The sequence below is a fragment of the Rhincodon typus genome, chromosome 11 (assembly GCF_021869965.1).
Source record: "Rhincodon typus isolate 14 chromosome 11, sRhiTyp1.1, whole genome shotgun sequence".
In the NCBI taxonomy this organism is placed as follows: Eukaryota; Metazoa; Chordata; class Chondrichthyes; order Orectolobiformes; family Rhincodontidae; genus Rhincodon; species Rhincodon typus.
Genome location: NC_063342.1, coordinates 35,413,856 through 35,473,000, shown reverse-complemented (window position 1 = coordinate 35,473,000; position 59,145 = coordinate 35,413,856). Strand labels below are relative to the sequence as shown.

The window sequence follows — 59,145 nt, the reverse complement described above, 5'->3', positions numbered from 1 at the left end:
CATCAGAGGAGCAGAAAAGCTGACGTTTCTGAAGAAGGGTCCTGACCCGAAACGTCAGCATTCCTGCTCTTCTGATGCTGCCTGGCCTGCTGTGTTCCTCCAGCTCCACACTGTGTTATCTCATTTCAGTCACTGTTAGCTTTTAGCAAATATGACAGCCAATTTATACACAAGGTCCTACAAATAGAAATTAAATCAAGTTTATTCTTTCCTTTGTGTTATACCATTCACCACTCCAGTTATGGTGCAAACTACCCTTCGTGCTATAGACCCATCTTTGTTTACACTGTGGTGTGATTCTTAAGCACAGGAGTAGGTGAATGGTTGTGCAAATTCAACTCTTGACCTTAATTCAGGCACATCTAGCATAAAACACTTTCATAAAATAAAATAAATTCATATCAGCTTAAAATTGGATTTACATTCTTAAAATACTATAACAAAACAACCTGTATTCTAATGCTAAAGTATTTTGTCCTCTCTCTTAATGTTCTGCTATACCTGCTGGGAGAAACATTTTAGTTCACTGGGTACCTCTTCCCTCCTGACACAGGAATTCCGAATTGAAGTTATTGCTAATCCTAGCATTTCCTGCTTTGTTGGCAAAGCACAAATTTAACAGCTGGGCTAAGAACAGGAGCCCTAGGGATTATGGAACACAGAAATACGATCATTCCCAGAATGCTAATTGTGAGTTTAAAAATGTCAACAAGATGGCAAATTGTATTCAAGTAAAATGACTGCACTCCAAAACAAAATCATTACGTACAGAGCATATCAATAGGTTGACAAAGGATTGGTGATAAATACAATGCTTCCAATTCCTGGTGAACATGTCACACTTTTTACTGCAGCACTTGCCAAATTACCACATAATGTACAACTATTTGTGCTCAAAGTGCATTTTTCATGGATCAATTGGTCTTCAAAGGAAAATAGAAAGCCATAGCAATCCCTTGGCTGGGTCACTGCTGCCAGCTCTGTATATTAATCCACAGGCTTATTAAATTGCTTCTAGAGCCAGTGAGGAAGATGAAAGCTTGTTGACGTAACTTGGGGTGGGTGGAGAGGTGGAGGACGATGGTTTTATGTGAAACAGACTTGTCAGATGAAAATACATTTCATTTCATTCTCATTTACTTAGGACATTTCAAAGTACAGTATCAGTCAAATACCGTGAGACTTTTAAATCCCATTTCACAATCATTTGTTTTGATATGTAATCATCTAACATTAAACAGTTTCATAAAATAAATTCATATCAGCTTAAAATTGGATTTACATTCTTAAAATACTATAACAAAGCAACCTGTATTCTGATGCTAAAGTATTTTGTCCTCTCTCTTAATGTTCTGCGATACCTGCTGGGAGAAACATTTTAGTTCACTGGGTGCCTTTCCTCTCCTGACACAGGAATTCTGGATTGACCTTATTGCTATGATTGCTGCCTCCAGCTCATACCTATACTTAGCATTAACTTTCATCTCAGGAGTGGGGAAAGCAGTACTCCAAATGGCTAGTGCTACATGTCTCTTTAAAGTGAGGGATATTGTGGTAGCCGGAAGTGTTGGGAGTCACTTCAAAGGAAATTAATATCCACTATGACCTCAACTAGCCATAAGGATCTTAGGTTTCAAGCAACTTGCCTCTTGCTTTCTAATCAACCTTTTGCATAAGACAACTCACACACTCTAAGTATTACTCTAGTAAATCATCTCTGAACTGATTCAAAGGGATGTCATTCCTTCCTTAAATAAGATCATTACTGTACATTGTATTATGGATATGGTCTCACAACTGCCCAGCAGAACTGAAGCATAACCTCCCTATTTTTTTGAATGGATATTTCTAATCAGCCTGTTCTAAAAGGTCATCGTTTCACTCTGAATCTCTGCCCTCATGTCCTAGTCTCCCCTACTAGTGGAAAAAATTTCTCCAGGATTCTCAGTATTTCAAAAAGTTTCAATAAGATCCCCTTCATCCTTCTAAACTCCACTGAGTACAGACCCAGAGTCCTCAACCATTCCTCATATGACAAGCCATTCATTCCCAGGATCATTCTTGTAAACTTCCTCTTGAATCCCTCCAACACCAACACATCCTTCCTTAGATACAGAGCCCAAAACTGCTCACAACATTCCAAATGTGGTCTGACCCAAACCTTCATTCCTGCTCTTGTATTCTAGCCCTCTTGAAATGAATGCTAACATTGCATTCACTTTCCTCACTGCCAACTGAAGCTGAACATTAATCTTAAGAGAATCCTGAACTAGGACTCCCAAGTTCCCCTGAACTTCAAATTTCCAAAGCCTTTCCCTGTTTAGAAAATAGACTATGCCTTTACTCTTCCTACTAAAGTGTATAATTCACATTTTTGCGCATTGTATTCCATATGTCACTTCTTTGCTCGCTCTCCAAGCCTGTCATTTTGCAGTTTCCCTGCTTTCTTAGCACTACCTGTCTGTCCATCTATCTTTGTATTTTCTGCAACCTCAGCAATAATGCCCTCAGTTCCTTAACCAGATTGTTTCATGTAGTTTTGGTCCTGACACAGATCCCTGCAGATATCCACTTGTCACTGGCTGCTATCCTGAAAAAGACCACTTTATCTCCACACTGTGCCTGCTGCCTGTAAGTCAATCCTCTATCCATGCCAGCACCTTTCCCGTAACACCATGGGGGTGGAACTATCGTGATAGATCATGATGGATCACTGTCCATTCCTCGAGGTGGTCTCCATTTCTTCACTAAGGCTGTTTTTCAATAAGAACACTCAGATATTGTTTCAAATGCACTTTATGAGTTAGCTGCTTTGTATAACTCCTATAATTCCTAATACATTTCTTGTATTTCTGTTAAAGATGAGCTAACCGTGTCAGCCTCAATTTATTTCACCTTCATCGTTTTCAGTTAAATTTTTAAAAAATTGTATCTAATAGGTGAATTTCCAAATCATTCCCCTGTATCATAGTCTCCTTTCTTTCTTGTCTACTTATATGAGCTTGAGATCTAGTCACAACATAACCAGGGAAAAAGCTGATTTTTGTTCAAAACATTTCAAATTCTTTTACCTCCACTGGTTGTTCTACTACTCCTGGTGAAGCCAATAATCCTGAATGTGTCAGGTAATTTCACAAAACAAAGTCAATTCCTCCTACAGGAATTTATTTCACTACTCAAACTACAATTTTTCTATTTACCGTGTCACTTTTCAATCCTGTAATGAGACTGATTTATAACCTCATTTGTATATATAACTGATTTGTATACCTCAATTAATATTTTTTCGACATTAACCTTTCTGAAAGACAAATGGCATCATAAGTCAGCATCAGTGACTGACTTGCTCCAATATCTCTCAATATCTTTATTGACTTAGTTGCATGATTCAAAGCAAAAGGAAATAGCTTCCCTTTTGATATATATCAGAACCTACAGCTGTCAGATTTTTCTTGTCGATAATTGAAAAATTTTCATGACTGTCCTGAATCATCTCTCCCTTTTTAGTACATTTCAAGAAAATACGTTCTCTTTGTATCACTGCTACAGTTTTAGCATATACTCCATTTTCTGAAGACTCCTTATACATCCTTACTACAGAAATAGGTGTCCCATTTAATATTCAGCAATCGTCTTTGGTATGTCTAATCTTGCTACAATAGAAGCATGTTAATTTCTTTATTTGATTCTAGCCTTTCTCTTATATTAACTTCTGTTTGTTCTCTAAAATCAGCACCTCTTCCATTCTGAAATATTCTGTTCTTCTTGAAGCTGTATTTTGGCCATCTTATGTACTCTCATGACCTTATTTGTTTGCAATTCAAGCCTTTTTTTTAATTCCATCTCATTCGTTCCCTTTCCATCAACCTCTATTTTTCATTTTCCTAAATTCAAAGTTTTCTTAGCTGTATTTTCTTTTGCTTTTCTACCTCCTCTAATTCAAGTCTTTTCATTTCCCACTCATTCTCTAGTCTAGTTTTCTTTTCATTCTAACTGCATCTTATGTAATTCCAGAAGTGACACCCAATTTCAGTTTTTCTTTCTTCCAGTTTTAAATATTGGATAATCACTTTTTAAAATTCATTCATGGGTGTGGTTGATGCTGGCTCGACAAGAATTTATTGCCCATCCCTAACTGCCAAGACAGCACTTAAGAATCACCCATATACTGGAGTAACATGCAGGCCCGATCAGATAAGGATGGCAGATCTCTTTAGATGTGAAGCTAGAAAAGCACAGCAGATCCGACAGCATCCGAGGAGCAGGAGAGTCAACGTTTCAGGCTGAAAACATTCGTCAGGACTGGGGAGGGGGAGGGGAGCCCAGAAGCAAATAGAGGGATGGGGTGGGGCTGGGGAAGGGTAGGAGAGATGATGATAGGTGGGTGCAGGTAGGATGTTATTGTGATTGGTCAATGGGAAGGGTGGAGCAGATAGGTGAGTAGGACGGTTAGGACAGGTCAGGGGGTTGGCGAGGAGGAGGGGGAGGGCTGGACGTGGCATAAGGCTGGGAGTGAAGGAATTTTGAAGCTGGTGAAGTCAATATTTAGGCCATTGGGCTGTAAGCTCCTTGGGTGAAATATCAGGTGTTGTTCCTCCAGTTTATGTTTGGCCTCACTCTGACAGTGGAGGAGGCCAAGGATGGACATGTTGCCAGGGGAATGGGAGGAGCATTAAAATGGATGGCAATCAGAAGGTCAGGTTGGTTGGTGCGTGCAGAGCACAGATGCTCCGTGAAACAGTACCCAAGTCTGCGTTTCGTCTCCCCAGTATAGAGGAGACCACATCGGGAGCAATAACCTTCTACCTGCATCCACCTATCACTATTCCATCTACCCTTCCCCAGCCCCACCCCGCTCTCTCTATTTACTTCTGGGCTCCTCTCTCCCTCCCCAGTCTTGATAAAGAGTTTCAGCCTGAAATGTTGACTTTCCTGCTCCTCGGATGCTGTCTGACCTGCTGTGTTTTTCCACCTTCGCATCTATTGACTCTGGCTTCCAGCATCTGCAGTCCTTACAGTCTCCAAGTGGCAGATTTCTTTCCCTGAAGGATATTAGTGAATCAGATGGGCTTTTCCTGGCAACCAACAACAGTTTCATGGTCACCATCAGACTCTTAATTTCATTTCTTTAAAATTAAAATTGTACCATCTGCCTGAGTGGGATTCAAATCTGGGTCCCCAGAATACTACCTGGGTCTCTGAATTAATACTCAGGTGATAGTACCATTCCGCTATCGGCTCACTTAAACTTGAAACATGTCAGCCTGTTGAGATCATACCTATTACTTCAGTGTATCTGCTAACTCGTTCAGTTTAACTTTTGTCATAGATTTTAAATTATTCACTATTGTTCACTGTTGAATCCAGTGAATTCAAAAATCCTGTAAGTCCCAAACAGCCTCCGTATGTTACAATCCATTTGATGTTATAATTGGACAAATCACATCCCACTCTGAAATCTGGTTCGAAAGATCATGTTTTGTTTTGTTCTGGTTTAATGAGGTGGTCTCTCACTGGAATAAAAGCTCTCATTTTGTAGATTTGATTTTAATAAAATATATGTTAATTCAGTAAAAGAAGTGAAGATAAAATGTATTAAACTAAACTATTTATATGACAAATCTAAAATTTTAAAACATGTCATGGAATATAGTGTCATTAATCCTAAAATCATCCCTTTACAAACCCCAAATTCACCCTTCTACGATACCCAAAAGGCCTTTTGTACAGTACTCACACCAGAAAATCCCTTTCTCTAACACCTCAATTGGTTTAATTTGACTTCAACTGCCAGTCTGAAAAATCTGATAGCTGCTTCCTGAAATATTATACACCTGACCTTAAATGTACTCCGATTCAAATAAACTCTTTAGGGTTTGCTGCCAACACTTCTGCTCTGGGACTATCACTATTTCCTTACTGCAGGGTAATAAGATGTCATGAAATCTAACTAACTTCTCCCTTTTCTCTTGAGCAACTTTCCACATGAAAAAAAACTTCTACAGAACTGCCCAAAACTGAAAATAAACTTGAATATGTCTCTAACTATAACAAATAAAAATCCTGAACATTCTAACGGCAACCCAGATACACAGTTGTTTATCTTGTCCAGTCATAAACTCCAAAGGAAAATACAAACCCATTAGTTCTAAAAACTAGCCCTCAACAAACTGTTATATTAAGAAAAAAATCACCATGACTACAGAAACACTTATAAGACAATTAATAATTCCATCAGATTTAAAAAAAAACTTATGTCACAAATTCAAATCAAAAATCCAAACTTAACACAGTCTACATCACAACATACATGAGTAATTTTCCAATTTGTTGGCTAGAAGCTTTGCAAGTGTACCAATAAGGACTGTAATTGCAAGTGATGCTCATTTGCTCGTTGCACAACATTATAACTGAAAATACAAATGAAACAACCCACCGAAAAGCCAAAATGACAGAATAGAATCATTTGAATATTGCAGCACACTCACAAAAACATTCAACTCTTGCATCTTTCAGCTCTCAGAAACTGCTAATCATGTAGATGGATTGCTCTGCTCCTCCCACCCAGATTTTTCAGCTTCCCCTTTTAAAATATTTATCCAGTTCTCTTTTAAACATTGTTACCTTAGAGAAGAAGTGGATACTCAGTCATTGAAACTATTTAAGTCCCAGAGATCAGCGGATTTTCGGGTACCAAGGGAAGAGAAATGGAGATGGGCATGAGGTAGAAGATCAGTCATTATCTTATAATGGAGGATAAGGTGTAAAGCTCTGAATGTGACTACTGCTCGGGATTTAATGTTCATATGTTTGTTTGAATTCTGCTTTCTGCTGTTTTTTGCCATTTATTTGCAATCATCAACTTAAAAAATCCACCCTATCACACCAACCTCTCTTTGACCTTTCATTGAGGATCATAGGTTAATGCCATTGTGTTACTTGTTGACCAGTCCAAATAATTTTCACCAAATCATTTGATTAAAATCTTTTTATGATTTTGAACACCCCTTTTAGGACTAATTTAAGCTTCTTTTGTTTGAATTAAGTGAGTCCCACTTTTGAATCTTTGTTCATGGCTAGGATCACACTTTTGGCAGCCCTTTCAGATCATCTTTGTGAGGCTCTTCTCTGTGTCCTTAAAATGTTTCCTTAAGGAAGTCTTCCAAAATTGAACACACTATTTTGAACAAAATCTAGTTAATAATCTTTATAGAGAGACATTACTTCTTTACATTGTGTTTTAAAGGAAACATTAAAGCTTCACTATATGGAGACCATAGAACCAATTAAATATTTCCACAAGAATCTTTTGGACTAAGAATTACTATTTGACTTAGTGCAACCCTTTAGTTCTTATTTGCAGAAAAATGGTCCAATTGTGAGATTATAGACATCTTGAACATATTTACAAAGCAATGGATAGATTTGGCAAAATTATTGTTAATTACTTCATTTTATACTTATTAATGTAAACCAGAAAACTACTTACCAATGATGCCTGTAGGTACATCCGAAAATAAAAAAAAAATTTCCAGAGCAAAAACCAATAATTGTTTCTTAGTCTTTTTCATTCCAAGATTAAAGACATGCAACAAATGGTGTGACAACTAACAGTGTTTCTACCAAGTGCAGCAATTAATAGCACTGTCTATTATCTGATAAGACTATGGTTTATGACGTCTGCAAAGACTTTCTGCTGCAGTGCTTGAAAAAATATCAATTGATTCAGCAGGTACGATTTGTCTGCCTTCTCTGGGTATACCACTAGCCAGAGATGGTTATCCTATTCTCAAAATAAGCCTGACTGTTGTCTGACCCAAAGTTGACTTGGGCTATTTTTCAGATGTTTTGCTGACAGTCACTTGCAACTATTTAGCATTTAATTAACAAATGCTGGCCCAGTCAATAATGTCCATGTCCCATGAGTGACTGAAAAACAATGGTACCATGTGTCAAACTAAATACTTTAGTGTCTGAGATAACAAGGTGTAGAGCTGGATGAACACAGAAGGCCAAGCGGCATCAGAGGAGCAGGAAAGCTGACATTTCGGGTCTGGACCCTTCAGGATTCTTAAGAAACAGCAATGACTAAATCAGTGACAATCAGCAAAACTTCAACACTTGTTCCTGTCTATGCAGGAAGTACAGGACTGATTCTCTGACTCCGCAATTTCTCCTATGACAACTTCCCCTCTCTCCTGTTGCCTACTCACTCCTCACTCTTGAGCCGTGCTTTTGGGCTGTTCTGTGTCATATGAATTGATCCAGTTTAAACAGTCGAGTTGCTTGTGCTAGTGTGACAGCCAAAGATGATATGAGATCCTCACAACTGTCAGCTGACTATATTTTCAGACACCAGCTTTGCCAGCATAGTATCTGCTTTTGTCATCCATCAGATCCATCTGGGATGCCTTGGGCAGATTCTTAAATTACTGATACAAAATAGGGAAGGATACATATACGGTTGGCAGAAGATTGGCTTAGTCTTGGTAAAAAAAAATAGGATTACTATGTGGCACATAAAAGTTAGTTACTTTTCATCTGTACCTGAGATACCTGAGACTCTTTGGTAGGACTCAGGCCAGACTTAAGAGTAAGTATGCATTAGTGTTCCTGAGATATTCTAGTACACAGCGGATATCTGAACAACAATCAGAACACTTGAGCATAAACACGATATTTGTCAGATTCTCCTAGGAACAGGCCATTATATCTTAAATAGCAGAGCTTATGTCATAACATCAGGTAACCCTTTCATGTACTACATACCTTTTACAACCAATGACACTGGGCAGGTCTCAGGCCACTCAGTTGTGGTGCATGATTCATGGTGCAGCATCCATTTCAGGCCTGAAACCGAGCCAAAGTGAACTTTCTATTTCAGATTTTTTACTTTGCAGGTCTCACTAACTTAAACAAGACTCAAGAAAAATGAAAAAATTAAGCCATCAAAAATGTACAGGATGAGAGAAAGAAGAAAAGGTCAGCTTATGGTAGATATTGACAGTTCAAACAGTAGAAGCCCTATTGGCATATAGAAACTGCAAAGGTTATGTTTCAAAATAAATTGAGAGTGAAGAGCGGGTAAATAAGATGGCAAAGAAACACTGGCATGTACAATACGGGATAATCCAAAAGTATTTTATAAGTGCATTATGGCAAGAGGATAGCAAGGGTTAGAGTAGAACCCGTTAAGGATCAATGTGGTAATCTTTCTGTGGAGATAGAAGATGTAGGTGAAGTTCTAAATGATTACTTTGTATCTGTATTCACAATCAAGAAGGTAACAAACTAAGGGAGAGGTCTAATATACTTGAACAAAATAACATTGAGAAAGAAGTGGTATTAGCAGTTTTAGAAGGGGTCGAAATGCTAACAATCCCAAGGCCCAGATGGGATGTATCCCAGGCTGTAGTGAGAGGCCAGAGAGGAGATTTGTAAGCACCTTGACATTAATATTTAAATCCTCTCTGGACATAGGAGTGGTGCCAGAGGATTAGACGGCAGCTAATGTGGTGCTGTCCTTCAATAAAAGTAGTAATGATAAACCAAGGGACTATAGACCTGTGAATTTAACATTGGTGGTAGCGAAGCATTTGGAAAAAAATTCTGAGAGGCAGAATTTATCTTCACTTGGAGAGACCAGGATTAATCAAGAATACTCAACATGTCTTTATCAGTGGCAGATCATGGTTAACAAATTTAATTTCACAGCTGAAACAAAAACTGGTGGTTTGCTAAGGTAAAAAGCTTTACACTGCACAATGATATAAATGAGCTGGTGAATTAGCAGCTAAAGCTGAGTCCTGAAAAATATGAAGCAATGTACTTTGGGAGGGCTAAAAAGTAAGAGAGTACTGATGAATGGTAGGACCCTGAGAAATCCTGAGGAACAGCAGGATATTGGTGTACTTTTACATAGATCCTTGAAGGAAACAGGATAAGTGGATAGAGTGGTTAAAAAGGCATATTGGAAAGTTCCCTTTCTTAGCCAAAGCATAGAATACAAGAGCTAGGAGGTTATGATGATGCTGTATACAACATTAGTCAGGCCACAGCTAGAGTTCTATGTGCACTTCTGGTCACCACACTATAGGAGTGATGTGAGTGCACTGGAGATGGTGCAGAGGAGATTCACAGGGTGTTGCCTTTTAGATTTATTGTCATTTATATACATATAATATATATGAATTAAATACAATGAAAAGTGCTTTTCTTTTGCATGATATATGCAAAGTGTTGCCACACTCTGGTGCCATCTTGAAACACTGAATATAATGCAAGATTTTACTGCAGTAGAATTCATCTTTCTCTCTTCTTCTTGTTGCTCTTCCACTGCTCCTGCAGACACTGCTTGAAATCAGCTGGGACCTCTGTAATGGGCTCTGCGGTCTCATTTTGGGCCTCTGCTGTCTCCACTCCCATGACTGCTGCATCTGAGCTGGAGCCTTGGGCCTACAGATGCACAGTCACAGGAGTGGCAGTGTTACCTAGGCTGCAGTGTTTCAGCTACAAAGAGAGACTACATAGATTAGGGTCGTTTTCCTTAGATCACAGAAGGCTGAGGAAGGACCTGACTGAGGAGTACAAAATTATGAGTAGCATAGATTCAGTCATTACGCATAAACTTTCCAAATTACCAGGGGGCATAATACTAAGGTAAGAAATAGGAGGTTTAGAGAGGATTTAAAGAGAATTTCTTTCATCCAGAGGGCTGTGGGTATCTGGAACTGACTGTCTAAAAGGGTGATAAAGGTGGAAACCATCACAACATCTAAGGTGTATTTAGATGAACACATGAACTGCAATAACATACAACGCAGTGGGCTATGTGCTAGGAAATGGCATTACAGTAGATAGGTGCTTGATGACTGGCATGGATTTGATGGATCAAAATGCCTCTTTATGAGCTGTAATATTCCATGACCCTATGAGTCTTTTCAAACTACTGAATTCATTAACATTAACAAGAACTAGTAGGACTGTCATTTAGAGTTTAGTCAGTCTGTCTTTTCTCCTATCCTTGTTTCCAGGGGTTGGGGCACAGAGATCTATTTGTTTGGTCTATGCCTATGCTATGCATTGCAGTACTGCAAACATTTGTCATTGCCTTCTGCTGGAAAGCTGAGCTGGAAAATCTCCTGCTTTCGCTGCTGTGTCATCCGGTTGTGTCTACTATGGCTTTAAGAGAGATGTGTTCTGTGCTGTTTCTCTTGCAGAGGGGGTTACCACAGTAGTGCTGGAATGTCTGCTTCAGACAGAGAGTTGGTAAAAATCGTTGGAGTTCTCCCTGGGTATATTTTTTAAAATGAGATAAAAGAATCAGAAATGGGCAGGGTCAGGCCTCACACAGACCCAGGAAGGCTTTTAGTTTGGCTTTCGGTTAGTTGAAGATTTCTGCTGGCTGATGACCTAAAATCTTGAGTTCCTGGCTGTTAGAGTGAAATCTTGGACAGTGAGGCTTCCTCTTACAAGGCTGGACTGGAGAAAGACAGCACATGAGTATAAATTCCCTTGCCAAAGGTGTGTTTATGGGATGCTGCCTATATTGGAGCAGTTGGTCATTAGTGGTTAAATCATATATTATCTTGTTAAATATTTCAATGGAATTAAAGTTATGCCAGTTCTTCTTTCCATTTGTATTTTAGCTATATTGTAAGGATAAAGTGTGCTTTTCTTAAAGCTAATGATGGATCAATCGAATTACATTTGAAATACAGCACCTTACAATAGCCTCTACCCTAACTTTTATATTTATTTAAAGGCAATCTCCTTACTAGTTTGGGGTGTCTGGTCTGGTCCATAACAGAATACATTTGGAAGGATTTATATGTGATAGTCACCCTGTTTGGCCATGCTATAAATACACTATGGTCATCAAGTCATGGAGTGGAATTCAGACCTGGAGCTTCTGATTCAGAGATTGGGACACTACCATTGCATATCTAGATCTCCAATGGAGGCTTCTACTAAGCTATGAATGGTTCAGGGGTTGTAACTGAGAATATCAAAGTATAATACTGGAATCTGAAAATTACATAAATAAAACAGTATATCTCAGCTGAAATCTAAACAGTTGCACAAGCTTTGCACAAGATATTGTGAAAAATCTGAACGATTACTGTTTGGATATTTTGATAGACTGTTCTTTACGTTGTTAATTATAGAGCATGCAGAGGTGAATTTAGTGATATAATGTCCTGCACTTGAGATTGAGTCAATGTTTAGAATTTTTGTCTATGGTACAGGAAGTTCACTTTTCAGACGGGTTTGTGTATTCAGTTTGGTACAAAATGATTTTCATACTCAGTTGATGGAGTGTAGTACTATGTAAGTCACATGTTCATTTGCTGAAGTGGTTTTGCAACACAACATAAAGGAACCGTGAAGGAAGGAAATGACTGAGTGAATCTTGCAAAATACTTTGATTAAATGGAACTGAGTATACATTCTGTACATTGAGCACATTTAATAGAATTAGAGGAATGGGAAGTGAAATAGAGTATGACCTCTTTTCAGCAGAAGCCAAGGACAATGCTTCCAAGCAGAGCCTTAGGATTGAGAAATCATTTGTACTTGTGTGAAAATATTTGTGGAACATTGTCTATTTGTGTAAGACCTGAGGTCAGTCTCTAAGGATTATTTCTGGAGAAGGCAATCAAGCAATTTTGAAATCGAACAACCTGTTCACTATCATCTATTTTCCACCTCGTGATAAAAGCTGAAATTACCCCATATTGTCATTTACTGCAACTAATTTAAATGTAGCCTTTCACTGTTCTATTCACAAAGTGGGATGGTGCCATTTACTGGAAGAATGGCAATAAGACACTAATATTCATTTGCAAGATCTCCGTGTTGACCAAAATACAAACAACCTTAAAGGAAGCAGAAAAAAAAGTCAAAAAATTAAAAGTAAAGAACAAAAAAGATGAGAAAAGAATGACCCTGTGGAAGCCCTGACATGCGGATCTATGTGGGATTTGCCTGGAAAATTTAATCTTTTCCCTGCAATTTCCCTGCTCCCCAGGACCCTCTATGAATGCCTCAGAATCTGAGCTAGGGCCAATACTTTGGCCAGTTCTGGAGTACAGTACTGTACATGGATAGTTACCCAGAAAATAATTAAAACCTGGTCTGACATCTGTGTAACTCTCCAAATGACCCTCCCCCATGTCACTCCCCCGACTACTGCACACTCGACTCAACTAACACTTGACCACTCCCAATCTGACCTGACAACCACACAAACACTCTTTTAAACTGATCCAACTACACCCTGACTTCTTCTCTTGACTGCTGCCTAGCAAAATGTCACAAACAGGTACAGAAAATAAGCAAGAAAGCTAATGGAATCTTGGCCTTTATCTCTAAAGGACTGTAGTACAAGGATGCAGAAGGTATGCTGCAGTTATACAAAACCCTGGCTTGACCCCACTTGGAGTACTGTGAGGAGATCTGGGCACCACATCTTAGGAAGGATAGATTGACCTTGAAGGGATTACAATGCAGCCACAATCTTATTGGTTGATGAAGCAGGCATGAGTGGCCAAACAACCTATTTCTGCTCCAAACTTTTATTTATTATTCTGATGAAGCAGTGCTGTTCTTATGAAGATTAACTGGACTTGAAACGCTAACTCTGTTTTCTCGCCACAGTTGCAGCCAGACTTGCTGAGTTTCCCCAGCAAGTTTTGTTTTTGTTTCGGATCTCCAGCATTTGCAGTTCTTTGTTTTATCTTATATATTATGTTTGATGAGTCTAATATGGGATATACCAAGCTATGAGGTTACACATTGTGGTTGAAAACAGTTCTGCTGTTGCTGTTGGCCAACAGAACTGCATGTGAACCTAATCTTGCGCAGCTAGATCCTTTGTGAATCTGTCCTATTTGTCACAATGTTACTGCCACACAGTATGTTGGAGGATATCATCAGTGTGAAGAAGGGTTGCCTTCTCCACGAAGAGCCGTATGCTAATTGCTCTTACCAACAGGGACATGGACAGATCCATCTCTCTTTTTATTCACTCGTGGAACATGTGCATCGCTGGCTGGCCAGCATTTATTGCCCTTCTCTAGTTGCCCTTGGGAAGGTGGTGGTGAGCTGCATTCTTGAACCAGTGCAGTCCACTTGCTGTGGGTTCACCCACAATGCCATTAGGGAGGGAATTCCAGGATTTTGACTCAGCGACAGTGAAAGTATCCAAGTCAGGATGGTCAGTGGCTTAGAGGGGAACTTGCAGGTGGTGGTGTTCCCATGTAGCTGTTGCTCTTGTCCTTTCAGATGGAAGTGGTCGTTGGTTTAGAAGGTGCTATCTAAGGATTTTTTTGGTGAATTTCTGCAGTGCGTTTTGTAGATAGTGCACACTACTGCTACTGAACTTCGGTGGTGGAGGAAGTGGATGTTTGTGGATGTGGCGCCAATTAAGTGGGCTGCTTTGTTTCTTTTTCTATTCATTTGTGGGATGTGGGCATCGCTGGTTGACCAGCATTTCTTGCCCATCCCTAGTTGCCCTTGAGAAGGTGTGGTGAGCTGCCTCTTGAACGAGTGCAGTCTACCTGCTGTAGGTTGACCCACAGTGTTATTAGGGAGGGAAACCCAGTGACAGTGAAGGAACGGTGATATATTTCTAAGTCAGGATGGTGAGTGGCTTGGAGGGGAACTTGGATGTGTCTGCTGCCCTTGTCCTAGATGGAAGTAGTTGTGGGTTTGAAAGGTACTGTCTGAGGATCTTTGGTGAATTTCTGCAACTTGTGCATTTTGTGGATGTTACACATTGCTGCTACTGAGCGTCAGTAGTGGAGGGAGTGAATGCTTGTGGATGTAGTGTCAATCAAGCGGGCTGCTTTGTCCTGGATGGTGTCAAGCTTCTTGAATATTGGTGGGGCTGTACTCAACCAGGCAAGTGGGGAGTATTCCATCACACTCCTGACTTGTGTGCTGTAGATGGTGGACAGGCTTTGAGGAGTCAGGAGATTAGTTACTTGCTGTAGTATTCCGAGCTCCTGACCTGCTTTTGTAGCCACTGTGTTAATGTGGTGAGTCCAGTTGAGTTTCTGGTCAATGGTAACCCCCAGGATGTTGATAGTGGGGGATTCAGTGATGGTAACACCATTGAATGTCAAGGGACAGTGGTTAGATTGTCTCTTATTGGTGATGGTCATGGCGTGACATTTGTGTGGCGTGAATGTCATCTGCCACTTGTCAGCCCAAGCCTGGATATTGTCCAGATCTTGTTGTATTTGAACATGGACTGCTTCAGTATCTGAAGAGTCAAAAATAGTGCTGAACATTGTGCAATCATCGGCGAACATCCCCACTTCTGACCTTGTGATGGAGGGAAGGTCATTGATGAAGCAGAATGGTAGGGCCTAGGACACTACCCGGATGAACTCCTGCAGAGATGTCCTGGAGCTGAGATGATTGACCTCCAACGACCACAACCATCTTCCTATGTGTCAGGTATGACTCCAACGACCGGAGAGTTTGCCCCCTGATACCCATTGATTCCAGTTTTGCTAGGGTTCATTGATGCCACACTCGGTCGAATGCTGCCTTGATGTCAAGGGCTGTCACACTCACCTCACCTCTGGAATTCAGCTCTCTTGTCCATGTTTGAACCAAGGCTGTAATGAGGTCAGGAGCTGAATGACCCTGGTGGAACCCAACCTGGGCGTCACTGAGCAGGTTATTTCTGAGCAGGTGCTGCTTGATAGCACTGTTAATGATACCTTCCATCACTTGATTGATGATTGAGAGGAGGCTGAAGGGGCGGTAATTGGCCGGGTTGGATTCATCCTGCTTTTTATGTACAGGACATACTTGGGCAATTTTCCACATTGTTGGGTGGATACCAATGTTGTAACTGTAATGGAACAAGTTGGCGAGGGGAGTGGCAAGTTCTGGAGCACAAGTCTTCAGTACTATTGCTGGAATGTTGTCAGGGCCTGTAGCCTTTGCAGTGTCCAGTGCCTCCAGCTGTTTCTTGATATCACGTGGAGTGAATCGAATTGGCTGAAGACTGGTATCTGTAATGCTGGGGACCACTGGAGGGAGGCCGAGATGGATCATCTACTCGGCACTTCTGGCTGAAGATTGCTGCGAATGCTTCAGCCTTATCTTTTGTACTGATGTGCTGGGCTCTTCCATCATTGAGGATGGGGATATTTGTGGAGCCTCCTCCTCCAAAGTGAGTTGTTTAATTGTCCACCACCATTCACAACTGGATGTGGCAGGACTGCAGAGCTTAGATCTGATCCGTTGGTTGTGGGATTGCTTAGCTCTATCACTTGCTGCTTTGGCTGTTTGGCAGCTTCACCAGGTTGATACCTCATCTTCAGGTGTGCCTGGTGCTGCTCGTGGCATGCCCTCCTGCACACTTCATTGAACCAGGGTTGATCCCCTGGCTTGATGGTAATGGTTGAGTGGGGGATATGCCGGGCCACGTGGTTATAGATTGTGTTGGAGTACAATTCTGCTGTTGTTGATGACCTGCAGCACCTCATGGATGCCCAGTCTGGAGTTGCTAGATCTGTGCGCGCTCTGTCCCATTTAGCACCTGATAATGCCACACAACACGATGGAGATTATTCTCAATGTGAAAGCGGGACTACGTCTCCACAAGGACTGTGCAATGGTCACTCTTACCGATACTGTCATGGACAGATGCAACTGCAGCTGGCAGATTAGTAAGGATGAGGTCAAGTATGTTTTTCCCTCTTGTTGGTTCCCTCACCACCTGTCGCAGACCCAGTCTAGCAGCTATGTCCTGTAGGACTCGACCAGCTCGAGCAGTAGTACTGTTGCCGAGCCACTCTAAGTGGTGGACATTGAAATCCCCCACCCAGAGTACATTTTGTGGCCTTGCCATCCTCAGTACTTCCTCTAAGTGTTGTTCAACATTGAGGAATACTGATTCATCAGCTGAGGGAGGACGGTATGCGGTAATCAGCAGGAGGTTTCCTTGCCCATGTTCAACTTGAAGCCATGAGACTTCATGGGGTCTGGAGTCAATGTTGGGGACTCCTAGAGCAACACCCTCCCGACTGTATACCACTGTGCCGCCCCCACTGCTGGGTCAATCCTGCCAGTGAGACAGGACATTTCCAGGGATGGTGATGGTGGTGTCTGGGACATTGTCTGTAAGGTATGATTCTGTGAGTATGACTATGTCAGGCTGCTGCTTGACTAGTCTGTGAGACAGCTCTCCCAATTTTGGCACTAACCCCCAGATGTTAGTGAGGAGGACTTTGCATGGTCAACAGAGCTGTTTCTGCCGTTGTTTTTTCTGGTGCCTAGGTCGATGCCAGGTGATCCATCCAGTTTCATTTCTATGAGACTTTGTAGCGATTGGTACAACTGAGTGGCTTGCTAGCCATTTCAGAGGGCAACTGAAAGTCAACGACATTGCTGTGGGTCTGGAGTCACATGTAGGCCAGACCAGGTGAGAATGGCAGATTTCCTCCCCTGAAGAACATTAGTGAACCAAATGGGTTTTTCCGACAACCAGCAAGTCTCGTGATAATACCTCTAGGCCTTCGCCTGCCCCTGACCTGGATGGTATCAAACTTCTTGACTGTTTTTGGAGCTGCACCCATCCAGACAGGTGGGGAGAATTCCGTCACACTCCTGACTTGTGCCTTGTAGATGGTGGACAGACTTTGGAGTCAGAAGGTAAATTATTTCCTGCAGTATTCCTAGCCTCTGTCCTGCTCTAGTAGCTACTTTATTTATATGGCATATTAAGTTGGGTTTTTGCTCAATGGTAGCCCCCACAATGTTGAAAATGGGGAATTCAGTGATGGTAACACCATTAAATGTCAAGGGATGGTGCTTATATTGACTCTTATAGATGGTTATTGCCTGGCATTTGTGTGCCGCGAATGTTTCTTGCCACTTTTCAGTCCGAGCCTCGATATTGTCCAGATCATACTATGCTTGAACATGGACTGCTTCAGTATTTCAGGAGTTGCAAATGGTACTGAGGAGTCATCGGTGAATATCCCCACTTCTGACCTCATGATGGAGGGCAGGTCAGTGATGAAGCAGCTGTAGATGGTTGAGCCTAGGATACTACCTTGAGGAACTCCTGAAGAGATGTCCTGGAACTGAGTTCACTGACCTCCAGCAACCACAACCATCATCCCATGTGTTAGGTATAACACAAACCAGCAGAGAGTTTGTCTCCTGATTTTCCATTAATTTTAGTTTTTCTCGGGCTTCTTGGTGCCAGACTCAGTCAAGTGGGACCTTGATGTCAAGCGCTGTCACTCTCACCTCACCTCTGGAATTCAGCTCTTTGGTCAATGCTGGAACCAATGAGGTCAGGAGCTGAGTGGCCCTGGTGGAACCCAAACTGAGCATCACTGAGCAGGTTATTGCTGAACACGTGCTGCTTGATAGCACTGTTGATGACACCTTCCATCATTTTGCTGATGGTCGAGAGCAGAGTGATGGGGCGGTAAGTGGCCAAGTTGCTTTTTATGTGCAGGACATATTTAGGCAATTTTTTACGTCGGATAGAATCCATCGACTCCCTCCAGTATGGAAGCAGGCCATTCGGCCCAAACAGACTCTCTGAACAGCATCCCACCCAGATTCACCCCCTACCCCATCACTGTAACAGTACATTCCCCACGGCTAATCCCCCTAGCCTACTTATCCCTTGACACTATGGGCAATTTATCTTGGCTCAATCCACCTAACCTGCACATCTTTGGACTGTGGGAGGAAACCGGAGCACCCAAAGGAAACCCATGCAGACACAGGGAGAATGTGCAAACTCCACACAGTCGCCCGAGGCTGGAATTGAACACAGGTCCCTGGCGCTGTGAGGCAGCAGTGCTAACCATTCAGCCAGATGCCAGTGTTGCACCTGTACTGGAACAACTTGGCTAGGGAAGCAGCAGGTTCTGGAGCACAAGTCTTCAGTGCTATTGCTGGAACGTTGTCAGGACCCGTAGCCTTTGCAGTATCCAGTGTCTCCAACCGTTTCTTGATATCACGTGAAGTGAATCAAATTGGCTGAAGACTATTATCTATGATACTGGTGACAACTGGAGAAGGCCAAGATGGATCATCCATTTGGCACTTCTGGCTGAAGATTGCTGCGAATGCTTCAGCCTTATCTTTTGCACTGATATTTTGGGCTGTTCCATTATTGAGAATGGGGATATTTGTGCAGTCTCTTCCTGCAGTAAGTTGTTAAATGTCAACCACCATTCACGAGTGGATGTGACAGGACTGCAGAACTTATATCTAATATACTGGTAGTGACATTCTTAGTTCTGCCTATCGCTTGCTACTTATGCTGTTTGGCATGCAAGTAATCCTGTTTGGTAGCTTTACCGGTTGACACCTCATGTTTGGGTATGCCTGGCGCTGCTCTGGACGTGGCCTCCTGCACTTTCCATTGAACCCGGGTTGATCCTCTGGCTTGATGATAATGTTTGAGTGGGGGATATACCAGGCTACAAGATTGCAGAATGTGCTGGAGTACAATTCTGCTATTGATGGGCCACGGTCTTAAGTTGCTAGATCTGTTTGAAGTCTGTCCCATTTAGCATGGTGAAAGTGCCACACAACACGATGGAAGATATGGTGGGACTTTGGGTGCACAAGGACTGTGTGGTGGAGACTCTTACCAATGTTGCCATGGACAGATGCACCTGCAGCCAGCAATTAGTAAGGATGAGGTTAAGTATGTTTTTCCGCTACAGATCTGTTCTAGGACCTGACCAGCTTGATCAATAGTGCTGCTGCCAAGACACTTTCATCAGTGGACACGGAAATCCTCCACCCAGAGTACATTCTGCACCCTTGCCACCCTCAGAGCTTGTTCCAAGTATTGTTCAACATGGAGCAGTGCTGATTCATCTGCCGAGGGAGGACATATGTGGCAATCAACAAGAGGTTTCCTTGCCTGTGTTTAACCTGAAGCTATGAGAATTCTTGAGGTCCAGAGTCAATGTTGACTCTGACAGCGACTCCCTGCTGTCTGTATACCACTGCGCTGCCATCTCTGCAGGGTTTGTCCTGTTGATGGGATAGGTCATTTCCAGGTGATGGTGGTGTGTCTGGGACACTGCCTGTAAGGTATGATTCCATGAGTATTACTATAACAGACTGTTGTGTGACTAGTCTATGAGACAGCTCTCCCAATTTTAGCACTAGTCCCTCTGTGTTAGTAAGGAGGACTTTGCAGGGTTGACAGGGCTGTTTCTGCTGTTGTCTGTTCCTGGTGCCTAGGTCGATGCTAGGTGGTCTGTCTGGTTTCATTTCTTTGTGGATTGATAGCAATTGATACAACCGAATAGCTTGCTAGGCCATATTTTCAGGGCAGTTCAGAGTCAACCACGTTGCTGTGGATTTGGAGGGATATGTACACAGTCTGGGTAAGAATGGCAGATTTTTGTTTCCATGAGGGACATTAGTGAGCTAGGTAGGTTTTTATGACAATGGTTACATGGTTATTAGTAGGTTTGTACTTCCATTTTTGTCCATTGGTGGGATTTGAACCACCATCCTCAGAACATTGGCTCAATTTTTGGATTAATAGTCCAGCGATAGTACCACTAGGCCGTCACCTCCCCATCTGCGTCAGATGGATTGGTGAGGACAAATTCAAGTGGGATTTCCTTTGTGCTGATTCTCTGACAAGATGTTGGAGGCTCAGTCTGCCAGATTTATCCTTCATGATCAGAGAGTTCCATCAGTCATACTGCTACTGAACCACATTTAGTGATGGACATTGAAATTCCTACCAAAAGTAGATTCTGTGTCCCTGTCGTCTTCAGTGCTTCTTCCAAGTGATATCCTATATGGAGAATTATTGATTCAGCAGCTGAGACAGGGTGGTAAGTGGCAAGAGCAAGATGTTTCCTTACCCAAATTTGAAACAATATACTGAGGCTTCCGGGGGTCTGGCATTGATGTTGCAAACGCTCAGGGCCAACACCTCCAATGGACCTGTCCTGCTGGTGGAACAGAACATACTCAGGAATGGTGATGGAGGTGTCTGAAGCATTGTCTGTAAGGTATAATTATGTAAGGATGCTGCTTGGCTTGTCTTTGAGATTGCTCCTCCAATTTTGGCACAAGTGCTCATATATTAGTGAGGAGGGCTTTGCAGATTCATCTGAGCAGAGTATGCTCTTGTCATTTCTGGTGCCTATGTGAGTGCTAGATGGCCTGTCCAGTTTTATCATGGTTCAACTTTTCTATAGCTGTTCAATACAACTGAAAGGCCTGCAATCCATTTCAGAGGGCATTAAGAGGCAGCAACATAACCTCAGATTTAGAATCACATGTAGGATATTCTGAAAGACAGGTTTTATGAAGAAGAGTCATACCAAAGTATTAACTCTGTTTCTCTCTCCACAGCTGCTGCCGAGTTTCTCCACCGTTTTCTGTTTTTGTTTCTACCTCTAACACCTTGCTTTTTCATAAGCTCAAAATTTCCTTCCCTATTGACCAACAAAGAACCAAATATGTTTTTACAAAACTCCAGCAGTTTTATGCTTGACAAGGACTTATAGTAATATTTACCCCTTAGTTTTATGTATGATAATTAAATTAATTTTAATTCCCCAATGCTCTGTTGGAATTTGAACTGACAGTTGTGTAAGCATTAAACCAATTTTCTGGATTTAGTCCAGTACATAAACACTAAGCTGCTTGCAGTCAGTAGGTGACGATGTTGAAGATTTTTCCTGAACTAAAGAGAACATGTTTGTCTGAACAGTGCAAAAATTAGAATCATTGCCTCAGCAATGGTCTGAGGTTTGGATGATGTCATGTATATCCCAGAACCAATGTTCTGTTGTAAGGGGTATTGAACTGAAATCATCAGCTGTGGTTTCACAAAAGCTGTCTGTTCATTCTCTTGTGACTGTAAATTAATGCAGGCACGAGCAACTAATTTGACATTCTCCCTGTGTCTGCATGGGTTTCCTCCAGCTGCTCCGGTTTCCTTCCACAGTTCAAAGATGTGCAGGTTAGGTGGATTGGCCACGCTAAATTGCTCCAGGTTGTTAAGGGATGTGCAGGCTCAGTGTGTTAGCCATGGGAAATGAGGGGTTACAGAGATAGATGGTGGGGTGGGTCTTGGTGGGATGCTATTCGGAAGATTGGTGTGGACTTGATGGGCCAAATTGCCTGCATCCATGCTGTAGGGATTTTGTGATTCTATGTATGTTAACTTGAGGATAGATACAAATAAGGCTGATGGGCTGCAGGCACAAGCTGTCCCGTGGGGTGATGGTGTAGAGGAAGAGGGCTTACGTTCAACTCCAGAATTAGGCCGATGTCTCAGTGAATGGGTGCAGGTATTTTCGCTTGGCTGCTTTCAGTAGCAATCCTCTCTCCAGCAGGCCCCACCTCCCAGATATGGGAGCACAGGCAGGCAGTACAAGTCTGGGGGTGGAATTGCCAATGTTGAGAAATTTCAGGGGTCCGTGCCTCCCAGATGGAAATCTGCTCCAGTCTTTTCTGGTCTTTCTGTATGCAATTGGACATAGTTTTCAGAGCAATGGAAAAAGAATCTGTGGTGTGGGATTACATTCGAAAGCTCCTCTAAAATGTGCTCGGTTAGATGCTGTCTGACTGCTACGAAGCATAGCTTTAATAGGGCTCTTCAGATCCTCTCTCCTGGCTAGCAGGGCTGCCAATGGTAATTTCATGGCAGGAAGTCAATGGGAGTCTGGTCCACCACGTTAAAAGGCACTGCTCTACTTCCTGAAGCATATTTGACATTAATAACTAGAGAAGCTCTTTGAGAAGCTCACATATCTGTGAAAATAAACAAACAGGACTTGAACATTCATTTAAAACCTAAAACTTTTATCAGCTCATAAACCTATCTAATATTAGCAAGCTCGGACTCCCCTTGACAGCTTCATCAAAAAATGTAGCTCAGCAGAGTCCATTACCGGATTTGGAATTCAGGGCAGTTTTTATAGTGGGATTACACTGAACAACTGAATACTGCTAAGTTAAATAAGCCATTTGTACACCAGCGTTATTGGGTGTCTGCTACGGAGGGCACTTGAGCAGTGCAGAGGGTCACCGCCCTCCTGTAAAGTTGGGGAATAAGACGAAGAGGCAGAAATTCCAAGAACAGTTGAGAAGGCGTCTATACACAAAGCAGGCTGCAGCTGACAAGGGAAACCCAACTCTCAGATTTCAAATTCATTAGCAGTGAGGAATAATATTCTTCATAGGAATGGGAGAACACTGGGCATGAGGAATGGAATAGTAAGAGAGAGGGAACAGAAAGGCTACAGAGGTCTTAGAATGCCATAGAATTGACCATTGAAGAAGGATCTGTCCTGGGAGGATTGAGAACCAGTACCAAAGGAGACTGTAACGGAGATGTGTATCCTTATCACTGAAGACATCTCATCTAGCAGTGGTCCTTGCCAAGTCCTGCCAATAACTATGAATGTCACAGCAGCCTTAAAGTTCTCTGCCTTTGCGTCTAGAATAATCTGGGAGCCTTGGTGACACTTCACAAATAGCTCATTTGAATGTATGTTACAGCTTACTGATGTCCTTTTAATGAGAACTGAACAGTACATTCGATTCCAGACAATAGGAAACTTGCAGGCAAAAGGGTATCAGGGATTCACCTCCATCATTTGATGTCCCCAACATACTGGGCACCTACTATATCCATCTATCATGAAGGCACCCTGACCAGCCTGTACAATTCATCACCTGGGAGGCTTTCTACTCCTTCAACATTCAGTTGGCCTGTGATCATGTCAGGAGCTTCCTCCATGCACTTTCATCATAGTTACATAACTTCTTCATTCTCCACCAGTCCAGGTTACTGTGGCTCTTCATTCTCCCTCCTCTAATCCCAGACTTGGTGTTTGTATTCCAGGGAAAAAGTGATATCTTTGAAGAGATGGCAACTTATCCCTCCACAAGATCACAAGAAGAGGTCACAGAGGTAGTGCAACAAAAGCTCCCAAGGATCATCTTGTGATCTAGTAGATGATCAGGCTCCTGAGAATATGACCCCAGTACCTGAACTGGTTGGGTGATGCCCTGCAGTGCATCCCTACAAGGTCATGTTCACTAAGGCTGTCTGTTGCACTCTCCATACACATTATCCTCCATTGAGGTGAGAACCTTGAAGAGTGAGAGATTCTGGAACAATCTGAAGAGAGGAGCTGACATCTAAAGACATAAGGAAGAGGAGAGGAGGAGGAAGATACAGAGCATTGAGGTGACCTGGTTGGAGAGGGAGCTAACTAGGGTCACTGAGGGACTTGATGGTTTTGGCAGGTTGCTTTTAATATCAGAAATCACCTGATCAAGACACTTTTTGTAGCTGAGTCTTTCTAACTCTGGAGGATTGCAAAATCAGCAATCACTTTAAGCTGCTGGGAGAAGGTTTCCATTGAAGACATGATTGGGAATTGATCCACTGTAACTGCCAAACTGAATATCTTCCTAGAGGTTTCACCAACACATGAAAGGACACCTACTTCCCTTCACAACTTCATCCCTCATTTCCTGTCCTGTAATTAACAAAGTGTACACATTCACTTTTATGTGTCTAAATTCATATAGTGTTCAAGAAAAACATAAGAACAAGTTTACAAGTGAGACAGAGCTCAGTGACCTCAGTTTTGCCTAACACAGTTCCCTGTACTGTCAATCGCTTCTACACAGTTCTCTCCTTGCAGTCTTGGATAAGGTGGAGTCCATCTCCTCGCTTGTCTCCTCTTGCTTTTTGTGGAGCTGCCAAAGAGGCTGCCGGCCTGGGTTCATTGTAGAAGCTGTTCTTATTACAGGTCTAGGCTGTTTAGATATTCCATCAGTCAAAAACAAGAGGAAAAAGGAGAGAGAAGGGAAACGAGAAGACTGCAGTAGATGAGAAGGGATATTAAGGTTATTATCATCATTAATCGGGCATCTGATAAGGGTTAGCAACCTTATCCTCCTCAATGATTACCTCAGTTTTTGGCTGTTAGTTTGACTGGCTGGAGATGGGCATCAGCTGGGTCACAACTGGCACCTGCCCAGCCACACCTCCATCAGTAGCACTGACTGGTTCATGCTGGTATTTATCCTCTTTCTATCAGGGCCCAACTCTCGGAGTGCTGCCACAGATGGGTTTTCATGGAAGAGGAGATGTCTTCAACACCCTGAGTCATGGCGGTGTACATGGATTGTCTAAATTCCTCTGTGCTCAGTCCAGGAAAGCTCAAGGGATCCAGACACGTGGGAGCAAAACCGTTGCTACTAATCTACATAGAGTTGTCTTGATTTGTGACTCCTGAGATTATATCTGTGCCCAATTGAGCAGGGTAGTATCTGTCCTCGCTAGTGTGAAGGGGAATCACTCACAACTGCCTGTGCACTTCTCCCTGCACACCCATGAGGTGCTCAGCACCCAATGCCAACCAATCCATGTGCACAAGAGATTGTATCTGAGCAAGAGAACAGTTGCTCAGAAGATGTCATGGTGATTCCTCTGAGGTCTGCTCTGGCAATGATGCAACCCCTTCATCGGTGCATTGCACATCTTTTTATTCACCTTCACCAACAGGAATAACTCTCAACAATTGCAGAGTATATAACAGGCAGGCAAGCTACTGCTATCTGTTCCCAATTTGGTCAAAATTAATAATTGCCGCAGTATGTTAGCTTACTGTAGCATGAATCCATCATAATAAATCTTAGAATAATCATATAATATTTAAAACGATTGCTATATATCATGTTGCACTAGCTGACTTAGGCTTGGTTGAATATCATTTCAGCATTTGTCGATTATTTAGTTCGGATAAGCTTGTTTCCTGTCAATCAATTTTGCATGCTGAACCTAAATAAGTAATAGACCAAACAATAATGAAGCATACCATTGATTATTAGCCTTCGTTGTAAATATAAAAATTAAGACAGGAAAGAATTGTCAAAATAATCACAAAATTAAGTTAAAAAGCATGAAAGTGTACAGGAATATCATGAAATACATAAAGTATTGGTATTACTGGAGTTCACAACATGGCTGCTTGCCTGAGATCATCTTAGAGGAAGAACAAAATCTCCACTTAATAGATGCAAATTTACAATGTTAAATCTGTGCATCTTCCTGTCTTTTTCATAGTCTTGTACATCATTATGGAAATATATTTCATAAAAACAATGTTTAAGGCCACCAGAATAATTCAGTTGGGAGCAAAATTATTACTTTCCCATTTGTTATAAGAAGATTTAAAGTATAAATGAGTGCAATATATTCAAAATGCTGCTCAGTTTGTAGCGCAACAATTGAACTTATGATGCACAAATCAACAGAAAATCCAGGAGTTACGGGCTTGAAGGAGAATCGATTTCTTCTGTGGGAAATGTGAGATTTAATTCAGCTTGAATCTGCAATAGAAAGAAAACATTATTTGACAACCTGCTGTGTAGATGAGTGTCTGAAGTTCTACAATGAGATGCAAGGGCATCAACTGTTTTAACAATAGAATTTGATCATTTAGCTGTACATTTCTACTGAAAGACTTTAATGCAAAATCACTACCAGTTAGAACACAATCAACTGCAAGGTTTTATCAGCATTATTGGATTACTTTAACAAAAGCTCGTTGGTTATTTTTGTTCTCAGAACATTTCAGTTAATTACACTTAGCCTTCTCTTAGCTCAGTTAAACAATTCATTATTCTTTGACTGTAATTACTTGTGACAGATGTGAGAACAAGAGGTTTCAAGTGCAACTTATGATGTTCATGTAACTGAATCTGATCCGTTCAGCGTGCGCACAATAATGTTCCCACAGCAGCAGTGACATGAAATGATCATTTTTTTTATTGTTAGTTATGTGAAGAGTATATATTCTGTGAGAATTGTCACTTCAGCTTTAGATTGTGATTTTATGTAATAGCGAGAAAATCTTTAGTAACTGATAGGCCAATTTAGACTTTGCGGACAAACTGAATTTAAGTAAAAGATTCATGTCAACATTATATTACCACTAGAGCAAAACAGCAAATTCTAAGACTTCTCTAATGCAAAATGTCTATACTGAGGTTTGTTATCCACAGAGATTAAATAATTGTGGCCACTGTTATGAAGCATCACTCCATACTGTCTGGTTCTGCTTTGAAGCAGCAATATAAAGAAATGGAAATAGAAACTGATTCAGAAAATTAGGATAACTTAAGTCAATGTACTGCTGCACCTGATTCGTTGATCTGTACTTTTCTTAAGCAAAGTGTTGACTATCTAAAAATTTATCTGCTTTGGACTTGACTCACTGAAATCCCAATTCCGCATTATACACTTGCCATGGGTCAATACAACACCCAGTACTCGTCTTTCAAAGGATTTGTGATAGCATTGCAGTAAATAACCACAGTAAGAAAACTGCTCAAAAAAGTTAACTTCTATTACTTGACTTACCTTTCTAGTCATTTCATTGGAAGGATCTTTGTTACAGAAAATGGCAAGGAACATTCTGCAGGTAACTTCACCCTTGTTAAGGAGTATTCTCAGCAATTCCCTGTTTCTTTCTTGGTAAGTTATTTTCGATGAAATGTTATCTACTTCCTCTTTATTTAGACACTTCTCAAAAAGCTCATCTACCACAGGTTTGTGAACACCTTCTCCCATTTTCTGTACAAATTTGCTGAAGTTCTTATGTATCCATTCTGATGAGAAACAAATGAGAATATATGACAAAAGACTATCCAATTCAAACAGAAAACAAGAAGGCTTATGTGGAGATTGCTGAGCTCTATGCTCAGTTCTTTGGTCTATGATCCTTTAGAAGAAGACATTGGTTAGGTCAACATTTCAGTTTACTTTCAACATGATAAATATGCCACTCAGTGTAGGATAGGCAAGGAAAAGGTAACATCCATTTGCTTGGTATAAGCATCTAAAGAGAGTGTAGCTGATAACTTTTGCTGCATGCCTGTTTCAAGAAAAAAACACTCAAAGCAACATGGAATTCAGAGTGGAATCTTCCCAGCCCCTGAACTACGTGGGCAAAGGGGGCAAATCAGGTGAGATGAACAACAAGGAAATCCCCAGTGTCGAGAGCAGAGTCCCATTCTCACTAGTGAGAGGCCTATTTGCAAACATTAACATGCATTGATATCCTCATCGATATGCAGTTTCCCATTCTCCTACCCTCCAGACAGAAATTAGACAATGACAATTCCAGATGCGAAAGTCAGAGTGGTAGCCTGGTGACTTCAGCTCACCACTTGCTCCTCCGGACTCTCCATCAGTCACCAGCATCTCAGGTTATGCCTTCTGGGCAGCGACTGCACACACTCCACCAGCCAACAGGACTCCAGGTCACTGTCGGCAAAACAGGTTACAAATTTCCCTCTGCCTGACATGATCGAAACAATGAACAGGAACTGTGTGGGGTAACTGTGGACTGCCAGCACTTGACATGTGGCCAGACTTCAAAGATGCTGCCAGCGCCAGGAATTCTAGAAGGTCCTGGGAAAAGTACTTCCACATACTTCCACTCCTGGCAGCATCCAGGACAATACACTGAGCCGGGTGGGGGAGGCAATATAGAGACATGGTGCATGGGTAATGAGGTGAATATGGAACATGAGAAAACCTGCTCAGGCTCACAGAGAGAACCATCCCCCTTCCCCCAGCAAACTCACCAAAATAATACTTAGATTTCCAGCAAAGTAGGTTGTCATTTGATTTTTCTGTGAACACTTGGAGCTTTGTTAGCAAATGAGCTGGATTTACTGCTGTTAGTTTGGTGGAAAGAATGAATGGAATATCTTCCAATCTGTGGAGATTTATCACACAGACTTTGTCCAAAAGTGCAGGGAAAGCTTTAAATTAAGAAGTCAATGCAAGGGAAAGTATTCATGTTGCAACTAGTCCCCTTTCTTAACAAAACTGAAATACTCTACTTAGAATCCCTACCGTGTGGGAACGGGCCCTTCGGCCCAACAAGTCCACATCAACCTTTGAAGCATCCCACCCAGACCCCTTCCCTTATAATCCACCTAAGCTACACATCCCTGAACACTACGGGCAATTTAGCATGGCCAATCCACCTAGCCTGCACATCTTTGGACTGTGGGAGGAAACCAGAGCACCTGGAGGAAACCCACGCAGACACGGGGAGAATATGCAAATTCCACACAGACAGTCGCCCGAGAGTGGAATCGAACCTGGGTCCCTGGCGCTGTGAGGCAGTAGTGCTAACCACTGAACAACTGTGCCACCCCAAATTGCTTCAAAAAGATATTGCTTCATTTTTTAAAAATGTGTAACATTTCCCCATATATCATTGAACAGTTTTAGCTCTATACAATAGATCCTGTCCAAAGAAGCTTTTCTTCTTTTGTCACATTTTTGCATGTTCCTGCATCAACATTTTACAATTTACAACTTTGAGGGGAATACGAGAGCAAAAGATCCTTAGGTTCACATGCACGATTCTCTGAAATTGGCTAAGCAAGTTAAAACATTTGTTAAGATGGCTTATACGATTCTTGGGACACCTCTACAAATCATTGGTCAGAACACATTTGGAATATTGTGCTCAGTTCTGGGCAGCTTATTTAAGGAAGGATGTTAAAGCCTGGATAGACCTCAGAGGAGGTTTACTAGAATGATACCAGGAATTTAGGATACAAGAAAGGATGAGAGAGATTGGGCTTATTCTCCTTAGAGCAGAGTGGATAAGAGGTGTTCAAAATTACAAACAATTTTGATAGGGTAAAGAAGGACATTCTGTTTCTAAAAGTTGGTAAGTCAGTGACTAGGGGTCACAATTTCAACACTGTCAGCAAAAGAGCCAGGAATGAGATGAGGAGAAACTTCTTTACTCAGAGAGTTGTTAGGATTTGGAATGCACTGCCTGGAAGAGTGGTGAAGGCAGATTGACTTTACCTGACTGAAGTCCTGTTGACTTCCTATTACTACCAAGATTAAGTCTGAGGCAGGAAGGCTCATGGATAGTCAAAGTCAAATCATCAGATCAAACTTAAATCAGGAAACAGGTCTTTCTTACCTCTGCAGTCTGGGCTTTTTTGATTTGAAACTTTTGCTTTGACTAATTTTTGTTCGCTTCTTAATGTGCCAAGTTCCTTTTCATATTCCACGTATCGTTGGTAGTTCTTAAAGTACAGCGTGCTAATGGATTCCTCCAAGCTTAGCTCTTTTGCACTTTTACAATCTGTGAAACAAAAATACCAGCTGCATTTGGAACTGACTCTTAAAAGGTGTTATTGGTATGAAATGGAAATGGTTTCAAAACATTATGCAAGGTTGATGGAATATGGGAGGGAATTACAACTTGACATTATAGTAATGCTAATCCTGGGTATCAGGTATTACATTCATGGAGTGCACTGAAAAATATCAATTGAAATTTGCTGCTTTCATATCTTTTATGATCCCAGAGCAGAGTACCCAGTATGATTATGGTCTGGCTGGGACACAGTAACTTTCTTTTTTAAGTAGATGTAGTTTGGAAATTCCAACTTCTTCCTAATAGAATAAAGCCTCCAGACTCAGTCATAACTATACCAAACAAAGTCATGCAAAGTCACATATCATGACAATATTAATCTCATACTTTAATATTTCAGATCGATATGAGACAAACACAAATTAGCCAGCTAACTGTGGTAAGCACAAAACCCTACACATTAAATTATAAATATGACCAACGATAGCAATTCACCAGGGGATCTGTAGTTACCATGAGTCACTAAAGTCTTGGAACTTCCTCTAAAGTGAACTTTTCACTCTCGAAGATTCTACTTCTAAACTCCCTCCATTGTCACTCCACATCAGAATGCTTGAAAACTTGCCAGCTCCTTGTGCTTTTATTTTGTCTTCCACAGGGTTTCCCAACACCCACACCTTCCAGCTGCACCTGAACCTTACCGAGCCGTACTTACATGGAGCCTGCGTGCAGCACCAATTCACTGCCTGGAGCCACGTCCTCAGTTCCTCTGCCAGAGGCTACCTCTCGGTGGTCTCACCTGAAGATTTCTCCTTTCTTCATGTTTTCCTGGCCAAGTATTTCATGAGTTCATTGATTGTTAAACCTGGATTTTACCCAGGACAAAATTAGAATGGGTTCATGAAAAACAATGCTGGCATCAGCAATTGAAGCCCAGGAATATTTCCCCCGAGCATTATAGGTAATGGTCAGTCTCGTGCCTATTTCCTGGCCAATAAGTGGGACCACAATGTTGGCACTCAAAAAAGAAATATGGCGGGACCTAATTGGAGGACAGAGATGGGGGAATGGTGGAGCACTCTTCTTGCTGTTGCAAAAGAAAAGTAAAAAGGGACATGAGAAAGACCAATCCATTTTGGCTCCTCTTCCTGCTAGGCAGGCAACAGGCAGGTCACATTCCCTGCTCAATTAGCAGTTGGGTCCAATGTCTTTATTGGTGTCTCCTTCCCCACTGAACAGACTTTAGCAGTACCCTTCCTGTCACTGATGGATTCCCCTATGCATAGTGAAGTCAACCTCCAAGAAGAGAGAATCTAAGCATTGCTCCTTTACATTCAATGGCTCTTCAAATCCTATCCGCTGCCTACAAGGCACAAGTCAGGAATGTGATGGATTGCTCTCCACATGCCTGGGTAGGTTCCAACCATCAAACAGCTTGAAATCATCCAAGACAAAGCAGCCTGTGTGTCACCTCATCCACCAACTTAAAACATTCACTCCCTCCACCACCAAAGCACAGTATCAGCACAGTATACCATCTACAAGGTGCATTGCAGCACTGCAAACTTGCGACCTCTAACAACTAGAAGGACCAGGGCAGCAGATATATGGGAATATCACAACCTGCAAGTTCCCCTGTAAGCCACTCACCATCCTGACTTCAACCTAACATTCCTTCACTGTTGCTGGGTGAAAGTCTTCGAGCTCCCTCCTTAACACCCCAAGGACTGAAGAACTTCAGAAGACAGCACACCAGCACCTTCGTCAGGATGGGCAATAAGTGCTGGCCTAGCCAGTGGCACCCACTGCTTATGCATGAATAAATGAAAGTAATCAAGTTGATTCCCACATTATTCAGCACCTCTTCCTACTGCTGCTTATAACGTTTTTCTATCTCATTCCTTTCTGCTATTGTCTCCAGCTGATACATACTTTTAGTTAAACGTGCAATTATTAATGTAAAGTGTAACAAGTTGATATATTCTATTGTCATTAACACATTAGAAAAAAATCTCCCTGAAACTGTATCTTTCACATTTCATAATCATGGTGACTCACATACATAAAAGACCTACCCATACATTTCACAAAGATCAGTTTCACAATCCAGAACAGATGGTGCATGCTTATTGTGAGCTTCTCTGTAAAATCCTCAGGCATGGTGGTGTCATCCACTGTAGCTAAATCTTGAAGATGCTGGATATCTCTTACAGCACTTTCTGGAATTCCATGTTGAGCTTTTTCAAATGTTTCACAAACATCCAGCTTTGGGATTTCTCTATAATCCACGGGTTGATTTTCTGAGTCCAGCATGCACTGGATAACACAGCACTGAAAGATATGCCCTACATTGTCAAGGATATACCTTCTACTCTCCGTGGAACTGTGTAATTTTCTCAGCAAGTCACACAAGTTGGTTACCAACTCTCTTCCTTTGGAAAAGAAGTGAGACACTGTAATAGGACAGAATACAAATATAGTCAGCTGCCAAGGCAGGCTACTCAATTATTCAAACCTATTTTCAATGGTAGTTCATTACAATGATTAGTCTTATTTTTTTAAGATAACTATGGATCAGGAAGGGTACCTATAAAGGAACATAGGACTCAGGAGAAGGAGTTGGCCATGTAGCCATTCAAGTCTAGCCTATCAATCAATAGGATCATAGCTGATCTGATTGTGGTCCATTCTCTGTCTACCACCCCTGACTTCCATGTCTGCCAAAATTCTAACCTGCTTCAAATAAACTGAATGATCTCTGCTTTCTTTGGAAGAAAGTTTCACAGACTAACAATCCTCTTACAGAAAGAAATCCTTATCTTAAAAGGGAGATGTATTATTTTCAACTTGTGTCCCCTTGTTCTAGTCTCTTCCACAAAATCCACCAAGTACACAAGATCTTTTATGTTTCAATAAGATCACCTCTCCTTCTTCTAAAGATCAATGGGTATGGCACAAGCTGCACAACCTTTTTTTTTTTTAATTTTTCATTTTAGGAATACATTGAGGAATCTTCTTGGAATTGCATGTAATCCAATTACTTCCATTTGTAAATAAGGAGACCTTACTCACCAACTGCCTTCATAGTTAAAGCTGAAGTTTCCCACTTTTATCTTCCATTCCCTTTGCATGGACACGAACAAGCCATTTGTCTTCTTAGCCACTTGGTGTACTTGCACACTAATATTTAGTGATTCGTGTACTAGGACACCCAGATCCCACTGTACCACAAAGTTCTGCGACCTTGATGTATGCAATTAACATACTGCCCTTCTATTCTCCCTGCCAAGGTGGACAAATACACATTTTCCCAAATTATACTCCATCTGCCAAACTTGTGGCCACTCATTTAGCCTATCTATATCTCTGTGTAGACTCTTTACTGCCTCTTAACAACCTACTGTCCTAGCTATCTTGGTATCAGCAAATTCAACTACCATACATTCTGTTTCTTTAACAATTGAGCCTGTTGTAAAACCTGCATCTGAAACATACCTACACTCTTTATTGTTGCACTGTGTTGTTCATGTAATTGTTCCTTAAATAATTCCTGGGTTTATAGCTCCACCTCTCTGCCTGGAAATTCATTCCAAAAATGGACAGTTCTCGAAATGTGGAAGAATTACCAGCTATCAGCCCTAAGATCCTAACAGTTTGAACACATGTTCCCTTGTTTTAGTCCCACAGTTAATGTAGTACTCAGGATTAACTGAATTTCAGAGCGTTCGAAGTTTTGGTAGAAACTTTTAAAACTATGTGGAATCTGCACAGAGTACACACTTGTGGGAGAGGAGAGGGCACAAATTTAAAGTAAATGCCAAAAGATGCAAAAGGAGTAGAAGAGAAAAAAACATTTTTATACAGCAAATGATCAGATTTTGAAACATGCCCCCTGACAGTGTGGTGAAAGTAGGTTCAATCAAAGCATTCAAAAGGAAATTAAACTGTTATCTGAAAGGAAGAATGTGCACGGTTACAAGGGCAGGGGAACAAAGTGAATTGCTTATTTCAGGCAGACACGATGGGCTGAATGACCTTCTTCTGTGCTGTAACAGTGCTGTGAGCTTTCTGCAGTGGTAGAATACAAGTGTCAATTGAAGGAACAATGAGGAAGGAGGCTAAATTTTATGGTGGCCGTACTGTTTGCTCTCGTCACACCCCACTATATTAACAAGCTCGATTAATTATTTTTTTTTAAAATGGTGGGGCTTATTTCAGCCCCAGACTTCTTACAGTTTTATAAGGAATGGTCAGGGGGTGGGTAGGAAGCCAATAGACTAACCACCTGCCATACTTTATACAACCCCTTCCCAAAAACTGAACACATGATCAGCGGCAGTAGATGTCAAAACCCAGCCCGAGTATGGACTATTGGGATTTGAATCTCCGTCTTACTGAACGTAGAATCAGTCGATTAGACAACCAGGTTTTAATCCCTCCCCTCTACCCAGTACCAATGATGATGATTCTTTACTAAGGTGGATAATTGGAAAATGCAATATCTTCACGTCAAAATACCAACTATTTACTTGGTACACGTTCGAGCTTCTGTCTGCATATTTCCTCTGTGTCAGCAGCATGGAATCGATTGAGTTCTGCCAAAGCTTTTATCAGCATCCTTTCTTCAATACTATCCACCATATTTTCTGGTGTTGTATCAAATCTGATGTCGATTAACTGCTCTCTGAAAAAGATGTCTTTTTGGTTTTCTGGTTGATCCTCCATGAAGATCTTCACTGCATTCACCACCTCCATGTTTTCTCTTATCCTGTGCCTAACCTGAAGAAAGAGTTCAATTGCTACAGATGGAAATAAAGAAATAAAAATCAATCATAAGACAAATACACGTGCAGTATGCAATTTATTTTGTAGGCTTTTGTTTTTGTTTTCCTCATCCTGTTTCATTTCATTAAAGAGATTTTTAAAATTTGATAATAACAACATTTCTAAACTCCTCCCACCTCAAGCCGCACCTCCATCTCCTACCGACTAACCTCATCGCGCCCCCTTGACCTGTCCGTCCTCCCTAGACTGACCTATCCCCTCCCTAACTCCCCACCTACACTCACCTTTACCGGCTCCATCCCCGCCTCTTCGACCTGTTTGTTTCCTCTCCACCTATCCTCTCCTCTATCCATCTTCTATCCGCCTCCCACTCTCTCCGTATTTATTTCAGAACCCCCTTCCCCTCCCCCTTTTCTGATGAAGAGTCTCGGCCCGAAACGTCAGCCTTTCTGCTCCTATGATGCTGCTTGGCCTGCTGTGTTCATCCAGCCCTGCACCTTGTTGTCTCGGATTCTCCAGCATCTGCAGTTCCTACTATTTCTAAACTTCTGCCTTGTTCTCCTAAACACCTCCAAGCTGGACAGTAAGAATTAAAAACCAATTGTGTCTTTTCTGTCACACCCAACATTCAGACATGGTGGTGTGGAGGGGAGGTGGGTAGATCGCGACCTTATACAATAGATAGATGGTGTTAGAACAGCCTGATTTACATCTTTCCTCATTTTTTACATTTCTGTCAAAATCTGTTTTGGTCTGGGTCAATGCACAGGATCACATAGGGGAATGACAGAAATTGCTGGAGAAACTCAGTTTCTGGTGAAGAGTCACCGGACTTGAAACGATAACTCCCAACAGATGCTGCCAGACCTGCTGAGTTTCTCCAGCAATTTCTGTTCTTATCTCAGATTGTCAGCATCTGTTGTTCTTTGTTTTATTATATCAGATAAGGGAAGTGTAGTTACTTTTTTCTCTCTATCCAATCAGTGCTGTCTCATATCTTCTCGCCAGAGATGATTTCTCATTACAAATCCTAAATCAAATATTGCTGCTTCAGTATCATATCAGATTATGCTGAAACAACAAAAAGCCTCAGGAACAAAAACAAAGTTGCTGGAAAAGCTCAGCAGGTCTGGCAGCATCAGTTAAGGGAAAAACAGAGTTAACGTTTCGGGTCCGGTGACCCTTCCTCAGAACTCATCTCATTCAAAGCTTCATCTCATTCTACTATCAGGGAATGTATCAGCATGAGTTCATCAGATATGTGACAAACACAAGGCAGGGAATTGCTGAAAGTCTGCTAATTGGTAGAGAAAACCAAATGACAATTAACTATGGTTTGAAACTGAATCATCGGGAATTACCAGAGACATCACTGCGCAAGATTGCAAACGATGGGAAGACACTGCTCTGTAGTGTGACAGAGAAACTGAGAGTAAGCCAGGGCTGATGTCTCTGAAAAGTAGACGAGTGGATGCAATCATTCTGTGAACATTGTCTCTCGCTGGATGATGTGTGTGGAGGATTAAACCAAAGTAAAAAGCTGGTTCTATTCTTCACTAGTGGCTTCCTTCATCTTCCCTCATCTATTGGATGAATGCATATAGTCATTTGCCCAGGGATGGGAATTTGAAAACTAGAGGGCATAGGTTTAAGGTGAGAGGGGGATAGATTTAAGAAGGACCTGAGGTGCAACTTCTTCACGCAGAGATTGGTGCATATATGGAATGGGCTGGTAGAGAAAGTGGTTGAGGCAGGTACAATAGCAACATTTAAAAAACATTTGGATAGGTAAATGATGGACCAAATGTGGGCAATTGGAACTAGCTGAGTGGGCACCATGGTCAGCATGGACCAGTTTGGGCCAAAGGGCCTGTTTCCACGCTGTATTATTCTATGACTCCATCTTGATACATATAAATGCTAAAAATAAGCATATTTAATTTTCTTATTAGAATGACAAATGCATTTGATTTTGAGCCTACAACTTATGAACCAACCCATTGCATTCGAATATTACTTAATTCACAATTTCCCTGTCATCATTACTGATGCATTATATGCTAGAGATTGAGTTAATTTATTGACTGTTCTCACCTTTGTACGGTTTACCATCCACAAACAGACACAGTGTAGGGTACGACCTTTGCATATACTCCACGATAGCGCCGACTTTATACAGAAAATCATCATGTTCAAATTCATTCTTATTCACCAGCAATACTTTGTCACTTTTCAGTTCTAGATATATTTTGTATTCTGCATGCTTTTTCTTTTCAAGTTGAACAAAAGTAGCATCGAGGGATTCAATGTAGGGCCACTCCTTTTGAAAAATGGGTATCAATTCATTAAAAACATCTTTCCGGAAGTGTGTCATTATTTGGTTCTCATAAAAGCACAGGAATATCTCTCTCTGTTTACGTTTAAACCAAAGATGGTAACACTTGGATTCTGGATTGGCCTGTACAACCAGTTTTAGGCATTTCATAATGTCAATTAACTCATTCTTAAGCTTAAGTGTTTCTTTCGGCCAAATATATTGCAGAAGATCTTCTGAAAATTTTCCAGTGTTGACTAGTTTCATCCACTCACGGTGAATTGGAAGTGGTGCAGTTTGTATAGTCGGTGGTGACAGACAGTTGATTGGAATCATAGCTGCCATGAGATCAATAAGCCATTGAGGATCCAAGACCAAGATCGGATCCGAATAGTAAGCAAATTTCATGCAGCTTAAGACTTGTAATGCTGCCTGTACTTGATGCATTTTCGCAGCGTTGTTCACCTCTATTCCTTGGGGACAGCACATTATCTTGTACCATGGTAAATACAGATCTGAACACAGCAGGTATTTCTCAGTACAGTGGAGAATATGGTAGTACAATTTTGCATGATATAAAACAATGTTGTCTTCAAATGCTACTTGTCTCGAAAGTGTGTCTATGGTTGAACGTAGCTTAGTGTATCCAGCTCCCTGGTCATGGTCAACAGAGTTGTCAACAATAAATTTCTGATCATAAAGTACACCAGCTGGGAAATGTTTGTGAAGGTAACTATAAATGGTATTCATAGCCTCTTCAGCCTAAAGATAAAAGTGAGGAAATAAGAACATTTAAATTATGTTAAATAAAATGAAAAACAACATAAGACTGAAGAACAATGTGATAATAATTACAGTCAGATTCCATCTTTTGAGAATGGACTAGATTTTCTTACCTTGCAGCACAGAAACAGGCCATGTGCCCAATTTACTCAATGTCAGTCTTAGTTCTTCATTTGAGCCTCATCCTAACTTATTTAACTGTATCAGTATTTTCTTTCTTTCTCCCCCATGTGCTTATTTAGCTTCCCCTGAAAGCTGAGCTTCCCATAGATGGGAGTGGGTGGGGCGAGTTTGGTCGTTGTGACACCAAGTGGGGCTGCAAACTGAAATTTTGGGTTGTGAGCTATGATGCAGCAATAGCCACCTTGTTATGGCAGTTCTGTTCCTGATTTAACCAACCCTCCAATTCTCAGTTCTCCTTGAGGAGTCTCAATCATTTTTAAGTCTCAAAACTGGGTCACAAAGGTAAAAGGTTTGGGAAGCACAGCCTTAAAGCCATCCCTTCTATTTGCCTCAACTACTTCTGATGATACCCAGAACCATCCAAATCAAATGATTGTTTACAATAAATTACTGCTGGAACAAAGAAATAAAATATGGATCAATAATACTGGCATTTACATTCTCAACCCATTTTCTGCCAATAAAGTTCAAAACACAAAGGCAAGTGAAAATATTGAAGAACATTGAATTCCACCAAAGTGTAAATGTATAGATACTTCTGGAGGAATTAGATAGTAGACAATGCACGTCAAAAAGAAAGATTACCATTACATTACAATGTTACTGGTTTAGTAATCCTGAGGCCCAGGCTACAGCACATGGGCATATAGGCTCAAATTTCACCATGGCACCTGGTGGAATTTAAATTCAATCTGGAATTTGAAATTTGTCTCAGTAAATAACTAAGACAGAAACAATTGCCAGAAAACCTGTGTAGTTCTCCAATGGTCTTTAGGAAAGAAATTATGTATTCAGACCTACATGTGACCCAGACCAACAGCAATGTAACTCACTCTTAACTGCCCTTGCCAATGATAATCACATCCCATGTGACGAAGAATAAAAAATGCATTTTGGAGTATGGAAACACCAAGAATAAATCATCTCTCCACTGTATTCTTATTTCAGTGAAGCTGTTATGTTGAAATACACAGCTTGATTACCCAGGAAAAGAAGCAGCAAAATGGTTTCATTCCCTCACAGTTAACAATGAGTCTAAAAATGTATACAATGCACTCAAATACAAAGACTTGTGTAACTGAGATTGGGGAAATCCACAGTGAGGTACAACGGAAACGGAAAAGAGAACGAATGTTGCACTTGGGTGATATGGTAATTCAGAAAACAATTCAATGTACCGATAGAGGTTTACATACCAGTTTCAAATTAGTACAGTAATTGAGCCTCAGAAACAGTTCAGAATCTAACAATCACTCGCTTAAGTTGATTTTAGGTTTATTTGAGAAGGGGATTTTTTTTGGAATGACTACGAAGGTTTCTGATCAAACAAGAACCACTTACTTTAATGAATATTGGTTCAACTGCTCTATGTCTTGCATAACTGAGTGGAATATGCACAGGACATGCTCTGCCATTAGTGCTAGAATATTTAAAGACTTAAAGATCTGATTTGCCTTGTGTTACAATTGTTCTTATTCCAGCAATATTTCAGATGTTAACTGTTAGAATTTTACATCTGCGCAAAAACAATTAACATTGCTAGTACAAATTAAGTCTGTATTTTACATGGTTCTATGAATGACCAAGCCTTTATCAAAGCTATATTCAAGTAAAATGTTCGAATGAGCAGCTACCCTGAATAAACTTTTAGACTTCAGTTGTAATTACTATCATAGGAAATGGGAGCAGAAGGAGACCATTAGGCACCTCAAACCAGCTCTGCTGTTCAATAGTGTCATTGCTGATCTGATTATTTCACTCCACTTTCTTTCCTCTAATCCTCAACTCCTTTATTGACCAAAAATCTGTCTAATTCAGTCTTGAAGACATTCAGTAACCATGCCTTCACCACATTCTGGGGAGAGAACTCCAAACATTAATCATTCCCAGAGACAGAAGTCCTCCAAATTAAATGGGGGACTCCATATTTTTAAGGTAGTTCTAGATTCCCTCACAAGGGGCAAGATCCTCTCAGCATTCTGTCAAGTCCCATCAAAATGTTATATATTTCTTCTCTCATTCTTCTAAACTGCATAGGTGCTTCACCTTTACTAATAAGACAACAGCTTCATCCCAGATATCTATGAACCATGCCTGAACTGCTTGTAATTATTTTGGTACTTAAATTGTACACAGTACTCCAATTATAATTTTAGTAGGTCTGAGCAGCTATGTTGAAATTTCCCTATTTTTACATTCTGTTTCTCTTTCAATAAAGTCCAACATTTCATTTCCCTTCCCTATCACTTATTGTACCTACAGTAATAGGATATTAAGTAATAGGATTCAAGTAATAGGATATCATGATCACTTTGTACCACAGACTTCAGTAATTTTTCTCCATTTAGTAATATCTTGTGTTTCCAATCTTTCTGCCAAAGTGAACAAGTTCAGGTTCTCCCACATTTTAATCCAACTGCCAAAACTTTTGCCTTTCTGACCTCTTCACAATTTGCTTTCCTATTTATCTTTGTGTCTTGAGCAAAGTTAGTAACCGTACATTTGGCCCTTCATCAAACTCCTTGCAGTAGATTGCAAACAGTTGAGCATAGAGCACTACACCCTGTGGCACTCAATTGGTTATATATTAGCAATCCAAAAATGACTCATTAGTCCAACTCTGCTTTCTGTTAGCTAACAAATGCATTATCCTTGCTAACATGTCAATCCCAATGTCACCAGTTTTATTCTTGTGTATTAACGCTCCATGTGCCATTTTTTTGAACAACTTTTGCAAATCCAAGTATATCACATTTACAGGTGCTCCTTTATCCACCCTGTATCAAAGACACAAGTACAATTTTCCTTTCACATAATGAAATCTGATGGAAACAATATGTTTAAGACTTTCTAAATATCCTACCATTACCTCTTTAATAATGGATTGAAGTATTTTCCCTATGATAGATTTCAGGCTGAGTGACTTATAGATTCCCGTTTTTTCTCCCTTCATTCTTGAATAGAAGTGTTGCATTTTTAGTTTCTGCTTTCCAAAAATCTGGAATCTTTCTGGAATTTTGGAAGTGTACAGCCAATGCATCGACACTTTTGCAGCCACTTCAGTTAAAAACATAACATTCAACGCTAGGCTCTTGTGGTGCAGTGATCGTGTCCCTGCCTCTGCGCTGGGAGACCTGCATTCAAATCCCATCTGTTCCAGAAGTCTGTCAAAACGTTTCTGGACAAAATGCCTAAAGCTCTCCTCATTTCACAAGTGCAGATGTTCAGAGACGAAAGGATTTACGAGGATGCTGCCAGGATTGGAGCATTTGAGCTACAAGGACAGGCTAAATAGGCTGGGGCTATTTTCCCTGGATTGTTGCAGGCTGAGGGGTGACCTTATAGAGGTTTATAAAATCATATGGGGCATGGATAGGGTGAATAGCTGAGGTCTTTCCAGGGTGGAAGAGTCCAAAACTAGAGGGCACAGGTTTAAGGTGAGAGGAGAAAGATTGAAAACGGACAATGAGGGGCAACTTTTCCCACAGAGGGTGGTGGGTGTACGGAGCTGCCAGAAGAGGTGGTACCTCAACATTTTAAAGGCATCTGGATGGGTACATGACTAGAAATGGTTTAGAGAGATATAGGCCAAATGCTGGCAAAAGGGAGTAGATCAGTTTAGGACATCTGATCAGTGTGGATGCGTTGGACCAAAGGGTCCGTTTCCGCGCTGCATAACTCTATGATGCAGCGTTTTGGCCAGGGTAGCTGTAAACAGGTCCAGGCAGCAGGGTGTGGAGGGGGTTCATCTCTGCTGACTGCCTGGCCTGGCCCTTTTCCATGGTTCTGCTCAAGCCTGGGTGTCATTGAAGAGGGAGCACATGGTGTCTGCCAATGCTCTCGAAGCCTTTAGAGAGTGCTGGGCACCACAGGGGATGGAAATTTTATTTCCACCTCCAACTCCATTTAGATTTAGTCCGCTCCTTCTTTCCCTACCCTCCTCCCTCATTTTTCTGATGTCAGCATTGCCCTCAAGAGGTTTTGCTTGTTAATACACAATCGACCATACAAGTGACTTCCAGGTGGTGGAAAACAGATATATATAAAGTTTATTCACAACTATATTTAGATCAGTCTCACTATATTTAAAAATATAAAAAAAAAAACAAAAACATAAATATAAAAACCACAGGTGACTGGGGAAACATAAAAGAGAGGCTGCAAGAAAAAATAAAGCAGACTCAGGAATAAAAATGGTAATTAGGGAAGGATGCCCTCTTATGGCGGAGTGGTCATGTCCCTGGACTGAGATAGCCAGGTTCAAGTCTCACCTGCACTAGGGATTATAATAATATCTCTATTGAAGACAGAATTACCTTATTTTGGGAAGGCCTGCTATTTAAATTGCTCACTTAAAAGCCTTCATTAGTGAGAGGGATTTAATTGGGGCTGGGGTAGGGTAGGAAGGTCCTGGGTCCCAATCTATTAACCTTCCATTGAATTAAATTTCTTCGCCATCAAATCAACCAGACTTAGGGTATTAAATACCGCCCGCTGTCTCTCCTTCCACAATCAATTTCCTCTTAATCTCATGAATTGACATCAAAAGAAGAAAGCATGCAACAGGGAGGGGCATTTAAGCTCATTCCTTGCACAGACTATGAGCAGAATCCAATGCTGCACCAACCAATCCATCACCACTGTCAAGGCCAATCTAGAGCTGGGAACTGTGTGATGGCGCACAAAGTTGTGGAATGGATATCTGCCTTGCCACCTATTAAGTTTGTGGCAGGAGGGCTTGTGGGCAGCCTTCCTTTCCAAAGGGCAATTGAGATCCTGATGTAATTACTCAAGGACCTTATGCCACCGCTGCTGGTATTCAACCAGCTCACCACCCAGAGATGTAGCCCAGAAAACCCTGGTGAGTTTGCCAGTGCCCTATTAGAAGGGATTGTTGCAGGGAGTCCTTGTTCATGTGTACTCAGTGCCCGATCAAGTGATCTGACATTGGGAAGGGGCGACCCATAAGAAGCTGTCTATCCCCTCGTTTCCGACCCCCGAACTTTCAGCTGCCACCCACCTAAGCTCGGCTCTCTCCAGAGATCGACGCGTGATTCCTGGTGAAGGCCCCACTGCAATACTGTCGGTGGTCACTGCACCTGGTGGTAATGTCAGTGCTGTATTCTGATTGACTGGCAGCTTTTGTGGGTGGGATTTCTGTCCTGCCAGGGGCAGAGTTGGATGAGAGGCCCAACGCTGCTCAGGCAAAGAGCTGATTGGAATTGGGTGACGGTGGGCCACGTGGAGAAAAACATCTGATCTATCTGATGGACAAGACTCCTGTGGCCACAGTAAATCCAGGAGAATGCGAGTGTAAGGCCTGAGGGATTCAATTCAACATGGAATAGAAAAATGAACACTTACATTCTTGCAGGCATTGGCAAATGTCCCAACTAGAATGACGTGGTGGGCAGTCTTACTATCTCTGCAGAGAGAGGAAATACACCCGATCCAGTAGTCGAGGTATTCTAAAATTGGAAGTATTGTGCAGTTCAATTAATAAAAGAACAGTTTTCAGTGCAATAAGAATCTCTACCCGTGCCAGTAAATAATTTTAAAAAGCCATCCCATAATTTCTGATGATGATATAAGTTAGTACTTGAAGTCTGACAATCTTTTTTCAGTTTTAATATTACCTTCAAATACACCCGTTATGTGGTTTAATTTTATTCTTCTTATCAAAAAATTTTGGATTTGAATGATTAAGTTATAATCACACCATGTTATATTAATAATGAAAGGATTAATATTCTGATATTAAATATTTTTCTCTGCTAGTTTTAAAAAAGGAACATACATTTTTCATTAGTTAACACTCCTCATAAAATAGTGAAGGATTTTCACATCAATTCAGTAAACCATGCGTTAAACTCTGAGAATAGAGGAAAAATGCCAGTTTAGATTTAAATGTTTTATCCAGAGTGAATATTTGGAGCAAACTGCCAAAGGCAGCAGTAGGAACTGTTGTCTCAGAAAACTGAAAAGAAAGTGGGACAGGTACTTGTTACGTGTTCTGTGGACCCAGGGTTTGAATCCTGCCATGGCAGAGAGTGGAATTTGAATTCAATAAAAATCTGGAATTCAGAGTCTAATGATGACCACAATTGTTGGAAAAACCCATCTGGATCACTAATGTCCTTAATGAAATGAAACTGCCATCCTTACCTGGTCTAAAAACCAAAAGAACTGCGGATGCTGTAAATCAGGAACAAAAACAAAGTTGCTGGAAAAGCTCAGCAGGTCTGGCAGCATCTGTGAAGGAGAAAACAGAGTTAACGTTTCGGGTCTGGTGACCCTTCGTTTTTGATCCTTACCTGGTCTGTCCGACATGTGACTCCAGACCTACAGCAATGTGGTTGACTCTTAACTGCCCCCTGGGCAATTAGGGATGGGCAATAATTGCTGGCCTATCCAGCGATGCCCTTGTCTCATGAATGAATTTAAAAAAAATTCAAGTGATGGGCTTGAGACAAACTGTGGGATGCTGAGTTAATTGTAATGGTGTCGATACTTTTTTCTAGATGTGTATTTAGATATGTACGTAAATGCAAAATTGCATGGCTTTCCAAACTTATATAAATGTTTGAATGTAAAATTCAGCCAATTGTTGAGGCATGAGATTATGTCTAACACGTTGAGGATTCAGGCCCCAGAAACTTTGAGTTGTACTATTACTTTGTTTAAATTCTGTTTTTTTAATTCACTCGTGAGATGTTGGCATTGCTGGATGGCTAGGTGCCTTTGAACTAAGTGGCTTGCTAGGCCATTTCAGAGAGCAGTTGAGAGTCAGCCATATCGCTGTGGGTCTGGAGACACATGTAGGCCAGACCAGGTGAGGATGGCAGTTTCCTTCCTTGAAGAATATTAGTGAACCAGATGGGTTTTTCCGATAATTAACAATAGTTTCATGGTCAACAGTAGATTTGTAATTTCAGATTATTATTGAACTCAAATTCCATCTGCTATGGCGAGATTCGAACTCAGGTCCCCAGAACATAGCTGAGTTTCTGGATTAATAGCTTAGCGATATTAACATGGGGCCATTGTGTCCCCCTAAAATTCATAACAAGTTCATAACAAAATAAAACCAAATGTTATTAATTATATGTAAGTTAGCCTTCTGATCTTGCTAACGGTTAGACGTGGGAAGTAATATATCTTTCAGTTGTGTTTCTTGCAATGAGCTGAAGGATAATGGCAGCACCACCTCTAATGAAACTGAGAAAACATTGCCTTCACTATTGTGCAGTTATTCATTTATTTTAATGGATTAGGGACATGAAGATTTTCATTGTCGACACTTATTCACAGACTGAGAGAAGATTGTATCGCTTGTGCTTTCACCTGATTTGATTATGCAAAGTAGAGACAACTATTTATTGAACAGAGCACACAGGCCAGGGATTTCCTCACGAACCTCTCCTGATCCACTACTTTAACTCTGCTGACAGCTTGGTGTCAACCACATTTACAAGTGGAATGGAGGATTGCCTTAGTCAGAAATGCTTTACAACCACGAGAATCTATTTCTCATTCAGAATAAATCAACTCCCAGAAAAATTCAACCCTCAACTTTTACAAGTAAGTGACAGACCATTCAAAGAGGGGAGATAGTTAATTTCTGTTCTCCATCATAATAGCATTTTTGTAAAATGTGGAATTCAAAAAGTTGAAAACATTATGCATTGTCATTCACAATGATTTAGGTTAAGACCAGACATTCAAAACAATTACAGGACGTATGTCACTATAACATACCTTGCACAGTGAATCCACAGGCATCAATTATTTTCTGTCCTCTGAGCAGCCTTTCCTTTGTTGGTAGTGTGTCATTTAATCCCAGAGTTAGGTTGACAACCAACAGGTAGACAGCATTGTTAGGTAAAAAGGGCATGTGCATCTGCTGATACTCCACATGTCCTCCAAAGTCATAGTATCTAAATATTGAGAACTCTTCAGGTACTTGCGTGGTTTCTTTCACTTTCATCAGTATCTCCTTAGCAAAGCTTTCATTCACAACAGCATCTACCACAAAAAAAGAATCTGTAGTTATTTTCTACGGTCTTGGCTGCTGGAGATCTTGGACACTGAATTTATTTTGCGGGGCCAGGGGGAGGTTTGTGCTGTGGGCAAAATGCTGCAAATCAAATCTTAAATATAAACTACTGGAAAGCACTCACCAAGTCAGACAACTGTTCACATATCTGTATATTATGTTTTTATTAAAGGGTAATAGCGCAGTTTTGTTACAGTTAAAACTTAGGCTTTATTTAGGTTTTATAAGCCGAATTTCCTGTCTGCTTATGGTTGAAAACTTTGCTGAATCATCTGTCCGTATTAATGAGTTAATTTTAAGATTAAAAACTGGACCCTTGCAAATCTTCCAAATAAAGGAAAATTTTAAGGAAACAATAACTCATCCAAATGTTGAAAATCAGCTGTTACTGAAGAACAAAATAAGGCACAAAAATCAGTCAGAAACCAAAATACAGTAGATGCTGGAAACCCAAAATAAAAAAAACAGAAGATGCTGCAAATATTCAGCGTGCAGGCAGTCTCTGTGGGCGTTTAACAGTATCTTGTGGAAATAACAGGGGTCACGGCCACATGTCTTAGAGCCATCTTGTAGTCCCTTTTCTAAAAGGCCCACTGCATCTTGTGAGATAGCAAGAACTGCAGATGCTGCCATTTCTGAAGAAGGGTCCCGGCCCGAAATGTCAACTTTCCTGCTCCTCTGATGCTGCCTGGCCTGCTGTGTTCCTCTAGCTCCACACTGTGTTACCACAGCATCTTCTGGCAGTCAGACACTTGACAAGCCTTTCCCCAGGATCAAGGATGTTAGTTGCAAAGGTCCTCACCACTGACAATCAGAAATCAGGCCCCTTTCTATACTCAGCAGCGCCAGTGGGCCAGCAGTGGCTGCAGCTGGTATGGCACCCACCCATGGCCTTGGAATTAGGGAGGAACCCTGGCTCAAACGGAGGTGGCAGAACGGGGTCTGAAATAACTCCACAGAGGCCAGTATCTCATCACCAAGACACCCTTTATTTACGCATGCATAGTACTTGACACTGGTCTAGCTTCCTCAGAGCCAGCTCTCAAAGTGAACAGAACCTTTGACACTCCTGTTTATGTCTGTCAGCCAGGGCCCTCAGATTGACCAGGTTAATAGCCCCAATCAGGCAACTGGTATTCTGTGAGGTCCACCTGGCTGACCTTTTTACAATCACTACAGGGTCCAAGGGTGGAGCTTGTGGAGATCATGGGGTGGAGAGGGAGGGGATCAGCAGCAAGAACGAATGGATTACTCTCAGCTGATCCTTGGTCCTTATCTTTCATGGAGTCTGCAAGAAAACTTGACAGGGTTTACTTGCAGGGAGCAGGGCAAAGTGAGGTCCTGACCCTGTACTGGATGAATTCCAGCTATGTCAGGTTAAGTGCACGTTAATTGCTAACTTATACGCCTCAGTTGGCAGTGGATGAAGAAAGATCACCCTGGGTCTTCCCACCCACCGACGAGAAGGTGAAAAGTGGTGGGGTCTTTGCCCACCATCTTCCCACAGATTAATTACAAAAAGAGGGTCCCCCTAATCATCATAGGGGAAGTCACTAAAATTCACTCAAAGTTTCAGATAGATGATGGACTGCCCTCGTGAAAATTTAATTCTGTTTCTCATTATGGATAAATGTAATCATATTTAAATGCATAATATAAATTTATAAACAAGGTCAGCATTTGTTGCCCATCCGTAATTACCCTTTAGATTGGAGCTCTAGGCAAGTTCAGAGTCTGCCACATTGCTGTGGGTCTGGAAACACATGTAGGCCAGGCCAAGTTGGGATGGTAGATTTCCCTCCCTAAAGGACATTAGGAAACCTGCAACATGTTAAAGAACTTTTGAGATGGGATGCAATTTGCAAGGACCACAGAGGTCAAGAGCTGGGTTTGTTTTTGAGGAAATTGCTCATGACAGCAGATTTGAAATTGAAGAGAATTGCGTGAACAGAGAGAAAGGAATGTATAGCTTGTAAAAAGTAAAGTATTTTACAAGGAGGATGCACTCACCAGGTGGCACCGCTCCTTCCCATCCCCACTTAAGATTACAGAAGTAACATAGCTGCCCTCAATTTCCAGGCCAAAGAGTCATTCCAGGAGGTCAGGGAATTGTTGAAACATCACCTTTGCCAACACAGAAACCAGCAAAGAGATTGGATCAAAATGTTTGGGATTACTGGTTTCCCCAACATCCATGGAGCTCTCATTGCTTTGAGGGCTGACAGTACATTGGCTTACAGCAACATCAGCAAGACAGGATTCTATCCTCACAATGCCCAGTTAGGGCTTGACAACAATTTGAGCACTTTGCACATCAATACCTGAGATGTATAAAGCTATCATGATGCATCCATCCTCCAATATTCAGCCCTTCCTGATTTCTTCAGGGAAGCAGACCAGACTTATGCACAGCTTATGGGTAACAAAGCATACCATCCTGTACCAATGCTCCTGCCTCCAAACCCACACCCCTCCATGGTTACCATGGCTATGATTCCAAACAGTCCTAGTACATTTTAAAAACCCTCCGGAGACCATGAATACACATTTCTATACAGCTTGCTGGCACTTACCACCAAGAAAATGTCCAATCTACTTTTGATTTCTTCCAGGCTGGCTTAGTGGCCTAAAACAGGGAGTTCTGTGACTTTTCCCTCTTACTTTTCTCACTCTCACTTATTGCCATGTCAGCTGGTGTCTGAGTTTAAATGTGAATTTATCATGAAAAGTATTGCAATAATATGCAGTGACGTTATTGGAGAGTGAGATGAGAGCACCAAACATGATTGTTTCCTTACATATTTGTCCTCAGTCTATTGTTGAAGAGTGCAGGCTGAATTGTATTTGTTACAGGATGCATATGCTTACACCCACATGTGTGTATTTTACACTTATGAATAGGGAAATATGCAGATGCAGGAAAACCACAGGCAATTAATGGGTGCACAAATATTTTAAAAAGTGGTGTAACTAATTTTGAGGCTATGTCACCTTTATTTTTGATGGGTAAAGCATTTCAGAAGTGTATTTCAGGTATTCCAACTTAAGGTTTGCAATTTACTCTTGTAATTTACAGAATATTACACTGATTTTCTTTGAGAATCATGCTCATAAACATACCTTCAACGACACACTTCTGTTCTTCACCTGAACAAGTGCCACTCTGCTCTGTTTGTGTTCCTAGAGGTTAAGAAATAGCTTGTGACTGAAAGCATATTCCACCTTTTTGTTTCCATACAACATAACCCGAAATGTTTTCACCTGGAAAGACAACTAGGGCAGCAGACTCAAAGGAACACCATCCCTTGCAAATTTCCCACCAAGCTACCCATCCCCCACCAGCCGATTCTGAGTTGGATCGATATCATTGTTCCTATAATGGTGCTGCGTTCAAATTCTCAAACTCCCTTCCTAACAGCACTGCACTGTGGCAGTGTAGCAGTATGTGCAGTCTACAAAATGCTATGGAAAAATTCATCACGATTCCTTAGACAGGATCTTCCAAACCCAGGACCATTACTATCCATGAGGACAAGGCCAGCAGATACATAGTCTTACCACCACCTGCAAGTTCCTCTCCAAGATACTCACCATCCTAACCTAAAAATATATCACTGTGCCTTTATTGTCCCTGGGTCAAAATCCTGGAACTCACTCCCTATGGCATGGTGGGTGGGCCCACACAAAATGGACTGCAGTGCTTCCAGAAGCAACTCATCACTTTCACAAGGGCAATTCCAGATGGGCAATAAATGCTGGCCTTGCTGGTGATGCTCACTTCTACGGAACAAATACGGGCTTTTATACACATGAGGACATATGGAGAAAAGAAATTTCTGTTGTAGTTCTTTGGCAAGTCTATATGTAGGTATGCCTGGTAGTGAGACAATGGGTCTGAGGGGGACCCCCAGTTTGTGTACCTTGAGGAGTCCATAGAAGCGCTTTTATGTGCTCCCCAAGGTACACAAACTGGGGGTCCCCCTTAGAACCATTGTCTCACGACCAGGCACACCTACATATATGGAGATAGTAGGAACTGCTGATGCTGGAGAATTTGAGATAACAAGGTGTAGAGCTGGATGAACACAGCAGGCCAAGCAGCATCAGGGGAGCAGAAAAGCTGATGTTTCGGGTCTAGACCCTTCTTCAGAAACACCTACATATAGACTTGCCAAAGAACTACAACAGAAATTGAAATACTTAGTTGACAACACTACCCACTCCATTCAGTCCTCCCAAGAATTCCTCAACATCAACAAAGACACCAGGATAGAAGAGGACAAGATGATGAAATCCTTCAATGTAACAGCACTATTTACATCCATAAACATTGACCTAGCCAAAGAGACAATTGCCACACCACTGGATGAATTACGTAGGCAGGCACCCCAGAACACCAACAGCATCAATAAGGACACCACCATGAAACTACTAGATTTGTGTCTCACAACTTAATTCACCTTCAACGATGGCATATACAAACAAATCAATGGAACACCAATGGGATTCCCAATATCAGGACTGATTGCAGAAACACTAATGCAAAGGTTAGAACAGACAGCGTTCCCCACTATACAACCCAAACTTTGGGTCCGATATGTAGATGACACCTTCGTGATTATCAAACGCACAGAACTAGAAGAAACCCACCAACACACAGACAACATCCTCACTGGGATAAAATTCACAAAAGAAGAAGAGAACACCAACAGCCAGCTACTCTTCCTGAACATAATGGTAGAACGCAAAAACAACAGGGAGCTCCAGGCTGGCATATATAGAAAGACCACACATAAGGGCCAGATACTCAATTAGACTAGCAACCACCCCAATGCCCACAAACGGAGCTGCATCAGGACACTATTTAAACGAGCCACAACACATTGCAGCAACTTGGAACTATGCAAAGCAAACAGCAGCACCTATATCGAGTCTTCAAAATGAATGGATACCCGAAAAGCACAAACCACCGTTACTGCCAAGACAGACCACAACACAACCAGAATCACTTATCACCCTACCGTACATCAAGGACATTTCAGAGATGACCACAAGACTACTCAGACCTCTAGGTATCAGGGTAGCCTACAAATCAACAACCATCCTACAATAGCTACTGACGAATGTCAAGGATCCCATACCCAAAACCAGCAAAACCGGTGTAATATACAAAATACCATGAGAAACACTCAATAGGCCAAACTGGATGAAAATTGACAATTTGGATACACGAACACCAACTAGCCACCAAGAGACACGACCAATTCTCACTGTCTCACTACACACGGACAAAGAGGGACACAAATTTGACTGGGACACACATCCATAATGGCACAAGCCAAATAGAGACACGCCAGGGAATTCCTGGAGGCCTGGTATTCTAACTGGAACTCCACCAACAAACGCATTGAATTAGACCCTGTGTACAAACCACTGAGAAACAGAACCGGAAGTGGTACCAAACACTCCAACAAACTGAGGCATATAAATAACAAAGCGGGACAGAACACCAATGCTTCACCGGATGCACAATGACGATGTTAGCTAGCAGGATGACGAAACGTTTGCATCCAAACCCACTGGCTCGGTGAGCATTTCTATAATCTCATCCACAACCCGAGCTACAAATCTTCTCAAACTTTAGAATGTATTTATTTCCCATTAAATACATTTTTTATAGTTTTAATAAAAGACAATTCATATAAGTTTACTTACTTTCAGGGTTTTTTTTGTCAGAATTTAAAACACAGGATGCAATTGCAGTCGTTAGATCATCACTCGGATTATCTTTATGTGCAAGAAAAGGCATATTTTGAAAATGATTAATGACATGTTTAGAATATCACGTCAGTTTGTTCAGTGAATACACATTCAAATAATCCGTAGGTTCAGACATTGGCTGCATTATTTACATCTGACTGAAGCAACAGAAGAAGAAACATTGCCCGAGGTCATAGAAAATTGCGAGAAAATAGAACTATTCATAATAAAGGAGGAAAAAAATGAAAAAGCTGGATATCTAAATTTGGAACAGAAAATGTTAGAAAATGCACAGCAGGTCAATCACATCAGGAAGGAAAAAAGATGTGCTTATGTTTCAAATGTAAAGCCATCTGGGATTACACACCAATATTAATATCCCTGGTGCCCTTACAAGACAGCTTTCCAGCATTATCTGCCTTTTTACTTCAAAGTTTGAAGACTTATTAGTCAAATATGGATGATCGGTGGTCAGTTCTCTGCCACACTAGCTGCGCATAAGCTCACGAGAAGGAGACAAGAATCTGTAAATGGAGGGGCATTGGGCAGTTAGGAGAGAACATGAAAGCAGTGAGGGGTCATAAAGGGCTGCATTTAGCCGAGGCCAGGATCAGGAGTATCTGTGGGGTAGGGTGACATTGGCAGACTGCAGGACAGTTGTGGTGAGAGGAGACTACAAGATGAGTCTGGGGAGAGTAAGAGGCTGCCCATTGCTTTGAGGGAGGACAAGGAAGCTGCAGGAGGTTACAGAGAATGATGTTTTGTGGCTGCGAGATGTAGGAGCTCGTGAATGCTGGTGTGAGCCAGGGAAAACACACCTGTAAGAACCATCTGTGGATGCAGTAATTTTGGCTTAGATTTTATAAGCTGGAGCCTGAGTTGTAGACACTGCGACACATCAGGAAAGGGGAAAGTGTCCTGGATATTTTGCACCAGCAGGCTGTCAAACCTCTTAGGATAGGATCTTCTGATTTGATCCACGGTCACAGACAGTGTAGAGAAGCTGCAGCTGAGACGGGTAAGGCTAGCCAATGGGCAGGAGCCTCAACCCTTACAGGTTTGAGGTTCTTTCAGCTTATTTGAATGAGAGTAGGTGCTGCAGGATGGATTAGCTAACTAACCCATGGCAAGATAGGGAGAGTAAAAAGCAATATAGCAATTGTAGGGAACGGTATGGTGAAGGGAATTGACGCCTTTCACTATCACAAAAAGTGAAAATACAGAAGGTGCATTGTTTGCCCCCTGCTATACCATGTCTGCTCAGACCTGAAGAAGAACTCTGATAGAGAGGGAGAGGATCCAGTCATTGTGGTCCATATTGGCACCAATGACATAGGTAGAAGAAGGAAAGAGGTTCTGCATAGTCACTCTGAGGAGCTAGGTAGAAAGCAGAATCTCAAATATAACTTCTGGATTATTACGTGAGCCATGTGAAAATTGGCACAGAGCAAATAAGATTAGAGAAATGAAAGAAATGACTCAAAGACTGGTGTGGGAGAAGTGGCTTCTAGTCTGTGGGGTTCTAACACCAGTACAGGGGAAAGTTGGGACTGTACCATTGGGATGGTCTACACCTAAACGGTGCTGGGGCCATAGTTCTAGTGAGCCTTATAACTAGGGAAGTAGAAAGAGAATTTTAAACTAAATAGTTGGGGCAGGTGATCAAAGTTGAGCAGTAATAAGAGGCAAGCCATTAAGACTGAGATGTGGATGAATGCCTTCACTCAGAGTGTAGTGAATAGGATTGGAATACTCTATTGCAAAGGGCTCTGGAAGCGCAATCATCAAGTATATTCAGAACAGAGATGGATAGACTTCTTGCTACAAATACATCAAGGAATGATGTAGACAGATACATGAATGGGCAGGGAGCAGAGGGATACAGATCCTTGGAAAATAGGCAACAGGTTTAGATAGCGGATCTGGATCGGCGCAGGCTTGGAGGGCCGAAGGGCCTGTTCCTGTGCTGTAATTTTCTTTGTTCTTTGATGTGGTAAATCAAAAAGCAGAGACAACGCAAGAGAGACAGGTGTTAATACTGTGACAGGAAGGGATAGAGAGTACAAATCTAAGAGAATATCAACAGATAAGGCTAGAGGTTATGAAAAAAGTGATAAGAGTTTTGGCGGACTTCATCCTAGGGCCTCAACAAAAGTGGCTAGTGAAACAGTTGATGTGTAACTTCCAATTTTCCAGAATTCTTTAAGTTTGGGGAAGGTTACATTAAATACAAAATATAATTAGGGCAGCACAGTGGCTCAGTGGTTAGCACTGCTGCCTCACAGTGCTACGGACCTGGCTTGATTCCACCGTTGGGTGACTGTCTGTGTGGAGATTGTATGTTCTCCCCGTGTCTGTATGGGTTTCCTCGCACAAACCAAATATGTGCAAGTTAGGTGGATTGGCTATGATAAAATTGTTCATAGTATCGAGGGATGTGCAGGCTAGGTTTGGGTAGGATGCTGTTTGGAGGGTCGGTGTCGACTCGGGGGGCTGATAGGGCTACTTCCACACTGTAGGGATTCTATGATTCAGTGAATGTAGTTCTCTTACTCAAAAGGGCATCAGTAGAGGTGAGATGGCGCCAAAGAGTGGGGACTTTTGTTCCGGTGACAGTGCATCGAAGAGGGCTCGTCGATGGAACACTTTACAAGAGGGACTGTAAAATTGGACACTTTCTTTATTTCTTCATTTTTCTGCCTTTATATTCTATGTTTTGGTTTATTTTTCTGTGATTGAAGATGACGCAGGAGAGTGGTGACACTATACAACAATCTTCTCTCTATTTTGGAGCAAGGTACTGTTGCAAAGTTAGGTAGGTCCCTTTAAAAGATGATTTTTTTTATGCTTAGAAATTTAAAATGGATGTCTGTGAGCAGCAGCATGAAAGTTTGCAAGTACACAGAGTGCCTGAATTGAAATATTTGTATCGAAAGGCCATACAGTTAGCAGGCCAAGTAACAATTTTTACCAAAACCATGTTTTCAATTTAGCCAATCAATTTTAACCAGGTACTTAGATATCAAAAACCAAAAGCCAATTAAATTTAAATCTTGACAACATAAGACCAATCCTATTATAAAAAATATTGATATGTCAACAATGCATTAAAAAGGGGGAAGTCAGACAAAGCAGGAGAGTTAACTGCCACCCGCGAGAGTTAACAGCCCTCAGTTCTCAAGAGATAATCACTGGTTCTCACTGACTCCTCTATGTCTTAGATAAAGCATCATCTAAATAACAATGGGACCCATGGCACTACTTGTTAACATTTCTGACAGTAGAATCGACAGAGAAGGCATTTCTGACAGAGGAATTGACGGAGAAGACACACAGCATTCCAACAGGCACGTAACTTGGCTGTAATTTCGAAAGACTAAATTCTATTTTTATTTTATATAAGTAGGACTTCTTTTTATTGGAACTGCATCCTATTAGAACCTTATTTTATTTGGGAATAGTCAGTAGTTAGAAGAGGTTTATTTAGTTTGTTGATAGTTTAGTTAATTTGTTCACTGTAAGAGTTAGATAAATAAATTGTAAAGTGAGTGGCAGGAATTTATTTTATTTAACCACTAGAAATTGCTGAGAGGCAAGTTACACCACTTTTCACACTCCTTTTTACAGATTATAGAGCGAGGTGCTCCTCTTTGGGTGTTTTGGTTTTTGTTCTCAGAGGGGAGTCAGCCTCTGCTTTATAACAGTGCACATGAAAACAAATAAATCAAATAAATCTTACAAATAAATCAAATCAAAATGAGTAGGAGACGGAAAGCAGGAAACTACATGGGTCACAGGAAAAAATATTAGAAGCTATGATTAAAGATGTTATAGCTGAACACTTCAAAACATTCAAAATAATCAGGCACAATTAACATGATTTGTGAAAAGGAAATCAAGGTTAAACAATGTATTAGAGTTCTTTGAAGAAGTAACATGTGCTCTGGATTAAGGGGTACCAGTGGATGTACTGTACTTAGATTTCAAGAAAGCATTTGACGACGTGACATGTCAACAGCTCTGGTGGAAAATAAAACCAGGGTTCACAGATGGTCTTTCCGCAGCTAGTAAGATGTTAGAGGTGGTGGGAATGCCACATGCACTCTACCTCCCACCTTTCCTTGCAATTTTACAGACACCCTATCTTCCTCCCAGCCTGTCCCTCAACAGCTGGTAAAATCTACCCCATAGCTTTTGATAAGGAGTCACCAAGTTAATATGGAGACGAGGAAGAATTTCTTCTTTCGAAGACTTTGGAATTTATTCCCTCAAAGGGCAGTGGAGGTTGAATCATTGAATATCTTGAAGACTGTGTCAGACAGATTATTAAAATATAGGGAAGTCAATGGTTCGGAGGAACAAGTGGGGAAGTGGAGTTGAGGTCAAGGCTAGATCAGCTACAATCTTACTGAACGATACAACAGACTCAAGGAACCACCTGGTCAACAGAACAACAAGCCTTTAGGGAAGGAAACTGCCATCCTTACCTGGTCTGGCCTACATGTGACTCCAGACCCACATCAATGTGGTTGACTCTTAACTGCCCTCTGGGCAATTAGGGATGGGCAATAAATGCTGCCTAGCCAGCAACACCCCTCATCCCGTGAATGAATGAAGAAAAAAAAAGCAGTTGGAGCAAGACATGTTTCCCTATGCTTACAGTGATACTGTTGCCCAAGAGGAAGATCTTGTCCATAGAGTTACCACAAAATGGGGAATAACACTTCATTGAGTCACCACTAAAAGAAAACAGCGTGCAAATTTCACACACTGTTCTTAACGTATCAATTTCTAGCCACTCCTTTTCTGCACAGCACTATAACGAGATTATTTATCAAATTACTACATTGCAATATCCTACATCCCATTTTGGGTCAGTCTGACTATTGAGGGAATTCAAACCTGTCATAGACTCTAACTGAATACTTACCTAACTTTTTCTCCCAGTTTTTAATATCGATCTGTCCAATCCGTATTCCATCAGTTATGGGCTCATCCTCCCGAAAGGATTCATTCAGTAATTTACGCAGTAGAGTTGTTTTCCCAGCACTCCTGTAGCCACAAACAGTCAATGTCCTGACATGAAATGGGACTTTTCCTTGCTGAAATACATTCTGGAGCTTTTTCTTGAGTTCATCTGTTACATTTTCATTTTGAGTTTCTGCCAAGGAATAAAGACATGTATCAGACTCAGTAATTAACAAACATGAGTTTTTCATAAAGTTAATGCTATTTAATACTCAAAACAGGAAGTTTCACCAAGTGCTATAATTTGGCCCTGAAGAGGCTTAAAAATATGCTTAAAAATATGAAGAAGTCAAAGATTTTGAGCTTACTGACCCACAAATTTCTGCCATAACTGTGAGGAACAAGGCAAAAAAAGGGTAATGAATTGGGCCAGGTACATTAGGATGGAAACATTTTTTAAATGTTTTCTAAAGTTGGTCTATGTCTTATTCTGTGCTGCAGTTTCCATATTTTGGGGAGAACTTCAGTCAGCCCTAAATAGTTGTCTATGGCAGACATCAGTAGCCTGCAGAGGAGTTTCCCTTAGTCCTTACATTGGATGCCTTGCCAGTGGAATGGGATATTGAGAGATACCCAGCACCATATTCAATGACAATTAGGGCTGGACAATAAATATTGGTCCAGTCAGCAATGCCAACATTCAATAAGTAAATAATAAAGTAAGCCCTGTGGAATGCTGTAAGGGAATCTGTCTTAGAATCCTGAATTATCATATGGACCTTCAATAAGATTCGGATTCGAGAAATTTTTATCTGTGTGTTCTCGGTTTCTAGAAAGACCGCTTCCTCTAATGGACCAACTTTAGAAAGCACTTCAAAAATGTTTCTTTCCTGACTCTCTCAGCATTTTTATATTTTGGAATTGGAATTTTATAGTGTAATGAGACATGAATACAAAATACTTACCAACTCCTGTCTCTGTTGAAGTAAGTTCACCCTGGCAGCTACTGTCAGTGACATTGTCTGACCTGTCATCATCACCTCCACGCCCAGCACTGAACTGTTCAGTCACATCTGTTTCATCCACAAATTGTTTTGCCAAGATTTTCAGTTGCTGTTTTCCAATTATTTCCAGTTTTCTTCCTAGAGGTTTTGATTGAACGTCGTCACCTTCAACATTGTGTTTGCTGTTATCTGATGCATGATTCTCTAATCGTTCACTGTGCTGCAAATCTTGAATTATGCTTTCTATGCTTTGTTTCGCCAATTTCTCCAACTGTTTTCCTGCAGGTTTTAAAAACCTGTCCATTTTGTTTTAAAAAGTTGGTGACAGCACAAAACCAAGGATAATCTGTTTTATTAAATGGGTGGATAAACAGAAAGGAAATTAGAAATATACATCCATAAGGTAAGAAAATCATTAATGCCACGTAAACTGTCAGCAATAATGATTGATTTTCAGTGTTGTAAGCAAACTAACCAAACATTACAGGACTTCTGATAGTTCCTGCATTTAGAAGCGAATATTAATTGAAAGTTGGCCCACCAAAGGAAATTCTATGGTGTGGAGCTGGAGGAACACAGCAGGCCAGGCAGCATCAGAGGAGCAGGAAAGCTGACGTTTCGGGTCTGGACCCTTCTTCAGAAATGGGGGAGGGAAAGGGGGCTCTGAAATAAATAGGAGGGGGTGGTGGTAGAAGGTGGATAGTGGACCAGATAGTGGGGAGAGAAGACGGACAGGTCAGGGATGCAGGGGTGAAGCTAGTAAAGGTGAGTGTAGGTAGGAAGTTGGGATGGAGGTTGGTCAGTGAGGAGGGAGGAGTGGATAAGTGGGAGAAAAGATGGACAGGTCAAGCTTCTTCCCCTCCTCCGTGACCTGTCCGTCTTCTCTCCCACCTATCCACTCCTCCCTCCTCACTGACCAACCCCCTCCCAACTTCACCCCTGCATCCCTGACCTGTCCGTCTTCTCTCCCAACTATCTGCTCCACTATTCACCTTCTATCACCGCCTCCCTCTATTTATTTGAGCCCCCTTTCCCTCCTCCATTTCTGAAGAAGGGTCCAGACCTGAAACATCAGCCTTCCTGCTCCTC

At 41.4% G+C, this 59,145-nt stretch overlaps 2 protein-coding genes across 3 annotated transcripts in view; both read right to left on the bottom strand.

Moving 5' to 3' along the window:
• si:rp71-68n21.9 (kelch-like protein 13) overlaps positions 1–7,584 on the bottom strand; it is a 67,649-nt gene extending 60,065 nt beyond the window's left edge. The window contains exon 1 of the mRNA XM_048603130.1: positions 7,490–7,584. The gene's annotated coding sequence lies outside the window, so the exon portion shown is untranslated. The remainder of the gene's footprint in view (positions 1–7,489) is intronic.
• A 17,841-nt stretch (positions 7,585–25,425) lies between these two features.
• LOC109936871 lies at positions 25,426–58,403 on the bottom strand. 2 transcript variants are annotated; one of them, XM_048603128.1, is made up of 12 exons: positions 58,018–58,403; positions 57,015–57,245; positions 52,040–52,111; positions 49,445–49,504; positions 46,027–46,293; positions 43,633–43,736; positions 37,083–38,064; positions 34,733–35,002; positions 32,285–32,656; positions 30,024–30,188; positions 27,425–27,672; positions 25,426–26,391 (listed from the first exon to the last, which is right to left on the bottom strand). In XM_048603128.1, the coding sequence occupies exons 1-12, from the start codon at positions 58,358–58,360 to the stop codon at positions 26,329–26,331; spliced, it is 3,177 nt and encodes a 1,058-aa protein (XP_048459085.1). In that variant the 5' UTR covers positions 58,361–58,403; the 3' UTR covers positions 25,426–26,328. The 2 variants fall into 2 exon arrangements, with proteins under 2 accessions (XP_048459085.1, XP_048459084.1); XM_048603127.1 differs by having other exon boundaries at positions 25,427–26,391; positions 32,279–32,656; positions 58,018–58,402.
• Positions 58,404–59,145: the final 742 nt, after the last annotated feature.

Coding starts and splice junctions, on each gene's coding strand:
- LOC109936871 (XM_048603127.1), bottom strand. CDS start 58,360: ATGGACAGGTTTTTAAAACCTGCAGGAAAACAGTTGGAGAAATTGGCG. Junction 52,112..57,014: donor AAACTGGGAGAAAAAGTTAG/GTAAGTATTCAG, acceptor TTGCACATAAAG/ATAATCCGAGTGATGATCTA. Junction 26,392..27,424: donor CCAATGAAATGACTAGAAAG/GTAAGTCAAGTA, acceptor TTTCTATTGCAG/ATTCAAGCTGAATTAAATCT.